Source organism: Eleutherodactylus coqui, chromosome 7, assembly GCF_035609145.1.
Source record: "Eleutherodactylus coqui strain aEleCoq1 chromosome 7, aEleCoq1.hap1, whole genome shotgun sequence".
NCBI classification, from domain to species: domain Eukaryota; kingdom Metazoa; phylum Chordata; class Amphibia; order Anura; family Eleutherodactylidae; genus Eleutherodactylus; species Eleutherodactylus coqui.
This window is the reverse complement of record NC_089843.1, coordinates 26921851-26993939: the sequence shown is the minus strand read 5'-3', so window position 1 is coordinate 26993939 and position 72089 is coordinate 26921851. Positions and strand designations below refer to the sequence as shown.

Here is a 72089-nt window from a genome sequence, read left to right as displayed (position 1 = left end):
GCGCGGCGTGGCAGCACAGCGGTGGGCAAGCGTCAGCAGGCCGTGCTGAAACTACTCAGCTTAGGAGATAAGAGGCACACGGCCCACGAACTGCTGCAGGGTCTGAGAGAGCAGACCGACCGCTGGCTTGCGCCGCTGAGCCTCCAACCGGGCATGGTCGTGTGTGACAACGGCCGTAACCTGGTGGCGGCTCTGCAGCTCGGCAGCCTCACGCACGTGCCATGCCTGGCCCACATCTTTAATTTGGTGGTTCAGCGCTTTCTGAAAAGCTACCCACGCTTGTCAGACCTGCTCGTAAAGGTGCGCCGGCTCTGCGCACATTTCCGCAAGTCCCACACGGACGCTGCCACCCTGCGGACCCTGCAACATCGGTTTAATCTGCCAGTGCACCGACTGCTGTGCGACGTGCCCACACGGTGGAACTCTACGCTCCACATGTTGGACAGGCTCTATGAGCAGCGTAGAGCTATAGTGGAATACCAACTCCAACATGGGCGGCGCAGTGGGAGTCAGCCTCCTCAATTATTTTCAGAAGAGTGGGCCTGGTTGGCAGACATCTGCCAGGTCCTTCGAAACTTTGAGTAGTCTACCCAGGTGGTGAGCGGCGATGCTGCAATCATTAGCGTCACCATTCCTCTGCTATGCATCTTGAGAAGTTCCCTGCAAAGCATAAAGGCAGACGCTTTGCGCTCGGAAACAGAGTCGGGGGAAGACAGTATGTCGCTGGATAGTCAGAGCACCCTCCTGTCTAAATCTCAGCGCGTTCAGGAGGAGGAGGAGGAGCATGAGGAGGATGAGGAGGAGGGGGAAGAGACAGTTTGGCCCACTGCTGACGGTACCCATGTTGCTTGCCTGTCATCCTTTCAGCGTGTATGGCCTGAGGAGGAGGAGGAGGAGGATCCTGAAAGTGATCTTCCTAGTGAAGACAGCCATGTGTTGCGTACAGGTACCCTGGCACACATGGCTGACTTCATGTTAGGATGCCTTTCTCGTGACCCTCGCGTTACACGCATTCTGGCCACTACGGATTACTGGGTGTACACACTGCTCGACACACGGTATAAGGAGAACCTTTCCACTCTCATTTCCGAAGAGGAAAGGGGTTCGAGAGTGTTGCTATACCACAGGACCCTGGCGGACAAGCTGATGGTAAAATTCCCATCCGACAGCGCTAGTGGCAGAAGGCGCAGTTCCGAGGGCCAGGTAGCAGGGGAGGTGCGGAGATCGAGCAGCATGTACAGCACAGGCAGTGCAACAGTCTTTAAGGCCCTGGACAGCTTTATGGCTCCCCAGCAAGACTGTGTCACCGCTCCCCAGTCAAGGCTGAGTCGGCGGGAGCACTGTAAAAGGATGGTGAGGGAGTATGTAGCCGATCGCACGACCATCCTCCGTGACGCCTCTGCCACCTACAACTACTGGGTGTCGAAGCTGGACATGTGGCCTGAACTCGCGCTGTATGCCCTGGAGGTGCTTGCTTGTCCTGCGGCTAGCGTCTTGTCAGAGAGGGTGTTTAGTGCGGCTGGGGGAATCATCACAGATAAGCGTACCCGCCTGTCAACCGACAGTGCCGACAGGCTAACACTCATCAAGATGAACAAAGCCTGGATTTCCCCAGACTTCTCTTCTCCACCAGCGGACAGCAGCGATACCTAAGCAATACGTAGGCTGCACCCGCGGATGGAAGCATCGTTCTCTCTCACCATCCAAAACGGGGACATTTCTGCTTCATCAATCTGTGTATAATATTCCTCCTCCTCCTCCTGCTCCTCCTCCTGAAACCTCACGTAATCACGCCGAACGGGCAATTTTTCTTAGGGCCACAAGGCTCACTCATATAATTTTTCTAAACAATTTTTATACGTTTCAATGCTCTTAAAAGCGTTGAAACTTTAACTTGAACCAATTTTTCGTTAAACTGGGCTGCCTCCAGGCCTAGTTACCACTTAAGCCACATTAACCAAAGCGATTAATAGGTTTCACCTGCCCTCTTGGTTGGGCATGGGCAATTTTTCTGAGGTACATTACTACTGTTGGTACACCAATTTTTTTGGGCCCTCACCTACAGTGTAATCATAGTAATTTCTATGTTCTTCGCCTGCACTCATGGTACAGAAAGGTGTGTGGGGTTGGCCTACACTTTAGCTACATAAATGTAACTGGGGCCTTGTCTATACTGCAGCTACTGAAATGTGAAAGAGACTGTTATCTCCCTAAACTGCTGCAATGGGAATGTTACTGGGGCCTGTCTTGAGTGCTACTATTACTGAAATGGAACTAAGACTGCGCTCCCCCTATACTGCTGCTAGTGATATGTTAGTGGGGCCTGTCCCTAATGGTACCGCTGAAATGTTAATAATTCTGGGCTCTGCCTATACCGCTGCTAATGGTATGTCACTGGGGTGTGGAAACAGAGGCTTCACAAAGACATGATGGCGGCGAGGCCATTTCCCACCAACGCTGTTCCTGTTAAGGTGCATATAACCACGGACACGTGTAGAGGACACATAGTGCCTCCAAAACATCCCCCTCCTCCTCCAACAATAAAAACATACTTGGCAAATACCTTTGCATTGGTCCGTCTGGTGGCAATCCAAGAATTTCACCTTTAACGACACAACAAGAGAGCACCACCACCATCCTCCCGCCACGGCCCACTTAATCCTGGCCACATTCCGAAAACCAACTACATTAAACCGCGCTACCAGGTCCGCAGTCACCACCACATTACCACCAACGAGGTTACTGTTAAGGTACATATTACCAGTCTGACTGGGGCATGCAGTGTGGGCCGAAGCCCACCTGTATTAAGCACGACATTACTGCCTCAGCTGTGTTGGGCAATGCAATGGGATATATTTATGTACCGCCGGTGGCTTCCTGGCACCCACACATGCTGTGGGTCCACAGGGAATTATAAATGCATCTGTTTCCACTTCTAAAGAACCCCAGTCTGACTGGGGCATGCAGTGTGGGCCGAAGCCCACCTGTATTAAGCACGTCACTACTACCTCAGCTGTGTTGGGCAATGCAATGGGATATTTTTATGTACCGCCGGTGGGTTCCAGGGAGCCACCCATGCTGTAGGTGCACACGGAGTTTAACTTACATCTGTCCACTTGTAAAGAACCCCAGTCTGACTGGGGCATGCAGTGTGGGCCGAAGCCCACCTGTATTAAGCACGACATTACTACCTCAGCTGTGTTGGGCAATGCAATGGGATATTTTTATGTACCGCCGGTGGGTTCCAGGGAGCCACCCATGCTGTAGGTGCACACGGAGTTTAACCTACATCTGTCCACTTGTAAAGAACCCCAGTCTGACTGGGGCATGCAGTGTGGGCCGAAGCCCACCTGTATTACGCACGACATTACTACCTCAGCTGTGTTGGGCAATGCAATGGGATATATTTATGTACCGCCGGTGGCTTCCTGGCACCCACCCATGCTGTGGGTCCACAGGGAGTTGTAAATGCATCTGTTTCCACTTCTAAGGAACCCCAGTCTGACTGGGGCATGCAGTGTGGGCCGAAGCCCACCTGCATTAAACATGACATTACTACCTCAGCTGTGATGGGCACTGCAATGGGATATTTTTATGTACCGCCGGTGGGTTCCAGGGAGCCACCCATGCTGTCGGTCCACAGGGACTTCACAATAGGGAGTTGTACCTGCCTGTGTCTATGAATTAAAAAGCCCGGTCTGACTGGGGCATGCAGACACCTTGACAGAATGAATAGTGTGTGGCACATAGGTTCCCCATTGCTATGCCCACGTGTACAGCTCCTGATGGCGGTGGCACAGGATTATATTTCTCATTGCTTCTGTACAGCATTGTGGGCTATCGCCCCGCCCCTTTTAAAGAGGGTCGCTGCCTAGCCGTGCCAACCCTCTGCAGTGTGTGCCTGCGGTTCCTCCTCATGGCAGACGCACTTATAAATAGACATGAGGGTGGTGTGGCATGAGGGCAGCTGAAGGCTGCGCAGGGACAATTTGGTGTGCGCTGTGGGGGGGGGGGGGGTTGGGCAGCATGTAACCCAGGAGAAGTGGCAGCGGAGTGTCATGCAGGCAGTGATTGTGCTTTGTTGGAGGTAGTGTGGTTCTTAGCTAAGGTATGCATTGCTAATTAGGGCTTTTCAGAAGTAAAAGTTGTTGGGAGGGGGGGGGGGGGCACTCTTGCCGCTATTGTGGCTTAATAGTGGGACCTGTGAACTTGAGATGCAGCCCAACATGTAGCCCCTCGCCTGCCCTATCCGTTGCTGTGTCGTTCCCATCACTTTCTTGAATTGCCCAGATTTTCACACATGAAAACCTTAGCGAGCATCGGCGAAATACAAAAATGCTCGGGTCGCCCATTGACTTCAATGGGGTTCGTTACTCGAAACGAACCCTCGAGCATCGCGATAATTTCGTCCCGAGTAACGAGCACCCGAGCATTTTGGTGCTCGCTCATCTCTAATAAGCACTACTCGCTCGAGTAATTGGCTTTATCCGAGTATCGCTGTGCTCGGGGCTAAAGATTCGGGTGCCGGCACGGAGCGGGGAGCTGCAGGGGAGAGCGGGGAGGAACGGAGGTAAGATCTTTCTCTCCTTCTCTCCCGCCCGCTCTCCCCTGCTCCCCGCTGCGACTCACCTGTCAGCCGCAGCGGCACCCGAATCCTTAGCCCGGAGCACAGCGATACTCGGATAAAGCAAATTACTCGAGCGAGTAGTGCTTATCCAAGTACGCTCGCTCATCTCTAATAGATAGCAGTATTTTAGCGCAAGCAATGGAAAATACCTGGTTGCCAAGGTGAGTCTTCCCAGAACAAGCTTGGTATTGAAATCCTCTGACAATTGATATTTCAGGTTTTTTGGAAAGGATCTGATAAGAACAAGACCTCCTGAAATTGAAGCAAAATCCTTTTTATTTGTGTTTGATATCTGGATATTGTTGTAACTTAATGGTGCAAAGTTGCATGAATTCAGTAGTATGAAGGGTAATTGTTTCTCTCCAGGATCTATGGTAGAAACACATTTTAACAGCATTCATGCAGGCATTTGTGATCATATAGTGACTTCAATGGAAACTGGAGGCTGGTGAACTGCCATTATATCTGTTATTAATATTGAATAACCCCACTCGCAATGGATAAATGTTCTTTATAGAGAGAGTCAGTAACCCAGCACCTAAATTCTGTGTAATACTCTCCAGCAATGCCATCTGAGGTCAATCAATAGCTTGGCAAATTACTCTGTAATCTGTTTGTCAGGTTATGTCAGAAAAATCTAGCAAACATGCTCCCAAAATCGGACTTGTCACAAGCTAATCTGACTAGCAGTACCGAGAGGCTGCAGGTATTGAAACCTTTGACTCCTTCAAGTGGGATCTGATCTTTAGCTGCTACATATGTGACCATGAGTTTCACTATCTGCAACTAATAAAGACTACATTTAAACTTGTTAGGCCTCTATTCCAGCTTTTGTGCGACTACCTGCATTTGGCCATTAACCCACCTGGCTCACAAGGACTTTTGTGTTTTTCTGTACAAACTCCATACACACAGCTCTACCAGGACATGCCTGATACAGTCGTAGTGTTTCCATCTTGACTTTTCCATGATTCGATTTGAGTTTCTCACACTACAAATTGAACACATGACTGTTATAGTACCTACCAGCAAAACCCTTGTCCGACTGTAACACACATCACAACCACTTGGTGGCCACATATAGTCAGACATTTATATAAATTACCAGAAGTATCTCCTGATGGAGTATCACATTTTTTTTTTTCATAAAAGTTTGTCTTTTTTATGTCACTCATTTCAGGATATGTAAGGCCAAGAGAAAACATAGGGAAGAACACATCTGCACATGTAAATGTTATATATAAAGGAGATTAAAAATATAAAAACATGCGATTTCCTTTGTGATTTCTTGTTTTACAGATCAGCTATGGGTCTACAGACTCTGCATTATCTGATAGACACCTCTATCCACATGTTTTCCGAACAGTTCAGAACAACCGCGTTCACAATATGGTAATAACTAAAATGTTGGAACATTTTGGCTGGACTTGGGTGGGGATTTTAGTATCAGCTGATGACAGCGGAGAGGATGAGCTCAAAATACTAACACAGTCCATGAAAGAATCCAAGATCTGTGTGGCTTTTGTCGAAAAACTTTTAATATCAAATAATAGAAACATTGCAAAACTTATAGATAAAACAAGAGTCAATATAATTGTACTGTGTGGACCGTATTCTCATGATACTAATCTTTTGTTTGCATATTTATCTTCGTTTAATAAAATGCTTTCAAATATAACACTTATTCTTCCTCCTTCTTGGGCCTTTTCTCCCTTCATTACGGAGTATCAACGCCCAGAAATTAATGGAAGTTTAGCTGTAGAATTTTCATCACTACCTATTCCACGAGTCAAAGAATTTATAAGAAATTACAAGAATCTCTCCATTACATTTAATTCTAAGACTTACGGGACAGTATTTGAAATATTATCAGGAAATGATAATAACAAGTTTTTCATTGTATTCATGTTAAGGGATGAAGAGTTAAATACTACTTATAACTATGTTTTTCCCAGTATGATGAATTATCTGTCTTCAGGGGTTTCTGCTAGACTGTATTATGCTGTAGAGGTCCTGACACAAGCTCTACATGATATGTTCTTATATCTAAATGATAAATACCAAAAACACCAGAGAGTACTTGGATTTACACATCACATGACAAAGGTGAGTCTTTTTTTTTATTTCAACCTATGTTCTGAAACATTACTTACAATATATAGAACTTGCAGCGCTCCACTTGATGCTATATAGTATATTATATGTTGAAGACCACAAGTCCTTCTGCATAGGACCTCAGTAAGAGGATATTTTGACCTCATAGAATCATAGAACGATTGGAAGGGGCATCCAGTGTTATCTGGACCAACCCCCTGCTCAATGCAGGATTCACTGATTCACCCCAGACAGATATTTGTCCAGCTTCTGTTTGAAGACTATTAGAGATGAGCGAACGTACTCGTCCGAGCTTGATACTCGTTCGAGTATTAGCGTGTTCGAGTTACTTTCACTTTCATCTCTGAGACGTTAGCGCACTTTTCTGGCCAATAGAAAGACAGCGAAGGCATTACAACTTTCCCCTGCGACGTTCAAGCCCTATACCACCCCCCTGCAGTGAGTGGCTGGCAAGATTAGGTGTCACCCGAGTATATAAATCGGCCCCTCCCGCGGCTCGCCACAGATGCATTCTGACATAGCTCAGAGAAAGTGCTGCTGATGCTGGAGCTGCTATAGGGAGAGTGTTAGGAGTGATTTAAGGCTTCAAGAACCCCAACGGTCCTTCTTAGGGCCACATCTGAGCGTGTGCAGTACTGTTGAGGCTGCTTTTTGCAGTGTTGCACATTTTTTTTTTTTTGTATATCGGCCTTGCAGAGCATTGCGTCCTGAGTCTGCAGTAATTTTACATAGTCCAGGACCAGTAGTGGTGAGGCAGGGGCAGTGAAAGAGATATACTGTCTATATAGGCAGTGGGCTTTTCCAAAATATTTTTGGGAAAAAAAATCTATTTGGGCTGCCTCTGACCGTCCTCAGTGTACTGCGTCTCTGCTGGGGGTAGTTGTCCTAATTAATACGCAGCCAGCTAAGTGTTACAGCAGGCTTGCGCAAAATTCTTTCCTGGCTCTGCGTTGGCCGTTACATCACCGCTGTCATCCTGTCCAGAGGGAAACAGTCTGCAGTAATTTTACATAGTCTACGGCCAGTAGTGGTGAGGCAGGGACAGTAAAAAAGGTGAAAGAGATATACTGTCTATATAGGCAGTGGGCTTTTCCCAAAAAATTTTGGAAAAAAAAATGTATTTTGGCTGCCTGTGACCGTCCTCAGTGTACTGCGTCTCTGCTGGGGGTAGTTGTCCTAATTAATACGCAGCCAGCTAAGTGTTACAGCAGGCTTGCGCAAAATTCTTTCCTGGCTCTGCTGTGCGTTCCGTAAGCGAAGTCAGCCTCCAACCACAGGCCAATAAGCGGCACATTTAATTACAGCGTTCTGTTTCTGCACTACTGGTAAGGTGTATCGCAGCCGACTGCTACGGGATTAGGAGAGAGGCACGTTTCTGGCGTCCCCACATTCATCTCACAATTAATGGGTCCACGCAGTAGACCTTTATTAGAAAATGAACAGTGTGGGGGCGTGGCTTAGCTACAGAGCTGGAAGGATGTGTCCCATTTAACTCTCCAGCAAATCCTTCTAAAAATCGCTATAAACTTAAGCAAACTAACAGCCACGGACACAAAAGACGGTCTACGTACCATCAGGAAGACCCCAGGCGACCTGGTAGGAGATTTGGGACTTTTATAGCCTCACAGCGGCGGCACAAAGCAATTCCCGCCTCAGCTTCTCCCCCTCCCCCCCCCCCCCTGCCATCTTATCTTGATCTCCTGCGCTGCGGCTGGACACAGACCCCCCAGACGGCATCCCCCTCTGCCAAGTGAATCAGCAGCAGACACTTGAGCCGGGTGAGTGCCTCTGTCAGTGACTCCCGACACTTCATCCCCGCACCCACGGAGATATCAAAGCACAGGGACTTTGCCCCCACACCGGAGAGAGGCAACCAGGTGTAAAGAGACACGTGGGGACTGCATACACCGGGACCGAGCCTACAGGAGAGAGCACGGAGCTACCGTCTCCCCCCCTCCTCCTCTGCTCATTTAGCCCACAGTCAGAGCAGACGGGCTAGCAGAGAGATCATATTCCTCTCATCCCCCTCGCCCCCCCCCTTACTGAACTCACAAACGCTGCAGGTGACACATGAGACTGTGCCAACGGAGTTCTAAAGCAGCACCCACCCCCCTCCCTTGCAAGAGAGTCTAAACAGAGCTGAAGAGGGTGTTATCTTCACCTCACATAAGCCTCTAACACCACAGACTGGGGTCTCAGACCACCCAAAACAATCTACATCAAGGTGTAAATTGCACACAGAATCAGGGAGGTGTGTTAACCCTTGCTGTCCCAGTAATCCCAGCAAACAAACAGGACATAACATAGCTTCCTGAAGCTACAAGACGCCACTCACCTCTAACCAAACGTCAGCAGGAGCTAGGAGAATCCACACAAAATCTGAATCTCATCAGCAACTACCTATATAAAAGCCCTAGGGAGACAAAATCCCTTCCTTCTCCAAATCCTGCGAGCCTGAAAATGATTTCTGCCACAAAAAAATACAAGAAGGACACTATGCTTAACTAACAACCACGTAGACACCACCGAGACTTCAGCAGAACCTAACACGCAACCTAACCTCAAAATGGTTAAAACCAACAGAGACAGAAGCAGAGACGCAGTAGGCACACCGAAACACAATAAAAATCAACTAGAAATGGATAAATACGTAAAGAAAAAACACCTTTCACCTGCGGCGCAGAGAGCCAAAATCACGCAAGAAGCCTCTAACAACCAAGACCTGATCGATTCTCACAGAGACTGTGGCTCAACACACTCGGACCAAGACGAAGAACAAGACAGAGGCCCAATCTCTCGCTCCTTCATCAAAAAAATATTAACCAAAGCTCTCTCCCCGGTCTTACAAGAACTTGCCGACATCAAAACAGATGTCAAACACATAGGCCGCAGGGTAGATGACTTGGAGAACACCCAACTAGAACTAATCCACCACAGCGAGGCAGTACAGAGTAACCTACTCTCCCAACAAGACCATCTCAACCAAGCCTTTCTTCTCCTGGAAGACCAGGAGAACAGGAGCAGAAGAAAAAATGTCAGAATAAGAGGCCTTCCAGAGACCACCGCACCAGAGGCTCTCAAATCAGCGGCCTTACAAATATTTAGCTCTCTCCTGGGAGAAGAGAGGGCAGATAATATTACTATCGAACGAATTCACAGAGCTCTGCGACCCAGACCTACTGCTTCGGCCCCTCCGCGAGATGTCATATGCGGTCTACTAAGCTACGTAGACACTGCAGATATCTTTCAAAAAGCACGAGAGACCCAAGAAATACTATTTGAAAAAAATAAAATATTACTCTTCCAGGACTTAGCACCAAGCACATTGGCTAAAAGGCGCATATTGAAACCTTTAACAGACGCCTTGAGAGCGAAATAATTCCCAGTGAAATGGCTCTTCCCATTTGGCTTCGCTACCTTCAACGACGGGCAACAAATTACCATCCGAACCCCAGAAGACCTAGGCAAAGCATGGGAAAAATTAGACATCTCGCCGATCGATATCCCCTCCTGGGTACCAGTGCAAGCCCAACAAGTGACACCTCTACTCTCGAAACCAGAGGACTGGAAGATCAGCTCAAAACTCAAATCAACCAAGAAGTCCCAACCTTCTAACAAATAATTAATTATAACATTCTCTTTCCAAGAGGGCGATCTACACACCAGCCCAGAGATCAACGCCTCGGACTCTCCACGGCTACCCCCCCCCCCCTTCCCCTTATCTCTCTCTCCCTACCATCCTCTTCCTTCTCCTAACCTTGCAGGAGAAGAACAAGCCATCGAAGCTGGATAGAGGACTCTATGGTTCCTGCGGAAGAGACGGGGACACTCCCCCCCACTTCAAATACACCAGAGACTTGTGAGTCATAGCCGGCTTCCAGCAGCTGGCTCGCGGGGAGGGCTAGGGAGGCGTGTATGGGTAATATGCCATATCTGTTTTTCATTCGTGGAGGTCCCTCCCTCTGACCCCGGGCCCCCGAACCCACAGAAGTACCCCATGAAGAGGGACGTGGGGAATTCGGGACCCCCGGCCACTGGGACAGGCCTTATCCTGAATTTAGCTAATCCTTGTTATAATGTTTTTTTTTAGTCTCTGTTAAAAAAGGCTGTTCACATACAACTCAGTTCAGTTAGGTTCAACAACAAATAGGAGTTGTCTGACACTACAAACCACAATATTTAAGACAAAACCTCACCCAAAGATGACTCACTACTTTCTCTAATACGAAGTCTCGGTGGTCTGCTAGAATCAATGGAGTGCGTCCAGCCACCCCCCAAACACGCAGGTGGGAATTGTCACCTAGGCCTGGCCTTCTATGCAACTGACTTTGTCCTTGCGGTGAAGAGCTTGGCTACTGTTTGGTGGCTCCACCCACACCTGGGTTTAGGCAGACCTTATTACCCGCCACACAAAGTGATGGGTTACGTTAATAGTTTTTGTTGTTTGGTCGTCGAGAAGGAGCGCCCGAGGTTAGTAGAACGACGAACAGATGCCATCTGTACGCAACTTAACACACATATATTATGGCTAACATAAAATATACATCCTTCAATGTAAGAGGGATGAATACCCCCGAAAAAAGAAGTCAAATTTTGACACTACTAAAAAAAATGAAATCCGAAATAGTATTTCTCCAGGAGACCCACTTAAAACAAAACCACATACCCAAACTTCCCATACATACATATAACCAATGGTTCCACAGTACACCCACTCTCCAGAAAATAGACCCATACGGTAGGTACCTATTCCTCAAAGGCACAATAGCAAACAACAAAGTAACCCTTGCTAACTTATACGCCCCAAATCACAACCAGGTTCCATGGCTCATACGAACTTTAACTGAATTCGTAGATTTTGCAGAGGGACTCACAGTCGTAGGCGGAGACTTTAATTTAGTCTTGGACCCCTCCAGGGACACCACATCTACCACCCCGTCAATTCCCAACAAGCATATACGGAGACTTAAAGCTACCCTCTCTGACCTGAACTTGCACGATATATGGAGATTATTACACCCAGAAGACAGAGGGTACACATATTTCTCTCACATACACACAACGTACCATAGGTTAGATTATCTCCTTGTGTCTGGAAAACACATAATAAACGCTCGAGACACAGATATCAGTCAAATCACAATTTCTGATCACGCACCGGTCTCAGTCTCACTTCCCATACACAACCTTCCCATTAGAGAATGGAATTGGAGACTGAATCCCACACTACTAAGCGACAAACTCCACTGCACAACACTATCAGACAAGCTAAAAGAATTCTTTGAGTTAAACGACACCCCAGACATCTCCACACCAATCCTATGGGAAGCCCACAAGGCTTTCATCAGAGGTGAATTAATAGCCCTAGGCATGAGAGTAAAGAAACAAAGGGAGAGGGAGGTAGATTCCTTGCTAACACAGATATCTAACCTAGAACAAGTACATAAGCACTCACTAAACAATGACAAACTCCAAGAACTAAAAGATCTCAGAGACAAACTCAAAAACACCCTAAACATCAAAACAGCAAAGACCCTCCTCTATTCTAAATATAAAATCTATATGCACGGTGATAAAGGTTCCAAAACAATGTCCAACCTCATCAAGAAACAAAAAGAAAAAACCTTCATACACAAAATAAAAACAACAACAGGCCAAACTGTAGATTCTACTGCGAACACCGCAAAGGAATTCGAAAAATTCTATAAAGATCTGTACAACCTCCCTAGTGACGAACAAAGAGGGGAACATAAAAATCTTAATAGCATAACTCAAGCATTTATAGAGTCCCTCACCCTACCCAGCCTAACTGAAGAAGATAAAGCTAGCCTAATATCCCCAGTCACCTCCCCAGAGGTCGAAAAAATTCTCAAATCGATTCCCAATGGAAAAAGCCCAGGGCCGGACGGCCTACCAATCATATACTATAAAACCTTTTCCGAAACACTCATCCCACACCTGACAAATCTATGCAATACACTTCTTACAGGTGGACAACTCCCCAAACAAGCCTTGGAAGCATTTATCACCCTGATACCAAAAGAAGGGAAAGACCCAGAACACTGCGGCAATTATAGGCCCATTTCCCTATTAAACACAGATCTCAAGATTTGGGCAAAATTGTTAGCACAACGTATCTCACCTCCACTCCCAAAATTAATACATGCTGACCAAGTGGGGTTTGTACTGGGTCGAGAGGGAAAAATGAACACATCCCGCATTATCAATACTATCCACTACGCCAAACTTAACAAAATCCCACTGATCTTATTGGGAACAGACGCCGAAAAGGCCTTCGACAGAGTGAGCTGGAGTTTTATGAGAGTCGCACTACAGAAGTTTGGCCTGCCAGATCAATTCATCGAGGCCATATTTAGCATGTATTCAACTCCCACAGCCAGGCTCCAAATAAACGGTACTCTGTCGTGGCCTTTCGCCATCACCAATGGGACCAGGCAGGGTTGCCCTCTCTCCCCCGCCCTCTTCGTGTTGGTCATGGAATTCTTACTTCAACGAATCAGACAACACCCCAATATTAAGGGGTTAAGTATAGGAAACCTCACACACACAACAGCTGCTTTCGCAGATGACCTTTTGGTGCTTATGACCAACCCCGAGAGGGCCTTCCCCGCAATCATAGACATCTTTGAACAATTTGGTAAAATCTCAAATTTTAAAATTAATTATGAAAAATCAGAAGCTCTAAACATTTCAGCTCCAACCAACAAGATTAAACAGATCATAAAAACACTCCCCTTTAAATGGCCCACTTCCAGCATCAAATACTTAGGCATCATTATAACTTCAGACCCACGCCTTCTCTATAAGGCAAACTCCCCCCCCCCCTCCTCCAAAAAGTACAAAACCAACTACACAATATTAACACCCCCCTGCTGTCATGGCTGGGCAGAAAAAACCTGATATCAACTTATATACTACCATATATCCTCTATGTTCTACAAACAGTCCCGATAGAGATCCCCTGCAAATTCTTCTCAAATCTTCACAAAATGTTCAGGACATTTATTTGGAACAAACGAAAACCGCGATTAGCATTTTCATACTTGACACAAAAGAAGCCACAAGGAGGTTTTGGCCTACCAGATATATCTACCTATTACAAAGCGATCCACATGACTAGATGGTTTGACTTGGTGGAACGCAAACTAGACTCGCCCTCCTTAAACCTAGAGAGAACATTAATAGATCAAATCGGTCAATTCCTTCTTTGGACCAACAACAAAATGCCTTATAAAAAACAAACACTCAGCCCAACACTAAGAGGCACAATTAAAGTAATGCATTCTATCAGAATAGAAAAGGGAGATCAACACAAGCTAGCACCAATGATTCCTGCATCACTGGCCCCCTCTATTTTAGCTAACAAGCTAATTAAAATAACCAACACTTGGGCTAAACTAAACTCTCTAACAATCCAAGACATCATTAAGGGAACTAAAATAAACAGCCCCTCACAAATCGATCTGCTCTTACCAAACCACTCCCTAAACTTCCTAGAGATAACAGGCATTTATTCCTCACTCAAAAAACTTCAGGAGAAATATAAGAGAACTGCGAGACCCGTATTGGTACGAAGCATACCTCTTTGTCCCGGAGAGACCAAAGAAACTTATGACACACCTATACAAAGGCCTACTTATGAACGCCGCACCCGACAAACCGTGGTTCCTTAGAGTCTGGGAAGGAGAATTGGGGACAACCTTTGACAGGGAAGAGACTAAAAAAATCTTGACAAATTCACATGGCTTCTCAAAATGTGTCCGCATTCAAGAAAACTCATTCAAACTGACAGCCCGATGGTATAAGACACCGGTCTCGCTCTCCAAACTTAATCCTACACAAACCGACAGATGTTGGAGATGTAGCACAGATAGAGGGAACCTAGTACACATTTGGTGGCACTGTCCACAAATTAAACACTTCTGGCAAAACATCACGAACCAAATAAACAAAATATGTAATACCGCATATACATTTACCCCCGAGGAAGTCCTACTCTGGAAACCCTCAAAACAATTTACACCCTCAAAAAATTGCTTCCCCACCATACTAATTGCAGCAGCAAAACTACTCATCCCACCACTATGGAAATCGAATCATATACCTACGATAGCACAGTGGAAAGACAAAATTTCACAAATCTATAGATTTGAGGAATTAGCCGCTTGGGACACCAACTCAAGGGAAGAATTCCTCAAACTCTGGTCACCGTGGTATACATACCTAAAAAACTAGATAATATAGCTCTATCCAAGTAGCCTTAAACGGGGTGACGTATAAGAGCATCTAGCAGCAACAAATTCACTCGGGCGCTCCTCTCCCTTTCTCTCGACAACTTGGTTTCCCCCCCTCCCCCTGTTAAGTTCCTTACCAATGATCGCAAATAAAAAGCTGGGACGCTGCAGCGGAAGCGGGTAGGAGCCCCTGGTTGAGCGGACTCACTAACGCACATCTTCCATTGCTTCTTCCCCCACTCGCACACCTCGTCGTCTATACATTTGAATAGACCCCTAATGAAGTGGGGAAGTAGCTCCCTCCCGCTCACACAGCACCTATTGATTGAATGTACCCAACCTATACCATCATATCTTTCAAAGTAAGTCTGGTACATTACATCGCTAACCAAACATGTAACACTCATAATCTGTGATTTGTTAGTTACGTCCTACAATGGCTTCATTTGTGTAAGAAATTACTCACTGTTTGTAAACGATTTCTTTTTCTATGCTCAAATAAAAACAAGATTGTTTAAAAAGAAAATGAGCAGTGTGAGCAGGTCCTGTCGTGGATGGCAGAAAGTGCATCCAGCAATCTATCGACCACCCAGACTTCTGCGCCGTCCACTGCTGCAACTCTGAATCCTCTGGCTGCTGCTCCTCCTTCCTCCCAGCCTCCTATCTCCATTACAATGACACATTCTGAGGAGCAGGCAGACTCCCAGGAACTATTCTCGGGCCCCTGCCCAGAATGGGCAGCAACGGTTCTTCTCCCACCGGAGGAGTTTGTCGTGACCGATGCCCAACCTTTGGAAAGTTCCCGGGGTCCGGAGGATGAGGCTGGGGACTTCCGGCAACTGTCTCAAGAGCTTTCAGTTGGTCAGGAGGATGATGACGATGAGACTCAGTTGTCTATCACTCAGGTAGTAGTAATTGGAGTAAGTCCGAGGGAGGAGCGCACAGAGGATTCGTAGGAAGAGCAGCTGGACGATGAGGTGACTAACCCCACCTAGTTTGCTAAGCCTACTGAGGACAGGTCTTCAGAGGGGGAGGCAAGTGAAGCAGCAGGGCAGGTTGGAAGAGGCAGTGCGGTGGCCAGGGGTAGAGGCAGGGCCAGACCGAATAATCCACCAACTGTTTCCCAAAGCGCCCCCTCGCGCCATGCCACCCTGCAGAGGCCGAGGTGCTCAAAGGTCTGGCAGTTTTTCACTGAGAGTGCAGACGACCGACGAACTGTGGTGTGCAAGGTTTGTCGTGCCAAGATCAGCCGTGGAGCCACCACCACCAGCCTCACCACCACCAGCATGCGCAGACATATGATGGCCAAGCACCCCACAAGGTGGGACGAAGGCCGTTCAACGCCTCCGGTTTGCACCGCTGCCTCTCCCCCTGTGTTCCAACCTGCCACCGAGATCCAACCCCCCTCTCAGGACACAGGCACTACCGTCTCCTGGCCTGCACCCACACCCTCACCTCCGCTGTCCTCGGCCCCATCCACCAATGTCTGTCAGCGCACCGTCCAGCCGTCGCTAGCGCAAGTGTTTGAGCGCAAGCGCAAGTATGCCGCCACGCACCCGCACGCTCAAGCGTTAAACGTGCACATAGCCAAATTTATCAGTCTGGGGATGCTGCCGTATAGGGTTGTGGAAACGGAGGCGTTCAAACACATGATGGCGGCGGCGGCCCCGCGCTACTCGGTTCCCAGTCACCACTACTTTTCCCGATGTGCCGTCCCAGCCCTGCACAACCACGTCTCCCGCAACATTGTACGCGCCCTCACCAACGCGGTTACTGCCAAGGTCCACTTAACAACGGACACGTGGACAAGCACAGACGGGCAGGGCCACTATATCTCCCTGACGGCACATTGGGTGAATTTAGTGGAGGCTGGGACCGAGTTAGAGCCTGGGACCGCTCACGTCCTACCCACCCCCTGAATTGCGGGCCCCAGCTCGGTGCTGGTATCTGCGGCGGTGTATGCTTCATCCACTAAACCACCCTCCTCCTCCTCCAATGCAACCTCTGTCTCGCAATTAAGATGTGTCAGCAGCAGCACGTCGCCAGCAGTCGGTGACGCGCAGCACGGCAGCACAGCGGTGGGCAAGCGTCAGCAGGCCGTGCTGAAACTACTCAGCTTAGGAGAGAAGAGGCACACGGCCCACGAACTGCTGCAGCATGGTCGTGTGTGACAACGGCTGTAACCTGGTGGCGGCTCAGCAACTCGGCAGCCTCACGCACGTGCCATGCCTGGCCCACGTCTTTAATTTGGTGGTTCAACGCTTTCTGAAAAGCTACCCATGCTTGTCAGACCTGCTCGGAAAGGTGAGCCGGCTCTGCGCACATTTCCGCAAGTCCCACACGGACGCTGCCACCCTGCGCACCCTGCAGCATCGGTTTAATCTGCCAGTGCACCGACTGCTGTGCGACGTGCCCACACGGAGGAACTCTACGCTCCACATGTTGGCCAGGCTCTATGAGCAGCGTAGAGCTGTAGTGGAATACCAACTCCAACATGGGCGGCGCAGTGGGAGTCAGCCTCCTCAATTCTTTACAGAAGAGTGGGCCTGGTTGGCAGACATCTGCCAGGTCCTTGGAAACTTTAAGGAGTCTACCCAGATGGTGAGCGGGGATTCTGCAATCATTAGCGTCACCATTCCTCTGCTATGCCTCTTGAGAAGTTCCCTGCAAAGCATAAAGGCAGACGCTTTGCGCTTGGAAACGGAGGCGTGGGAAGACAGTATGTCGCTGGATAGTCAGAGCACCCTCTGTCTATATCTCAGCGCGTTGAGGAGGAGGAGGAGGAGCATGAGGAGGATGAGGAGGAGGGGGAAGAGACAGCTTGGCCCACTGCTGAGGGTACCCATGCTGCTTGCCTGTCATCCTTTCAGCGTGTATGGCCTGAGGAGGAGGAGGATCCTGAAAGTGATCTTCCTAGTGAGGACAGCCATGTGTTGCGTACAGGTACCCTTGCACACATGGCTGACTTCATGTTAGGATGCCTTTCTCGTGACCCTCGCGTTACGCGCATTCTGGCCACTATGGATTACTGGGTGTACACACTGCTCGACCCACGGTATAAGGAGAACCTTTCCACTCTCATACCTGAAGAGGAAAGGGGTTAGAGAGTGATGCTTTACCACAGGACCCTGGCGGACAAGCTGATGGTAAAATTTCCATCCGACAGCGCTAGTGGCAGAAAGGCGCAGTTCCGAGGGCAAGGTAGCAGGGGAGGCGCGGAGATCAGGCAGCATGTACAGCGCAGGCAGGGGAACACTCTCTAAGGCCTTTGACAGCTTTCTGGCTCCCCAGCAAGACTGTGTCACCGCTCCCCAGTCAAGGCTGAGTCGGCGGGAGCACTGTAAAAGGATGGTGAGGGAGTACGTAGCCGATCGCACGTCCGTCCTCCGTGACGTCTCTGCCCCCTACAACTACTGGGTGTCGAAGCTGGACATGTGGCCTGAACTCATGCTGTATGCCCTGGAGGTGCTTGCTTGTCCTGCGGCTAGCGTCTTGTCAGAGAGGGTGTTTAGTGCGGCTGCGGGAATCATCACGGTTAAGCGTACCCGCCTGTCAGCCGACAGTGCCGACAGGCTTACACTCATCAAGATGAACAAAGCCTGGATTTCCCCAGACTTCTCTTCTCCACCAGCGGACAGCAGCGGTACCTAAACAATACGTAGGCTGTACCCGCAGATGGAAGCATTGTTCTCTATCACCATCAAAAACAGGGACCTTTTAGCTTCATCAATCTGTGTATTATATTCATCCTCCTCCTCTTGCTCCTCCTCCTGAAACCTCGCGTAATCATGCCGAACGGGCAATTTTTCTTAGGCCCACAAGGCTCAGTCATATAATTTTTGTACACAATTTTTATACGTTTCAATGCTCATTAAAGCGTTGAAACTTGCTGCTGATCCAATTTTTATTTTAACTGGGCTGTCTACAGGCCTAGTTACAAATTAAGCCACATTAACCAAAGCGATTAATGGGTTTCACCTGCCCTCTTGGTTGGGCATGGGCAATTTTTCTGAGGCACATTAGTAGTGTTGGTACACCAATTTTTTTGGGGCCCTCGCCTACAGTGTAATCCAATTAATTTTTTGCCCACCTGCATTAAAGCTGACGTTACATCAACTGTGCTGGGCACTGCAATGGGATATATTTATGTACCGCCGGTGGCTTCCTGGCACCCACCCATGCTGTCGGTCCACACGGAGTTGTAACTGCATGTGTCCACTTCTAAAGAACCCCAGTCTGACTGGGGCATGCAGTGTGGGCCGAAGCCCACCTGCATTAAACATGACATTACCTCAGCTGTGCAGGGCACTGCAATGGGATATATTTATGTACCGCCGGTGGGTTCCAGGGAGTCACCCATGCTGTCGGTCCACACGGAGTTGTAACTGCATGTGTCCAGTTCTAAAGAACCCCAGTCTGACTGGGGCATGCAGTGAGGGCTGAAGCCCACCTGCATTAAACATGACATTACCTCAGCTGTGCTGGGCACTGCAATGGAATATATTTATGTACCGCCGCTGGGTTCCAGGGAGCCACCCATGCTGTTGGTGCACACGGAATTCCCATTGCGGAGTTGTACCTGCCTGTGACTATTTATAAAAAAACGCGGTTTGACTGGGGCATGCAGACACCTTGACAGAATGAAGTGTGTGGCACATAGGTTCCCCATTGCTATGCCCACGTGTGCAGCTCCTGATGGAGGTGGCACAGGATTGGATTTCTCATTGCTTCTGTACAGCATTGTGGGCTATCGCCCCGCCCCTTTTAAAGAGGGTCGCTGCCTAGCCGTGCCAACCCTCTGCAGTGTGTGCCTGCGGTTTCTCCTCATGGCAGACACACTTATGAATAGACATAAGGGTGGTGTGGCATGAGGGCAGCTGAAGACTGCGCAGGGACAATTTGGTGTGCGCTGTGGACACTGGGTCGTGCAGGGGGGGGGGGGGTTGGGCAGCATGTAACCCAGGAGAAGTGGCAGCGGAGTGTCATGCAGGCAGTGATTGTGCTTTGTTGGAGGTAGTGTGGTGCTTAGCTAAGGTATGCCTTGCTAATGAGGGTTATTCTGAAGTAAAAAATTGTTGGGGGGGGGGCCACTCTTGCCGCTATTGTGGCTTAATAGTGGGACCTGGTAACTTGAGATGCAGCCCAACATGTAGCCCCTCGCCTGCCCTATCCGTTTCTGTGTCGTTCCCATCACTTTCTTGAATTGCCCAGATTTTCACAAATGGAAACCTTAGCGAGCATTGGCGATATACAAAAATGCTCGGGTCGCCCATTGACTTCAATGGGGTTCGTTATTCGAAACGAACCCTCGAGCATCGCGAAATTTTCATCCCGAGTAACGAGCACCCGAGCATTTTGGTGCTCGCTCATCTCTAAAGACTATCATTAAAGGAGAACTCACCACCTCTCATGGCAACATATTCCACTCATTGATCACCCTCACTGTCAGAAAGTTTTTTCTAATATTTAAAATGTGTCTCCTACATTTCAGTTTCATCCCATTGTGTCTAGTCTTTCTTTGTGCACATGAGAATAGGGCTGATCCCTCTGCAGTGTGACAGCCCTTCAAATATTTGTAGACCGCTATTAAGTCTCCTCTCAGCGTTCTTTTTTGCAAGCTAAACGTTCCCAGATCCTTTAACCGTTCCTTATAGGATATGCATTGCAGACTGCTCACCGTCCTGATAACTCTAAAATAACTCTAGTTTGTCAATGACTTATTTTAAATTGGGGTGCTCAGAACTGGATATAGTATTTCAGAGGAGGTCTGACTATGGAAGAGTAGAGATGGATAATTACCTCACGTGATCTAGACTCTATGCTTCTCTTATTACATCCCATAATTATTTTTTTGCTGCTGCATCACACGTTTGACTCATGTTCAGTCTGTGATCTATTATTATACCTAAGTATTTTTCCCATATGCTGCTGCTTAGCTCAATTCTTCCTGTTCTGTATGTGCTTTTTTATTTTATTTTTTTTTGCTCAGATGTAGTACTTTGCATTTCTCCCCATTAAATATCAATCTGTTAGTCACCACCCGCTGTTCAAGCTTGTCTAGACCTCTTTAAATCCTCTTTGTTCTCTAGTGTTAGCGATCTCTTCTAGGCTTGTAAAGAGCAATGTGTGATTGTTGTCAGGGAGAGAAAACAAGTAATCTTGTAGATATGATACCTTTTAACAGCTTTCAAAATTACATGATGTTACAGCAAGCTTTCCCGGATATCTTACCTCCTTCATCAGGCTATGAATGAAACTAGTTTGGATGGCACATTATTATAACATGCAGATGCAAAACGTAGACGAACACATTCCTCTTGATCTAATAAAGCTCACACACAGAAATTAAGACTGTTTTGCACTCAAAACCTAAAACAATAGACAAACTGAGCTGAGACATTAGGGTCCGCCTATACACTTGGTACTGAAAGGTTTGAGGGGTTCACCAATATTCTTGCTACATTAATGTTAATGGAGTCCACCTATACTCTTGCTACAGACATGTTAACGGGGTGCTCCTATACTCTTGGTACTGAAAGGTTTGAGGGATTCACCTATACTTTTGTTACTGAAATGTTACTGAGGTACGCCTACACTCTTGCTACAGACATGTTACAGGGCTCTGCCTATACTCTTGCTACAGAAATGTTACTGGGGTCCGCCTGTACTCCTTCTACAGACACGCTACTGTGGTCCGCCAATACTCTTGCTACAGACATGTTATAGGGGTTTGCCTATACTCTTTCTGCAGAAATGTTATTGGGGTCCGCCTATACTCTTGCTACAGACATATAAAAGGGGTTCCCCTATACTCTTCTATATATATAAAGATGAAAGCCCTCACTGACCCACTGACTGACTGATTCACTGACTGACTTGCCACTAATTCTCTAACTTCCCGATGTCATAGAAACATGAAATTTGGCACAACCATAGATTATGTCCAAAATAGGAAAAGTTAATTGGTCCCAACTCGATTATTCAATTCTAGCGCAAAAGAATTAGCATCCAAATTTTACGTACATAATCTAATTCTCTCACTTCCCGATGTCACAGAAATATGAAATTTGGCACGGGTATTGATTATGTCATAAATAGGAAAAGTTAATGGGTCCCAACTCAATTATTCAATTCTAAGTGCAAAAAATCTTATTGGCGTCCACCTATACTCTTGCCACATCAATGTTAGTGGTGTCCTCCTATGCTCTTGGTTCTGAAGGGTTGAGGGGGTTCATCTATACTCTTGCTACATAAATGTGATAGATGTCCGCCTATACTCTTGCTACAGAAATGTTATAGGGGTCCGCCTATACTTGTGCTACAGAAATGTTACTGGGGTTAGCCTGTACTCTTGCTACATAAATATTACTGTGGTCTGCCTATACTATTGCTACAGAACTGTTATTTGGGTCCGCCTATATACTTGCTGCAGAAATGTTATAGAAGTCCACCTATACTTTTGCTATAGAAATGTTACTGGGGTCTGCCTATACTCTTGCTACTGAAATGTTACTGGGGTTAGCCTATAATCTTGCTACATAAATTTTATTGCCTCACCTGATGTGTCCAGCACTAAGTGTCTAGAAACAAGTGTCTAATGCTGTTGAATGATGCAGTTATACAGCACAGTTACTAATAATCATCTACGTACTCTTTCACCAACAGGTATGTCCCACTCATCCATTGCTTCACTCCATCTGAATTTGATTGCTCTGCCTTGCCTTTCCTGAATCTGCTGTGAAATCTTTAATTTATGCACAATAATTTGTGCACAATAGTATGTCCCATTGCTTTATATAAATTGATTTGACTCTATTTGTTACCATATGCATTTTCCTCATCACCTTCCCAAATAGCTTTCTCCCTGTCTCATCTTAGTGTTGTTGGACACAGTTTGTTTATGTAAGAGGGTAATAAACCCCACCCCCCAAATTGTTCATTAGCCATCCAAAGGTGGGTCAGCTGGTTGACTAGTGAAATGTAGCAAGCCACTCCCAGCTGAAGTCCTGTAGCCAGAACTTTAAAGCCAGTTCCATTCTCCATGCCTCACCAGATGTGTCCAGCACTAAGTGTCCAGAAATAAGTGTCTTATGCTGTCTTATGATGCAGTTATACAGCGCAGTTCGACAGAGCAGGAGACAGGTGACATCCACAACTGTCCAAAGTTTGAAGGAAATTCCCCCCCCCCCCCCCTTTTGCACTGATCTCCATCATTATCCTCTTTTCAAGCTTTAACTCTTTCTTCCAACGCCCAGGCCTAACACACTCCATCCACATCAGCCCCTCCCTCCTCTCCTCACCCAAGTATGCCTCACATGCACTTTTAAACATCGTAAGACACCTCCAGCCCCCCCCCTCATACCGCCAAGAAACACCTCAGCCACCCACACAAATCCCCTAACCATGCACTCACCCTTGCTACCCTGTTACTCCTAGCCGAGGGGACATATCCCCCAACCCAGGCCCACCCTGTACTGCTCCATACCAAAATGCACCCTTTGCCCCATTCAAATGTGCCCTATGGAACTCCCAATTTGCATGTAACAAACTCCCAACTATCCATGACCTCTTTACCAGTAAATAGAGATGAGCGAGCACACTCGTCCGAGCTTGATGCTCGTTCGAGTATTAGGGTACTCAAGATGCTCGTTACTCAAGGCGAGCACCACGCGATATTCAAGTCAATTCCATTTCCTTCCCTGAATGTTTTGCGCCATTTTCTGGCCAACAGGCATGCAGGGAAGGCACTACAACTTCCTCCTGTGACATTCCAGCCCTATCCCACCCCCCTGCAGTGAATGGCTGGCGAGGTCAAGTGACTCCGAGTATTTAAAGTGGGGCCGCCGGCGGCTCGCCACAGACACACACTGGGAGAGATAAGGAGAGAGCTGCTGCTGCTATAGGGAAAGTGTTAGTGTAGGATCCTGTGTACAAGAACACCAATGGTCCTTCTTAGGGCCACATCTGACCATGTGCATTACTGTTGTGGCTGCTGGTAGCAGTTTTGCACAATTTTTTTTTATATCTGGCTCTGCAGGCCATTACAGCTATAGAGTTTTCAGGCTGCAGTCTGTAATACAGAGCATAGAGAAAGTCCTGCTGAGAAAGGGAAAGTGGTAGTGTAGGATCCTATCTCCAAGAACTGCTACGGTCCTTCTTAGGGCTACCGGTGACCGTCTAAATTTTACAGGGCTCTGCTGTGAGTTGCAGTGCATCACTTATGCACAGCTAGGCCTTTTTGCAGCCTTCTGTATAATTTTTTTCTCCGTAGAGTTTGGTTTACAATACCGCTCTCAGCGACAAAGTGTACGCAAACAATTCCATAATTATTTACACCGAGCTGTGTCTGCAGTGAATTTGAGGCACAGCGTACGGCCACAGCAACTGATAGAGGGGAAGTGATATACACACTATATAGCCTGTATTCTTTTACAAAAAATAAATAAAAGCTCCTCGGTTGGGCTACCTTTGACCGATTAACTTTTACTGGGTGTCTGATGGGAGTTTTAGTCCATCACTATTGCACAGTTAAGCCTGTTTGTGGCCTTCCTGACTATTTTTTCCTGCCTGGAGTTTGCCTTACTATACCGCTCTCAGCGACAAAGTGTACGCAAACAATTCCATAATTATTTACAGCAGTCTGTGTCTGCTCTATTCTGAGGGGTACGGGTAGGGGTCGAGGACGTGGACGTGGGCGAGGACGCGGAGTTCCAAGTGAGGGTGTGGGCAAAGGGCGAGTTCCTGGTCCAGGTGAATCCCAGCAGGCTGCTGCGGGATTAGGAGAGAGGCAAGTTTCTGGGGTCCCCAGCTTCATATCACAATTTATGGCTCCACGTGGTAGACCTTTATTGCAAACAGATCAGTGTGAGCAGGTCCTGTCGTGGATGGCAGAAAATGCATCCAGCAATATATGGGCCACCCAGTCTTCTACACAGTCCACTGCTGAAACTCTGAATCCTCTGCATGCTGCTCCTCCTTCCTCACAGCCTATACTGCTACAAAAATGCTACAAAAATGGTACTGGGGTCTGCATATGCTTCTGTTACATAAATGTTACAGGGGTCTGCTGATACTGCTGCTACATAAATGTTACTATGGGTCTGCCTATACTTCTACTAAAGAAATGGTACTGGGGTCTGCCTATACTGCAGCTACAAAAATGTTACAGGGGTCTGCCTATACTGCTGCTACAGAAATGTTCCTGGGGTCTGTTTTTACCTTTGCTACAGGAATGTTACAGGGGTCTGTCTATACTACGGGTGCACTAAGTCTTCCTATCACGGTGTTTTACCTATGTGGCACAAATAATGCAGTGACTGACTTCGCCAGAATTGCTGGCCGAGGCCAAGTTGCTTGGCGGGGCAAAACTCTCCCACTGTTGGGCACTCCGATTTCTTGCTGTGTAATACCATCTTTGTACACTTACAGCATAGGCTGGGCCACGGAACTAAAAAACTGCCCCTTCCAGTGTTGAGCTATCTATGTTGTGACACATGGATTTCCCATTGCTATGTAACTTAGGGCACCTTGGGTCACAAAGGTGGAGGCTTGGAACCGAGCCGGACCCTGGGCCCTCTAACGTGCTTCCCACACAGACTATAACGGGTCCTGGTCATGGTGTCTTGGGCTTGTAATGCCACCTCCTCCTCCTGCTTGGGGTCAGGGGATCAGCACTGGGCATCATGTATTTTCTCCCGTGTTACCACAGTTATCTGAAACACTGGTTTGGGCCAAAGAAGAGGAGCGTTACTGCATTGATGAGACCATCACAGCTGTACTAGTATCAGAGTCCGCTCTATGCCCACGATTTCTAAGGGTGTGTGCAGAGTCCTGTGTCCTCGGCACAGTGAAAGTCTGGCATGTTTGGACACTATTATTTCTTCATGTTTATTACTGTCTTTGGGTTCCTTTGGCTCGCCTACGCTGTGGGTGCACAAAGACTTTCCATAGCGGTGATTTACCTGTCCAGCACAAAGTCACTGACTGACTTTGGTAGGGTGCATAGTGCAGATGGCTTTCCCCTTGCGGTGTCGATAGAGCTATCTGACAGCTAGACAGAATGAATAGTGGGTGGGAACATGGACTTCCCATTGCTATGTCAGTCGCGGCACCTTGGGTCTCACAAGGTGTTTGCTGGGACCAAGCCTGGCCAGGGGGCCCCCCTCACATCCTTCCCACACAGGCTACAGCGGGCCCTGGTCATTGTTTCTTTGCCTTGTAAGGCCACCTCCTTCTCCTGCTTGGGGTTAGGGGATCAGCAATGCACATCATGTATTTTCTCTCGTGTTACCACAGTTATCTGAGAAACTTGTTTGGGCCAAAGGAGAGGAGTGTAACTGCATTAATGTTACAGGGGTCTGCATATACTTCAGCTGCAGAAATGTTACAGGGGTCTGCCTATACTGCTGCTACATAAATGTTACTGCGGTCCGCTTATACTGTCACTACAGAAATGTTACTGGGGTCTGCCTATAGTGTTACTACAGAAATGTTAATAATACTGGGCTCTACCTATACTGCTGCTACTGAAATGTTACAGGGGTCTGCCTATACTGCTGCTACACAAATGATACAGGGGCCTCCCTATACTGCTGCTGCACAAATGTTACTGGGGTCTGCCTATACTGTTACTACAGAAATGTTACTGTGGTCTGTCTATACTGTTACTACTGCAGTATTGGCAGACCCCAGTAACATTTCTGTAGCAGAAGTATAGGCAGACCCCTGTAACATTTCAGTAGCAGCAGTATAGGCAGAGCCTGCCTATACTGCTGCTACTGAAATGTTACAGGGGTCTGCATATACTTCTGCGACTAAAATGTTACTGGGGTCTGCCTATACTTCTTCCACGTAAATGCTACAGGGATCTGCCTATACTTCTGCTGCAGAAATGTTACTGGGGTCTGTCTATACTGTTACAACGGAAATGTTACTGAGGTCTCCCTGGACTTCTGCAACATAACTGTTACTGGGGTCAGCTTATACCTTTGCTACAGGAATATTACAGGGGTCTGTGCATAGTATGGGTGCACTAAGTTTTCCTATCGCGGTGTTCTACCTATCTGCCCCCCCAAAAACCCAGACTGACTAGGACATGGAGTGTGGGCCGAAGCCAACATGTATTTTCTCTCACGTTACCTCAGCTATCCGGGGCACTGCAATGGGATTTCTTTATGTATCGTCTGTGGGTTCCTGGGAGCCACCCATGCTGTGGGTACACACAGACTTCCCATAGGGGGGTTGTACCTGTCTGGCACTATGAAAAAACCCCAGATTAACTAGGGCATGGAGTGTGGGCCGAAGCCAACATGTATTTTCCCTCACATTACCACAGCTATCCGGGGCACTGCATTGGGAGAAACAAGAGCAGCGATACAACGCTAATGAGACGTTCACAGCTACGCTAGCATCGGAGTCCGCTCTAGGCCCTCAATTGCTGATGGTTTGTGCAGAGGCCTATGGCCTCGGCGCAGGGAAAGTCCGCTTCCTGCCTATGATTGCTGAAGCTGTTGGCCGAGGCCCATGTCCCAGAGGAACTGCAACGGCGCCAGGTTGGGCCTGTGGAACTTTTTCCTGGCTAATCCAGTCTTTGGAGTGGTGAAAGCAAACGTAACAGATTTACAGAGACCTTCACAGGTGTACTAGCATCGATGTCCGCTTCCTGCCTACGATTGCTGAAGCTGTTGGCCGAAGCCAATGTCCCAGGGGAACTGCAACGGCGCCAGGTTGGGCCTATGGAACTTTTTCCTGGCTAATCCAGTCTTTGGAGCGGTGAAAGCAAACGTAACGGATTTACTGAGACCTTCACAGGTGTACTAGCATCGATGTCCGCTTCCTGCCTACGATTGCTGAAGCTGTTGGCCGAGGCCTATGTCCCGGGGGAACTGTAATGGCGCCAGGTTGGGCCTGTGGAACTGTTTCCTGGCTAATCCAGTCTTTGGAGCGGTTCAAGAAAACGTAAGTGATTTAATGAGACCTTCACATGTGTACTAGCATTGAAATCCGCCTTATGCCTACGATTGCTGAACCTGTGGGCTGAGGCCTATGTCTCAGCGCAGCGTAAGTCTGCCATGTGTGGCCACTCTGATTTCTTTATTGTTCATGTCTTGGGTTGCATTGGACCCAGCTATGCTCTTGGTGCACACAGACTTTCCATCGCGGTGTTTGACCTGTCTGGCACAAAGACACTGACTGACTTGGGTAGGGGGCAGAGTGCAGATGGCTTTCCCCTTGCGGTGTCGATTGAGCTATCTGACACCTAGACAGAATGAATACTGTGTGGGGACATGGATTCCCCATAGCTATGTAACTCATGCCCACGTTTGCAGCTCCTGACGGACATTGGCACTTTATTGGAAGGAAGATCAAACGTCAATTTCTCATTGATTCTCAACTGCATTGTGGGTTATCACCCCCCCCCCTCCCTTTTAAAGGAGGTCGCTACCTGGCCCTACCAACCCTCTGCAGTGTGTGCCTCCGGTTCCTACTTATCGCAGACGCACTTATAAATAGACATGAAGGTGGTGTGGCTATGCAGCCAGAGTGTGACATGAGGGCAGCTGAAGGCTGCGCAGGGAAACTTTTGTGTGCGCTGCGGACGCAGGGTCGTGCTGAAGGGGGTCGGGCAGCATGTAACCCAGGAGAAGAGGCAGCGGTGTGTCCCGCAGGCAGTGCTTGTGCTTGCTTGGAGGTAGTGTGGTGCTTAGCTAAGGTGTGCCTTGCTGATGAGGGTTTGTCCGAAGTAAAAATTGTTAGGGGGGGGCACTCTTGCCACTATTGTGACTTAATAGTGGGACCTGGGACCCTGAGATGCAGCCCAGCATGTTGCCCCTCGCCTGCCCTATCCATTTCTGTGTCATTTCTATCACTTTGGTAGGTTTTCCAAATTTTCACAAATGAAAACCTTAGTGGAGCATAGGTCATATACAAAAATGCTCGAGTCGCCCATTGACTTCAATGGTGTTCGTTATTAGAAAAGAACGCTCGAGCATCGCGGAAAGCTCGACTCGAACTACAAGCACCCGAGCATTTTGGTGCTCGCTCATCTGTACCAGTAAACAATTGAACCTGCTCGCCCTCACGGAAACCTGGATACAGCAGTCCGATTCTACCTCCCCCACTGCATAGTCCTATGATGGCCTGCAGTTCTCCCACACCCCCAGATCGGATGACAGACACGGCGGAGGAGTAGGCATCATCCTCTTGCCAAACTATACCTTCCAGATCATTTCCTCAGCTCCCTCGCTTACCTTCCACTCCTTCGAAGTCCACACCATACGAATCTTCCGCCCACTGCCCCTGCGTGTCGCAGTTCTTTACCGCCCTCCAGGTCCCGTCCACTTGTTCCTAGACCTCTTCGCTGCCTGGCTCCCGCACTTCCTATCCTATGAAATCTTAACCCTCATTTTAACGTTTACCTCCTCCCTTGGCTTATCACTAATCTTTGACTCCCCCATTCACAGAGATGGCAACACTCTTGATTTAGTTTTCCTCCGTCTCTGCTCTGCCTCTCACTTTACTAACTCCCCCCTTCCACTCTCAGATCACAACCTTCTCTCTTTCTCCATCAGGAACTCTTGCATCTCCCCTGACCCTTCTATCTATCTCACCTCTAGGAACCTCCAGTCCGTCTGCACTAAACAGTTTGCCGAGACTATTCAGTTCTCTCTATCCCCTATCTCTCTCCTCCCTTGCCCAAACCTGGCAGCCGAACACTACCACACCACCCTCAGTCATGCCCTAGATGAAGCGGCACCACCTGTGATTCGAGCGGTCAAACACAGACCACGGCAACCTTGGCTCACGTCCCAAACGCGCTTCCACTTAAAATTAATGCTTTAGGGGGGCATGGCCTAACTGAGCACCAAGATGGACGTTTGATCCCGGAGCTCTGAGAACTCTCACTCCTAAAAGCAACAAAAAGCAACACCGAAGACCCACCACCCACCCCACTGGGCTCCCTAGATCCCTCTTTACCGGCAGATGAATCGCCGTAGATCAGCTCGTCAGTTGTCTGGCCGTTTGGAGGACTTCTTCTCGCCACGTGCTATCAAGCGCTTCTCCGACTCTGAGGTCCGGTCCTCGCTACCTGCCCCATCGGAGAAAGGAAGAGGCTCCCTCAGGTCCGCAGTCATTACAACAACGACCAGAGACTTGCTGTTAGTACCGGCTGGAAAAGACAGAGAAGGTGAGGCTAGCATGCTGACTGAACTCTCACTGCCGCCCGCCGCCATATCCGACTGCCCATTCGGCTTCTCTGCTTTGACAGTAGTTGAAGAGGAACCTAGCTCTTCAGAGGTTCCCGGGGCGCTGACTGCTGCCTCTCCGGACTCTAAGGGAAAGCTCTCTGTACTGCAGGCACTTGGTGCTGAAGGTGCTCCAGCCGCTGTCCCTTTGCCGCCGACCGCGGCTGTTCCAGAGGCTGCGGGGGATCCTAGTACTAAGCATCCCTCCTCTGCTAACCCCGTGCCGCTGATCGCTGCCGCTCCGGAGGCTGTGGGGGGGGGTTCTTTGCATCACCTGCACTTGGAACTGATAGTGCCCCGGTCGCTGACCCCATGCCACCGACTGTGGCCGTTTCGGAAGCTGCGGGGGATTTCTCTGCTCTGCCAGAGTTTGGAGCTGGGCATACTTCCTCTGCTATCCCCGCGCTGCTGATCGCTGCCGCTCCGGAGGCTGCGGGGGGGGGTTCTTGACATCACCTGCACTTGGAGCTGATAGTGCCTCGGTCGCTGACCCCGTGCCGCCGGCTGCGGCCGTTTCGGAAGCTGCGGGGGATTTCTCTGCTCTGCCGGAGTTTGGGGCTGAGCATCCCTCCTCTGCTATCCCCGCGCTGCTGAGTGCTGCTGCTCCGGCGGTCCATATAAGGCTCCCAGCTATATTGAAGATTGGTGAGGGGATTGTCTCCCCTGCAGGTCCCATACCAGCGTCTCTTCTTCCTCCGATCTCTCCAATTAAACTCTCTGCTCCGTCGGGGTGGAGTCCCCACACTAGCAGAGAATTTCCCGCCTCTGACTTCATTTTGAGGGAGCAGCTCAATATATCTCACCAGGAAGAAATCAGAGGTGAGTGCATAAAAATTATTAACCCCTCGCTGCCTGCAATTCCTGCCGAAGTGTCTCGTAATTGTGACCCTGCTACAAGAAATTCTGAGAGGGAGATCTATATACCACCTAATCCCAATATACAGACAACCAGATCTGAAGGCTTGATTTCCACGCACTTCAAGGAAAATACTCAGCCTCCCTTTAACCCCTTATCTTCAAATGTATCTGATGTATCATCCACAGAGTTAATTATCGACAGAGCTCACAGATTGCCTAAACCTAAATTTTTAGCCGAAAATATACCAAGAGATGTCATTGCACGCATCCATTACTTTCATATTAAGGAGGCCGTAATGCAGTCAGTTCGGAAAACAAACCAACTACCAGCGCCTTTTGGAGACGTGCGTCTATATATTGACCTGTCTCAAACCACTCTGCAGGCGAGAAGAAAATTTGCTGCTATTACCAACACCCTCAGTCAGGAAAAAATTCAATATAAATGGGGTTTTCCTCCCAAATTGATTGTTCAAAAAGATGGAATAACCCATGTTCTTTCCAAACCAGAGGAAGCAGCTGACCTACTATCTTCATGAAATCTACAATTGAGCGAGACCATTCCGACGGTTCCTACCAGGCGTCCCAGAGTCCATGAGAAGATCCCTTCTGCCGGGAATTTAGAGCGCTGAATAATTTAACTTCGACGTCGGAGGTGGTCTTTGGATCTATCGCAGTGAGCTCTCAAATACGTTTGAACTTTGCCCTCCCCCAAGCACAAGCCCAATTTACACCTCACGGACTTGTTGTTTCCAATCTACCCTTTTGGAGATTCTTTACTAGAATCTTATTTTATGTTCTTAAAAATGTTCAAATATTTTGTTAGTTTCAGACATCCGACTGCATCCACAGTAACACATAATACCCATTTCATGATAAAATTGCTGTTAGGCTTCTTTCCATAAATGTAAATGCGCTGAACTCCCCATTAAAAAGGTCCGCAGTGTGGAGAGAGGCCCAAAACAGATCCAAAACAGATATACTCTGTGTTCAGGAAACGCACTTTGATGCTTCCGCATGCCCAAAAATGCTCCATAATAAATTTCCTAACATCTTTATGGCCTGCGCCTCCGAAAAGAAAGCATGCGTTATGATTGCATTCAGGGATACTGTGTCCACCGAAATCTCCTTTATAGAACAAGACCCCAAAGGAAGGTTCATACTCCTCTCCGGTACTTTAAACTCAATTCCCTTCACCATACTTAATGTTTATGCGCCTAACTCCGCACAAATAAGATTTCTAAACAAAACTATTAGAAAGCTGCGGAGACACGAAAAAGGCAGATTAATAATATGTGGAGATTTTAACCTCATCCCAGACAGCTCCATAGACACATCCGGTAGTCTCCCTAGAAGAACTCCTGTCCTACAGCCCTGGATCCAGAAGGAAGCGTTATACGATGTATTTAGGTGTTTAAACGCCTCATCCAGAGAGTACACTTTCTACTCCGCTCGCCATAAATCTTTCTCACAAATAGATTTAGTACTAGCGGACAGAGGGTCCTTGTCTTTTGTTACAGATGCACAAATAGGTACCGCGACTTGGTCTGACCATGAGCCAGTTTCAGCCACTTTTACGTGGGGTCATGGAGTGGGGGGAGCGAGGACTTGGAGAAACAACCTCTTCTTGATGGGGATCCCACAAAATTTGAAGAGAATATCTGAGACCCTGTCAGAGTTTTTCTTGATTAATTCTACACCGGAAATTTCTCCTCTTACAATCTGGAACGCACATAAGGCCTATATAAGGGGGGTCCTCATCAAGATGAGTGCCAAATACAAAAAAGCAAAGGAGGCTCAAATATCTGAGATTCTCTTACAGATTTCTGAGAAAGAAAAAATTCTCCAGTCCTTGACATCTGACTCTGACCATGCCCAACTTTTCTTGTTGAGACAGAAATTGTGCAATCTTATGCTGGAAAGTTTTGAAAAATCTTTAAAGTTCTCTCAGGCTAATTTCTATACTTCGTTTAACAAAGCTTCATGCTTGATGGCAAAAATTACAAAAAAGAAAATTATAAAGGCTAAGATCCCTTATATACAATGCACAGATACCCCCGGGAGAAAAGGCGTTCCACCCAAAACAAATAGCTAATGCCTTTCAAAAATTCTATGAGAAACTATATAATCTCAAGAAAGATTCCACTTCCCCTCAACTGACACAAAAAGAGATTCAGAATTTTCTATCTAAAGTAAACCTCCCATCTGTTTCGGAAACTCCGAGTATATCCTTGAACAAACCTATATCTCACAAAGAAATCTTAGACACTATCAAAGCACTAAAATCTCAAAAGTCCACTGGTCCAGATGGATTTTCAAACGAGTATTACAAACACTTTGGAGAAATCCTGACTCCCCACTTGTCCCTAGCATTTAACCAAATTATAGCGCAAAGTAAGTTACCATCAGAAATGCTGGAAGGAACAATAATCACTATACCCAAACCAGGTAAAGACCCCTCTACCATATCTAATTATCGACCCATTTCGCTACTAAATTGTGATACGAAACTTTATTCAAAAATCCTGGCCCAACGATTGTTAAACGTTTTACCTGACATTATCCATTCAGATCAAGTAGGATTTACTAAGGGGAGGCAGGCACCAGATGGCACTAGAAGGGTCCTAAATCTCTTATCAAAGCTAGAATCCTCACATACATCCGCCATTCTCTTAGCCCTAGATCAGTGTTTCTCAACTCCAGTCCTCAGGACCCCAAAACAGGCCATGTCTTCAGGATTTCCTTAGTATTGCACAGATGATGTAATTATTGTCAGTGCCTCAGACATTGCTACCAGTGTTCTTACTATAGGCCATCTTGAAAACATGACCTGTTGGGGGTCCTGAGGACTGGAGTTGAGAAACACTGCCCTAGATGCTGAAAAAGCCTTTGATAGGCTCCATTGGGGATATGCCTTTTCCGTTTTAGAAAAATTCGGCTTTGGTGGAAATATAGTTAAAGCAATTAGACCATTGTACACTTCCCCCTCAGCAAGGGTTCTAGTGGATGGCACTCTCTCTGACCCCTTTCAAATCTCAAATAGAACTCGCCAGGGCTGCCCATTATCTCCATTAATATTAACTTTAATAATGGAACCTCTGGCAGAATATATGAGACAACACCCCACAATAAATGGTATACATGATAGTAAAAGAACACACAAAATAAGTTTATTTGCGGACGACATTCTACTTACTTTAACAAACCCCCTAGTCTCTCTCCGTAATGTCTGTTCTTTGATATCTCAATTTTCTGTAATCTCATACTACAAACTAAACGTATCAAAATCGCAAATCTTAGGTATATTTGTCAACAAAGAGCAGAGAAGTGAGATTCAACGAGAGTTTCCTTTCCAATGGCAAACAAAAAGCATTCCCTATCTGGGGATAAACCTCTGCTTCCCCCTCTCAGAATTGGTCCCTAACAACTTTTTTCCGCTATTACAAGAACTACAAAAAGAACTTGACACTCTCAAACAGCAACAAAACTGGTGGCTAGGCCGTATAATATTATATAAAATGCTTATACTTCCCAAAATATTATATTACTTTCGTACCTTACCGATACCAATCCCTCATGCCATTCTTGCAAGATTTCAGAGGCAACTATCAAATTACATTTGGTTGGGAAAGCCCCCTAGAGTGGCTCGTTCAATCCTGTTCCTTCGTAGGACTCAAGGAGGAGTGGATTTACCTAACTTAGAAGCATACCACAACGTGATACTTATAAAACAATCCTCACCCTGGCTTTCCCGTGGCTCGGGGATCAGCTGGCCTGCTCTAGAATCAGAAATAGGGGAGGTGTGTTCCTTACCTTCTTCGATATATGCAAAACTAATAAGTACTAGACTCCCCACGGCTACAGATACGTCATCTAAATCTTCCTCATCTTTACCGATAGCAGAAACCTTAGAGGCCTGGGGCGATCTCTTAAAAACAGCAGACAATAAAATATCCTGTCATTTAAAACAAATCCCCTTAGAAACCCTAGAAATTTTCATCCACGGTATACGAACCACCACATGGTTCAACGCAGGAATTAAATTCATTTCAGATTTATATGACAATGATACTCTTAGACCATTCGAGACCTTAGCTCAGAAATATAACCTAGCAACCTCGGAAATATTTAAGTATCTCCAGATACGCTCCTTTCTCCAGAAAAGTCCCATCAGCTTAATCAAATTCCCTAAAATGATAGTCACAAGTTTAAACAACATCACACAAAACAAAAACCTCGAAACAAAGACCACCTATAATATGTTAGCAGGTGACATTAAAGAAGGAAAAAAATGCCATCTCCTAAACTGGGAGAAAGAGCTGTCTTCCAAATTCACATCCAATAACTGGTTTAACTCCTTCAGATGAGCAAAACAAGCCTCGAAATCGGCTAATCTGTTAGATGTTCACCTGAAAGTTTTAACTAGGTGGTACCTCACCCCTCTACAACTTAAGATAAGACATATATCCCCTGACGCCTCTTGTTGGAGAGGATGTGGGCACGAAGGAACATTATTACACATCTTCTGGTCATGTCCCTTAATTTTAAAATTTTGGAGAGAGGTGTTTACTAGAGATGAGCGAGCACCAAAATGATCGGGTGCTCGTTGCTCGGGTCGAACTTTCCGCGATGCTCAAGGGTTCGTTTCGAGTAAAGACCCCATTGAAGTCAATGGGCGACTCGAGCATTTTTGTATATTGCCGATGCTCTCTAAGGTTTTCATTGGTGAAAATCTGCAAAACCCAAGAAAGTGATGGAAACGACACAGAAACGGATAGGGCAGGCGAGGGGCAACATGCTGGGCTGCATTTCAGGTTCCCAGGTCCCACTATTAAGCCACAATAGCGGCTAGAGTGCCCCCCCCCCCCCTAACAATTTTTACTTTGGACAAACCCTCATTAGTAAGCCACACCTTAGCTAAGCACCACACTACCTCCAACTAAGCACAAACACTGCCTGCGGGACACACCACTGCCTCTTCTCCTGGGTTACATGCTGCCCGACCCCTCCCCCCCCCAGTGTCCACAGCACACACCAAAGTGTCCCTGCGCAGCCTTCAGTTGCCCTCATGCCACACGCTGGCCTCATAGCCACACCACCCTCATGTCTATTTATAAGTGCGTCTGCCATGAGGAGGAACCGGAGGCCCACACTGCAGAGGGTTGGCAGGGCCAGGCAGCGACCCTCTTTAAAAGGGGCGGGGCGATAGCCCACAATGCTGTACAGAAGCAATGAGAAATCCAATTCTGTGCCACCTCTGTCTGGAGCTGCAAACTTGGGCATAGCAATGGGGAATCCATGTGCCACACAGTATTCATTCTGTCAAGGTGTCGCATAGCTCAATCGACATTGCAAGGGGAAAGCCGTCAGCGCTCTGCCCCATACCCAAGTCAGTCAGTGTCTTTGTGCCAGACAGGTCAAACACTGCGATGGGAACTAAGTTTGCACCAACAGCATAGGGGGTCCTAGGAAACCCAAGACATGAGCAAAAAATTGATCTGAGCGGCCAAACATGGAAGACTTGCACCACGCCCACGACATAGGCCTCGGCCCACAGCTTCAGCAATCCTAGGCAGGAAGCAGACTTTCACTGCACCCAGGACATAGGCCTCTGCACAAACCCTCAGCAATCGCGGGCCTACAGCGGACTCCTGAGCTAGCGTAGCAGTGCACGTCTCATTAGCGCTGTATTGCTCCTGTAGTTTGTCCCAATGCAGTGCCCCGGATAGTAGAGCTAACGTCAGATTAAATACAGGTGGGCTTCGGCCCACACCGCATGCCCCAGTCTGACCGGGTTTTTTTTTATAAATAGGTACAATTCCGCAATGAGAATTCTGTGTGCACCCACAGCATGGGTGGCTCCCTGGAACCCACGGGCGGTACATAAATATATCCCATTGCAGTGCCCTGGACAGCAGAGCTAACATCAGATTAAATGCAGGTGGGCTTCGGCCCACACTGCATGCCCCAGTCAGACTGGGGTTTTTTATAAATAGACACAGGCAGGTACAACTCCCTAATGTGAAGTCCGTGTGGACCGACAGCATGGGAGGGTCCCAGGAAGCCACCGGCGGTACATAAATATATCCCATTGCATTGCCCAGCACAGCTGAAGTAACGTCAGATTAAATGCAGGTGGGCTGCGGCCCACACTGCATGCCCCAACCTGACCGTGGTTTTTAATACATAGACACAGGCAGGTACAAATCCCCTATGTGAAGTCCCTGTGGACCGACAGCATGGGTGGCTCCCTGGAACCCACCGGCGGTACATAAATATATCCCATTGCAGTGCCCTGGACAGCAGAGCTAACGTCACATTAAATGCAGGTGGGCTTCGGCCCACACTGCATGGCCCAGTCAGACTGGGGTTCTTTATAAGTAGACACATGCAGTTACAACTCCGCGTGGACCGACAGCATAGGTGGGTCCCAGGAAGCCACCGGCAGTACATAAATATATCCCATTGCATTGCCCAGCACAGCTGAAGTAACGTCAGATTAAATGCAGGTGGGCTTCGGCCCACACTGCATGCCCCAACCTGACCGGGGTTTTTAATACATAGACACAGGCAGGTACAAATCCCCTATGTGAAGGCCCTGTGGACCAACAGCATGGGTGGCTCCCTGAAACCCACCAGCGGTACATAAATAAATCCCATTGCAGTGCCCTGCACAGCTGAGGTGACGTCAGATAAAATACAGGTGGGCTTCAGCCCACAATGCATGCCCCAGTCAGACCGGGGTTTTTATAATTCAACACAGGCAGGTACAATTCCCTAATGTGAACTCCGTGCGGACCGCCAGCATGGGTGGCTCCCTGGAACCCACCGGTGGTACATAAATATATCTCATTGCAGTGCCCTGGACAGCAGAGCTAACGTCAGATTAAATGCAGGTGGGCTTCGGCCAAGAATGTTTTCATAGTTGGAGGAGGAGGACAAGAAAGTTTTTGAGGCAGTACGTGTCCTGTCCCCGTGTCCGTGGTTATATGCACCTACCCAGTGACTGCGTCACTGAACAGTTTTCGCGCCTGTGGAACCTAGTAGCGTGGCCTCGCCATCATCATGTCTTTGGGAAGCCTCCGTTTCCACTACCCTGTAACATTGCAGTAGCAGCAGTATAGGCAGAGCCAAGAATTAGTAACATTTCAGCGGTAAGAGTATGCACAAACCCCTGTAACATTTCATTGGCAGCAGTGAGGACAGACCCCACTAACATTTCATTTGCAGCAGTATACACAGACCGCAGTAGCATTTCAGTAGTATCAGTATAGATAGACCCCAGTAACATTTCAGTTCCAGCAGTATTGACAGACCCCAGTAAAATTTCAGTAGTATCAGTTACGACATGCCCCAGTCACATTTCAGTTCCAGCAGTGCAGACAGACCCCAGTAACAGTAACGTAAAAGCAGTATGGGCAAAGCAGCAGATAAACATTTCCCTGGCAGCAGTGTAGGGAGAGCATAGTATTGGTAAGATTTCAGTAGTACCAGTATAGACAGGCCCCAGTAAGATTTACGTCGAAGCAGTATGGGCCAAGCAGCAGATTCACATTTCCCTGGCAGGAGTGTAGGGAGAGCATTGTATTGGTAAGATTTCAGTAGTAGCAGTATAGACAGGCCCCTGTAACATTAATGTAGAAGCAGTATGGGCAAAGCAGCAGATTCACATTTCCCTGGCAGCAGTGTAGGGAGAGCATAGTATTGGTATGATTTCAGTAGTAGGAGTATAGACAGGCCCCAGCAACAGTAAAGTAGAAGCAGTATGGGCAAAGCAGCAGATTCACATTTCCCTGGCAGCAGTGTAGGGAGAGCGTAGTATTGATAAGATTTCAGTAGTAGCAGTATAGACAGGCCCCAGTAACATTACCGTACAAGCAGTATGGGCAAAGCCCACTATTAGTTACATTTCTGTTATAGCAGTATAGACCTGCCCAGTAACATTTCCGTTGAAGCATTATGGGCAGAGCCCAGTATTAGTAAAATTACAGTAGTAACAGTATACACCAACCAAGGTAACATTTCAGGAGCAGAAGTATCGGCAGACCGAAGTAACATTTCTGTTGCTGAAGTATAGTCAGACCCCTATAGCATTACTGTGTCAGAAGTATAGGTAGGCAGAACAGAGTTACATTTCTGTAGCAAAAGTGTTGGCCAACCCCGGACACAGTGGTGTACCATGAGTGCAGGCGAAGCCCATCAAAATTACTTGGATTACATTGTAGGCGAGGGCCCGAAAAATTGTTGTACCTATAGTACAAATGTACCCCAGAAAAATTGCCCATGCCCAACCCAGAGGGCAGGTGAAACCCATTAATCGCTTAGCGTACTGTGGCTTAATTTTCAACTAGGCCTGGAGGCAGCCCAGTCTAAAAAACAATTGGTTCAGGTGGAAGTTTCAATGCTTAAATGAGAATTGAAACGGATAAATATTATTTAGAAACGTTATATGAGCCTTTTGGCCCACAGAAAAATTGCCCGTTCGCGGTGATTACGAGAGGTTTCAGGAGGAGGAGCCGGAGGAGGAGGATGAATATCATACACCGATTGATAAAGGTGTTTAGGTAGCGCCGCTGTCCGCTGGTGGAGAAGAGAAGTCTGGGGAAATCCAGGCTTTGTTCATCTTGATGAGTGTAAGCCTGTCGGCACTGTCGGTTGACAGGTGGGTACGCTTATCCGTGATGATTCCACCAGCCGCACTAAACACCCTCTCTGACAAGACGCTAGCCGCAGGGCAAGCAAGCACCTCCAGAGTTCAGGGCACGTGTCCAGCTTCGACACCCAGCAGTTGTATGGAGCAGAGGCGTCACAGAGGACGGTCGTGCGATCGGCTACGTACTCTCTCACCATCCTTTTACAGTGCTCCCGCCGACTCAGCCTGGACTGGGGAGGTGTGAGACAGTCTTGCTGGGGAGCCATAAAGCTGGCAAAGGCCTTGGAGAGTGTTCCCCTGCCTGCGCTGTACATGCTGCCTGATCTCCGCGCCTCCCCTTCTACGTGGCCCTCGGAACTGCGCCTTCTGCCACTAGCGCTGTCAGATGGGAAGTTTACCATCAGTTTGTCCACCAGGGCCCTGTGGTATTGCATCACTCTCAAACCCCTTTCCTCTTCGGGAATGGGAGTGGAAAGCTTTTCCTTATACCGTGGGTCAAGCAGTGTGTACACCCAGTAATCCGTAGTAGCCAGAATGTGTCTAACACGAGGGTCACGAGAAAGGCATGCTAACATAAAGTCAGCCATGTGTGCCAGGGTACCTGTACGCAACATATGGCTGTCCTCACTAGGAAGATCACTTTGGGTGTCCTCCTCCTCCTCCTCAGGCCATACACGCTGAATGGATGAGAGGCAGGCTGCATGGGCACCCGCTGCAGTGGGCCCAGCTGTCTCTTCCTCCTCAGGCTCCTCCCCCTCCTCCTCCTCCTCCTCCTCCTCCACGCGCTGAGATATAGACATGAGGGTGCTCTGACTATCCAGCGACATACTGTCTTCCCCCGCCTCCGTTTCCGCCCGCAAAGCATCAGCCTTTATGCTTTGCAGGGAACGTCTCAACAGGCATAGCAGGGGAATGGTGACGCTTATGATTGCAGCATCGCCGCTCACCATCAGGGTGGACTCCTCAAAGTTTCCAAGGACCTGGCAGATATCTGCCATCCAGGCCCACTCCTCTGTAAAGAAATGAGGAGACTGACTCCCACTTCGCCGCCCATGTTGGAGTTGGTATTCCACTATAGCTCTACGCTGCTCATACAGCCGGGACAACATGTGAAGCGTAGAATTCCACCGTGTGGGCACGTCGCACAGCAGTTGGTGCACTGGCAGATTAAACTGATGTTGCAGGGTCCGCAGGGTGGCAGCGTCCGTGTTGGACTTGCGGAAATGTGCGCTGACCCGGCGCACCTTGCCGAGGAGGTCTGAGAAGTGTGGGTAGCCTTTCAGAAACTGCTGAACCACCAAATTAAAGACGTGGGCCAGGCATGGCACGTGCGTGAGGCTGTCAAGCTGCAGAGCCACCACACGACCATGCCCGGTTGGAGGCTCAGTGGCGAAAGCCAGCGGTCGGTCTGCTCTGTCAGACCGTGCAGCAGTTCGTGGGCCGTGTGCCTCTACTCTCCTAAGCTGAGTAGTTTCAGCACGGCCTGCTGACGCTTCCCCACCGCTGTGCTGCCGCGCCGCGCGACACCGACTGCTGGCGACGTGCTGCTGGTGACAAGTCTTGATTGCGAGGTAGAGGTTGCGTTGGAGAAGGAGGAGGAAGGTTTAGTGGAGGTGGCATACACCGCCGCAGATACCAGCACCGATCTGGGGCCCGCACTTCTGGGGGTGGGTAGTACATGAGCGGTCCCAGGCTCTGACTCGGTCCCAGCCTCCACTAAATTCACCCAATGTGCCATCAGGGAGATATAGTGGCCCTGCCCGCCTGTGCTTGTCCACGTGCCCATTGTTAAGTGGACCTTGGCAGTATCCGAGTTGGTGAGGGCGCGTACGATGTTGCGTGAGACGTGGTCGTGCAGGGCTGGGACGGCACACCGTGAAAAATAGTGGCACTGGGGACATAGTAGCGTGGGGCTGCCGCCGCCATCCTGTTTTTGAATGCATCCGTTTCCACCAGCCTGTAGGGGAGCATCTCCAGGCTGATCAATTTGGCTATGTGGACATTTAAAGCTTGAGCGTGCGGGTGCGTGGCGGCGTATTTGCGCGTTCGCTCCAACGATTCTCTTAGCGACAGCTGGACGCTGCGTTGAGAAACATTGCTGGATGGGGCCGAGGACAGCGGAGGTGAGGGTGTGGGTCCAGGCCAGGAGACGGTCGTGCCTGTGTCCTGAGAGGGGGGTTGGATCTCAGTAGCAGGTTGGGGCCCAGAGGGAGAGGCAGTGGCAAAAGCTGGAGGTGGTGAACGGCCTTCGTCCCACCTTGTGGGGTGCTTGGCCATCATATGCCTGCGCATGCTGGTGGTGGTGAGGCTGGTGGTGGTGGCTCCACGGCTGATCTTGGTGCGACAAAGGTTGCACACCACTGTTCGTCGGTTGTCCGGCGTTTCAGTGAAAAACTGCCACACCTTTGAGCACCTTGGCCTCTGCACGGTGGCTTGGCGCGAGGGGGTGGTTTGGGAAACAGCTGGTGGATTATTCACTCTTGCCCTGCCTCTACCCCTGGCCACCCCACTGCCTCTTTCAACCTGTCCTGTGGCTGCAATTGCCTTCCCCTCTGAAGACCGGTCCTCAGTTGGCTTATCACACCAGGTGGGGTCAGTCACCTCATCGTCCAGCGGCTCTTCCTCCGAATCCTCTGTGCGCTCCTCCCTCGGACTTACTGCCCTTACTACTACCTCACTGATAGACAACTGTGTCTCATCGTCATCATTCTCCTCACCCACTGAAAGCTCTTGAGACAGTTGCCGGAAGCCCCCAGCCTCATCCCCCGGACACCGGGTACTTTCCAAATGTTGGGCATCGGTCACGACAAACTCCTCCGGTGGGAGAGGAACCGTTGCTGCCCAATCTGGGCAGGGGCCCGAGAACAGTTCCTGGGAGTCTGCCTGCTCCTCAGAATGTGTCATTTTTATGGAGTGAGGAGGCTGGGAGGAAGGAGGAGCGGCAGCCAGAGGATTCAAAGTTGCAGCAGTGGACGGCGTAGAAGACTGGGTGGTCGATTGATTGCTGGATGCACTTTCTGGCATCCACGACAGGACCTGCTCACACTGCTCAGTTTTTAATAAAGGTCTACCGCGTGGACCCAAAAATTGTGATATGAAGCTGGGGACTCCAGAAACTGTCCTCTTTCCTACTCCCGCAGCAGCTGGCTGCGATTCACCTGGACCAGGAACTCGGCCTGTGCCCACACCCCCACGTTGACCTCCGCATCCTCGACCGCATCCACGTCCTCCACCCCTACCCCCACCCCTCAGCATCATGGATTAAGAATCGAGCAGAGACAGAGCGGTCTAAAAATGTTTGTGAATTATTGCCGTGCAGTTGGTGGCTGCCAGCGGTAATATTACGAAAAATGAAGCCAGAGACAAATTATAAGGAAGGCTGCATGCAGGCTAGGCTGTGAACTATGCAGTTTGGATGGACGTGAAGTCCCACAGGCCACGCAGGCAAATGCACTGGGTCACCGGTAGCCGTAAAAAGGAATTTTTTTTTTAAATCTCCTTATTTTACTATGCAATGCAGGCTGAGGCTAGGCAGTGTGTATTTGCACTTTCAATCTATTGGCATCAGGCAGACCGTGAACTTCTGAGACAGCACACGTAGAAAAAGAGCGTTGTAGAAAATGTGTGGTTTCTTGGCGTACACTTACAGGCAGAGTGAACTGAGCTGACGCAGAGTGCGGACACAAAAATGTTTAAATGAAGGCTGCACGCAGGCTCTGCTGTGCAATACAGAGGTACTACAACTCCCAGCAACCACGGAGTTAAATGCACACGGTCACAGGTTGCCCTAAGAAGAACCGTTGGGGTTCTTGTAGACAGGATTCTACACTACCACTGTCCCTGCCTGACCAATACTGCCCCCATACTCAAGTATATTTCTCTGGGAAGGAAATGTAATGGAGTCGAGTGCTGCGTGATGCTCGCCTCGAGTAACGAGCATCTCGAACACCCTAATGCTCGAACGAGCATCAAGCTCAGACGAGTGCGCTCGCTCATCTCTAGTGTTTACTCTTCTAAATAAACTACTAAGTTACCCAATTTCAAAAAACCCAGCAACAGCCCTTTTGCTGCTAAATCCAGAGGAAATAAGACCAAGTCACAGAAAAATGATTGCCCACATTCTGATGAGCGTGAAGGTTTTAGTTGCTAGAAAGTGGAGAACTATCGTGCCCCCTGAAATACGAGACCTTATCCTCATGATTTCAGAACACAGCATCTACGAGAAAATCTTCGCTATAAGAAATAATACCTTAGGTAAATGCGAGCTGATGTGGAGCAGTTGGAACAAAATGTTCCCGTCGTGATGTCACTTTTTTGTTATATCTTTTCTCTTCATTTACCGTTTCCTATATTTGTACCTTTATGCTTTTACGTATATACTGTACAAAATGGAACAATTGCGTTTATCTCACAGTAGATCCATACGCAACACGTTTTGTTTCTTCATTATATGATGTAGCAATGGATGTACTTACATTTCTACCAATCGTTTCAATAAAAATTTATTGAGGAAAGAAAAAAATGTATGCTTTAAACTTATAACCTAGCCCTTCACCATGCCAAACACGTTTATTTCACCTCCCTTGTCTCCTCACTATCCCACAACCCTAAACAACTCTTTGAGACCTTCCACTCCCTACTCAGCCCCAAAGAACAGGCCCCTGTGACAGACCTGACTGCTGGAGAACTAGCTGCCTATTTCTGAAAACTGTTTCATCAACACTGCACCCAGTACCTACTCACTATCTACGTTGGAACCAACGACAGAGTAAGAAGTCTCCAGGCTCCTTTCCGCTGCCCGCACCACCAGCTGCGCTAGCGACCCTCTCACCTCCTCTGTTCCCTTTCCCCAGCTCTCATTACTCACCTCACCACAATCTGCAACCTTTCCCTAACCTCTGGCACTTTCCCCTCCTCATTTAAACACTCCATCATATCCCCTCTGCTTAAAAAAACAACCCTGGACCCAACTGATGCTGCCAACTTCTGACCCGTCTCAAACCTCCCCTTCATCTCCAAAATACTAGAATGCCTAGTCTACTCCCGCCTGGCACGCTTTCTCTCTGACAACTCACTCCTCGACCCCCTCCAGTCTGGTTTCCACTCTCTACACTCGACCGAAACTGCCCTTACAAAAGTAACAAATGACTTGATGACTGCAAAGTCTAGAGGTAACTACTCCCTACTATTCCTCCTTGACCTGTCTGCTGCATTTGACACTGTCGACCATGACCTCCTTCTCACTATGCTCCACTCTATTGGTCTAAAGGACACTGCTCTCTCCTGGTTCTCTTCCTACCTCTCTGACCGCTCTTACAGCGTCTCCTTTGCTTGTTCTATCTCCCCTCCACTTCCTCTCGCTGTTGGGGTATCTCAGGGCTCGGTCCTTGGCCCCATTCTCTTCTCTATCTATACTGCCCCAATTGGACAAACCATGCACCAATTTGGCCTCCAATACCATCTGTATGCTGACGACACCCAACTATGCACCTCCTCTCGTGAGATCTCTGGACCATTCCTCCAAAATATCACCGACTGTCTGTCCGCTGTCTCTAACACCTTGTCCTCCCTTTTTCTCAAATTAAACCTCTCTAAAACTGACCTCCTTGTCTTTCCACCTTCCAACCGACCTCCCCTCAACATCTCCATTCCAGCGTCTAACGCAATCATAACCCCGAGACGGCATGCCCGGTGCCTTGGGGTCACACTGGATTCTGAGCTCGCCTTTACCCCCCATAGCCAATCCTGGCCCAAAGGTGCCACCTGCACCTCAGAAATATTGCTAACATACGGCCGTTCTAACCACGGGCACGCTAAAGACACTCGTGGTTGCCCTCATCCACTCCTGGTTTGACTATTGCAACTCTCTACTCATCGGCCTCCCCCGCATTAGACTCACTCAACTCCAATCCATACTAAATGCGGCAGCTAGGATCATTTTTTTTATCCAGCCATTACTCAGATGCCTCTGCACTATGCCAGTTACTGCATTGGCTGCCCATCCACTGCAGAACTAAATTTAAACTCTTCTACCTCACTCACAAAGCTCTGCATGGTGCTGCGCCAACATATATCGCCTCCCTCCTGTGAGTAAACCACCCAGCCCGCTCACTCCGATCAGCAAACATACTCAGACGTCACACCCCTGTAATACGAACCTCACATGCTCGCCTCCAGGACTTCACCAGAGCAGCCCCCATCCTCTGGAATGCTCTACCCCAAGGCATGCAAACAGTTGACGATGCATGAAATTTCAGACAAGCCTTAAAAACGCACCTCTTCAGTGAAGCATACCAAATCTCCTGACCTAGTCCCCTCACCCTCCCTATGGCGCCCCACCCTGTTTGCCTTTTAATAATTGATCTGCACATGAAATTCCCTATTGCCTGCGTTCCGATGCCTTGCTTCTCCCCCCTTTGCCCCTCCTGTATCACCCCAACCCATTTGTGTCAAACCCAATGTACCTCACATTGTAATTGTATTGTTTTGCATTTATTCATGCCTGAAAGCGCTGCGGAATAAGTTGGAGCTATACAAATAAATATTATTATTATTTATTATTATTGCCGTCCGCCTAGGTTCATGCTACATAAATGTTACTGGGGTCTTCCTATACTTTTGCTACATCAATGTTACTGGGGTCCGCCTATACTCTTGCTACATCAATTTTACTGTGGTCTGCATATAATCTTGCTACATCAATGTTACTGGGGTCCGCCTATACTCTTGCTACATCAATGTTACTGCGGTCCGCATATAATCTTGCTACAGAAATGGTACTAGGGTCCGCCTATACACTTGGTACTGAAAGGTTTAACGGGTTTCACCTATACTCTTGCTACATCAATGTTACTGGGGTCCGCCTATACTCTTGCTACAGAAATGTTACTGGGGTCTGCCTATACACTTGATATTGAAAGGTTTGACGGGTTTCACCTATACTCTTGCTACATAAATGTGATTGGGGTCCGCCTGTACTCTTGCTACAGAAAAGTATTTCGGGTCTGCTTATACTCTTGTTACAGAAAAGTCTTTGGGGTCCACCTATACTCTTGCTACAGACATCTTACAACGGTCCACCTACACTCTTGCTACATAAATGTTATTGTGGTCCGCCTATGCTTTTGCTACAGAAATCTAACTGAGGTCCACCTATACTCTTGCTAAAAACATGTTACAGGGCTCCACCTATACTTTTCCTACAGAAAGGTTACTGGGGTCCTCCTACACTCTTGCTAAAGACATGTTACAGGGGTCCGCCTTTACTCTTTCTACATAAATGTTACTAAGGGGCCGCCTGTATTTCTGCTGCAGAAATGCTATTGTGGTCAGCCTATGCTCTTGCTACAGAAATGTTACTGGGGTACGCCTATACTTTTTCTACTGACATGTTACAGGGGTTCACCTATAATCTGGCTACAGAAATGTTACGGTGGTTAGCCTTTACTCTTGCTAAATAAATGTTACAGGGGTCCGCCTATACTCTTGCTACATAAATGTTATTGGGATCCACCTATACTCTGGCTACATCAATGTTTGTGAGGTTCGCCTACACTCTTGCTACATGAATGTTCTTGGGGTCCACCCATACTCTTTATAAAGAAATGATACATGGGTCCATCTATACTCTTGCTATAGATATGCTACAGGGGTCCGTGTATACTCTTGCTACATCAATGTTACGGGGGTCCTGGAGAACTGGGCTGACTTTGCTGTCGGCTACAGGCTCTACCGTATGGAGGGGCTGCATCTTAATGGGGAGGGTGCAGCTGTGCTGGTGGATAAGATGGCTAGAAGGCTGGAGGAGTGTTTAAACTAGGGACTGGGGGGAGGGTAAAATGAGAAATAGTGGGGTACCCAGTGTAACTAGCAATCCGGGTCCAAGCAAAGGGAATGGGGGTCGAGCAGGGGGTGGGGTTAGTACAGTTAGAACTGATAGATCAGCCATAAGGACGAATAGCAACAAAACAAATTTAAAAAACAAAAAAAATGATATAAATTGTATGACCACGAATGCACGAAGTCTGATTGGTAAAGTGGGTGAGCTTGAAGCGAGAATGACTGATGAAAACTATGATATAGTCGGAATTACAGAAATATGGCTTGATGATAAGTGCGATTGGGCGGTGAATTTGCAGGGGTACAATCTCTTCAGAAGGGACCGAAGGAACCAGAAAGGGGGAGGGGTATGTCTGTACGTCAAATCGAACTTGAAGCCGAGGCTACGGGAGGATATAGGGGTAGGAGACAAACAGGTGGAATCTCTGTGGGTAGAAATACAGGGAGGAAAAAATAACAAAATCCTGATAGGGGTCTTCTATAGACCACCAAAAGCAACAGAAGAAACTGAAAACTTACTACTAAGGCAGATAGAAGAGGTGTCAAAGCGCAACAAAGTAATTATCATGGGGGACTTTAATCATCCAGATATAACATGGGAGAAGGAAACCTGCAAATCTTACAGGGGTAATAAGTTCTTGAGAGTAATTAAAGACAATTACCTGAACCAACTTGTGCAGGAACCAACAAGAGGGAGGGCCATTCTGGACCTAGTACTAACCAACAAATCGGAACGTATAAAGGGGGTGCAGGTTGAGGGGTACTTGGGGAACAGTGACCACAATATAATCAACTTCCAGCTGTCAATCAATAGGAAGCCTTATCAGGGAGCGACAAAGAAACTAAACTTTAGTAAAGCAAAATTTGATCAGCTTAGAACTACTATCGGTAACATTAATTGGGACAACATCCTCAAAAATAACAGTACAGAGGACAAATGGGAAAAGTTTAAAAGGATCCTACTCACCTCATGTAAGCAGTTCATTCCCTTTAAAAATAAAAGAAACTCAACTAAAAGGAAACCAATGTGGCTCGACAAGACGGTAAGAGGGGCAATAAACGAAAAAAAGAAAGCGTTCAAACTACTAAAGCAACAAGGCAGCGAAGAAGCGCTAAAATCATACAGGGAAAAAAACAAAATATGCAAAGAAACGATCAAAACTGCCAAGGAGGAAGCAGAAAGACGGATCGCCAAAGAGAGCAAAAACAACCCGAAGCTGTTTTTCAACTATATTAACAGCAAAAGGATTTGCAGGGAGAGCGCTGGCCCTTTAAAAAATAATGCAGGAGAAATCATTGATGATGACGAAGGGAAAGCAAATCTACTAAACAGTTTCTTCTCAAGTGTATTCACAAACGAAAAGGAAATGCCACACGAGATGCAGGGGAATAAAATGAACCCCTCACAAAATATCTCATACCTAACGCAGGAGGAGGTGCGGAAGCGACTAAAGAAAACTAAAATTGATAAATCGCCGGGCCCAGATGGATTACACCCAAGGATACTAAGGGAACTAAGTGATGAGATAGCTAGGCCACTATACCTAATATTTCTAGACACTATCAAGACCGGTGTAGTACCAGTGGATTGGCGCATTGCCAAAGTGGTTCCAATTTACAAAAAAGGGAGCAAAAGTGAGCCTGGTAACTACAAACCGGTAAGTCTCACTTCAGTAATGGGAAAAATATTCGAGGGGATTCTGAGAGACGCCATCAAAGAGTACCTCAAGGAGAAGAAGGGAATAACTCCTCACCAGCATGGATTCATGAAGGGTCACTCATGTCAGACAAATCTGATCAGTTTCTACGATGAAGTAAGCTCTAGGCTGGACCTGGGAGAGTCTATTGATCTGATATATGAGGACTTCTCTAAAGCATTTGACACCGTGCCACATAATAGGCTAATATACAAAATGAGACAGCTTGGATTGGGTGAAAACGTGTGTAATTGGGTAAAGAATTGGCTCAATGATAGAAAGCAGAGGGTGGTAATAAATGGTTCATACTCTGATTGGGCCACAGTCGCTAGTGGGGGGCCACAGGGTTCAGTATTAGGACCCACTCTGTTCAATATATTTATCAACGACCTTATAGAGGGGCTGCACAGCAAAATATTAATATTTGCAGATGACACAAAATTATACAATTTAAAGGGGTTGTCCCGCGCCGAAACAGGTTTTTTTTTTTTTTCAATAGCCCCCCCCCCCCCCCCGTTCGGCGCGAGACAAACCCGATGCAGGGGTTTAAAAAAAAAAAACGGATAGTGCTTACCTGAATCCCCGCGCTCCGGTGACTTCTTACTTACCTTGCAAAGATGGCCGCCGGGATCTTCACACACGGTGGACCGCAGGTCTTCTCCCATGGTGCACCGTGGGCTCTGTGCGTTCCATTGCCGATTCCAGCCTCCTGATTGGCTGGAATCGGCACACGTGACGGGGCGGAGCTACGAGGAGCAGCTCTGCGGCACGAGCGGCCCCATTCAGAAGGGAGAAGACCGGACTGCGCAAGCGCGTCTAATCGGGCGATTAGACGCTGAAATTAGACGGCACCATGGAGACGAGGACGCTAGCAACGGAACAGGTAAGTGAATAACTTCTGTAAGGCTCATAATTAATGCACAATGTACATTACAAAGTGCATTAATATGACCATACAGAAGTGTATAACCCCACTTGCTTTCACGGGACAACCCCTTTAATTAATGCAACGGAGGAAAACGTACAGCTACAAACAGACCTAGATAAGCTGGGGGCTTGGACAGAAAGATGGCAAATGAAGTTCAATGTTGATAAATGTAAGGTTATGCACATGAGCAACAAAAACCGATGTTACCAATATACACTTAATGGGGCACTGCTAGGGAAAAGTGATATGGAAAAAGACCAGGGAGTACTAGTGGATTGTAGACTAAACTGGAATAACCAATGCCAGTCAGCTGCTGCAAAGGCAAATAAAGACTTGAGGTGCATCAACCCTTTCCAATCGAATTTGTATCCTGTGTCCTAGGGGACTTACTCATTTTCTGCTGTTATACAATGGCGCTATCTACTGTCTAAAGCCAGAACTGCATGAGGTGACACGTTGGATAGGCTCCGACCGCAAAGAGGCTGGCAATATACAGTAAGAGAACCCTGACGGACGTCTTCCAACATTGGAGCTGTACAGCCTTAAATCATAATGTCTTAAGATGTCAGACAGTGGAGGTATAGGGGCAAAGAACGAGAACATTATCCTTCCACTATATAAGGCACTAGTCAGGCCCCACATGGAATACTGTGTACAGTTCTGGTCACCGGTGCTCAGGATAGATGTTACAGTGCTTGAGGGGGGCCAAAGAAGAGCGACTAAACTAATACATGGAATGACAGGAGAGGCTATCAAAATTGTGATTATTTACTCTAGAAAAGAGAAGGCTAAGGGGCGACCAAATAACTATGTATAAATATATGAGGGGACAATGCAAGGATCTCTCCCAGGATCTGTTTATACCTAGGACTATGACGGTAACAAGAGGGCATCTGCTACGATTAGAGGAAAGCAGGTTTCATCACCAACATAGAAAAGGGTTCTTTACTGTAAGAGCAGTTAGACTGTGGAACTCTCTGCCTGAGGAAGTGGTGATGGCAAAATCCATAGAGGAGTTTAAAAGGGAACTTGATGTCTTTCTGGAGAGGAAGGATATTATAGGTTATACCTCTTAGGTTAATTGTTAATCTGGGTATACAGGCAGGCAGGAACTATTAGGGGTTTGATCCAGGGATTAGTCTGATTTGCCATTAGGGAGTCGGGAAGGAATTTTCCCCCCAAAGGGCTAATTGGCTTCTGCTCTTGCGGTTTTTTGCCTTCCTCTGGATCAACAACACAGGAGGCTAGACAGGCTGGACTAGATGGACATTGTCTTCATTCGGCCTTATGAACTATGTTACTATGTTGGTGATGAAACCTGCTTTCTTCTAAACATGGAGGATGCCCTCTTGTTACCATCGCAGTCCTGGGCATAAACAAATCGTGGGAGAAATCCTTGTATTGTTCCCTTAATGTATTTATTTATATGAGGGCGTGCTGATAAGTCTTTGGCTTTACCCAGAAAGAAATGAGATAGGAAGATGAAACTTTAAATTTATTCCACATACACTACACTGATGTCAACAGACTTCTTACATCAGTATTCCAAGTTCTGTAAGCATTGCAAAAGTAAGGATTTTGGTTGTGCCTCAAACCAGTCATCTGTATCAGTCATGGCATCACAAAGCATGTGACATTTCTACAGTTAAGAACTTGGTTGCCAAACTTAAAGCAGGCCACTTCAGCACCAATGATGAGGTGACATTTGGTACATGTGACATTTGGTACCCTTGAGGTGTTTATTCAGGTTTGGAAATAGATAATAGTCGGAGGGAGCTAGATCTGGTAAAAAAGGTGAGTGGTCAACCAGCTGGAAGCCTAGCTCCATCTGTTTTGCCGTGGTCACTTGTGCAGTGTGAGCGGAGGTGTTGTCTTGAAGGAGCTTTCTTCAATTGGTCCAAAAGTTCAATGTAATACCTGACATTGATGGTGGAAAAATTTTAATGGTAGTCCACTAGCAGCACAACCTCCTTATCCTAGATCACAGACACCATCACCTTCGTGGCTAATTTTTGCACCCTGAACTTCTTTGGGCAAGGAGAACCACTGTGCCTCCACTCTGTTGACTGCTCCTTGGTTTCAAGGTCATACAAATAAATCCAGGTCTCATCCATAGTGACCAGTCGATCCAGGAAGTACTTATCAGTCTGGCAACGCTGACAAATGGACCGGGAAGTTTTCACTCGCATGCTTTTCTGATCTGTTGTCAAACATTTGGGGACCCACTTTGCAGATAGCTTCTTCATGTTCATGGTTAATGACACAAACTCGTTCACGAGAAACCCCTATGATGTCTGCTATTCCTTTAGCTGAAATTCGCCGTTTCTACAGTATAAGGTTGTGCACAGCATCGACGATCTCCAGAACAACAACCTCTGTCGGTCGTCCGAGACGTTCCTCATCATTGGTGCTGAAGTGGCCTGCTTTAAGTTTGGCAACCAAGTTCTTAACTGTAGAATATGAAGGGCATTGATCCCCTAATGTCTGTGACATATCACCATGAATATCCTTTGCGGACTTTCCTTGCAGAAGCAAGAATTTTATCACTCATTTGCTGTGAATATCGCCTTAGACTCCACCATTTTGTTTTCCTGCGTGCCTAGTTCATTGTTGCCCTAAGCTACAAACACAAAATTTTGAAAACCTATATTAGACACATAAGGCTTTCATGTGATGTAACATTCGTTACCATAGAGACAAAAAAAGAACACAAAGCCAAAGACTTATCAGCACCCCCTCATATAGGTAGAAGTCATACAGATAAACAATAATATCTTTTTTATCAATCAGCTTCATCACCTCCTTAAACTGATGAAGACTTCATATGACTCCATGACATCTGTACCATACTTTGATGAGAATAGAGAAACTGTTCACACATATAAGATAATAAACTGGATATATAAAGATAAGTTATCCATATATAATGCTCATGTTGGGAACTTCACACCTTGGGCTGCAGAAGGACATCAGCTTCAAATCGATGTCCAAGCAATTACATGGAAGGACACAAAAGAGGTAGGGCATGTGGGTTATACTTCTTTAAGCCTCTTAAGGACCAGAGTATTTTGGTTCAAAAAGATCAAACACTTTTAGCAATTTTATGTATGTGGTCGTTTTATGGCCCTATATTTTTATTGGGCTGCCAAAATTATTTTTGGTGGTTTTTTGTGATATACACTGGATATAAAAAGTCTTCCCACCTGTTTAAATAACATGCTTTAGTTATGTTAAAATTGCGTCTGATGAATAATTTCAGAATTATTTCCACCCTCAATGTGATCCATTATCTGTACTACTCTATTTGAAAACAAACTTTTTTAAGGCCTTAGTCACACGGGCTCCATTGCCGGTCACGTGTTCTTTCCTCCAGCGCTTCAGACAGACGGCCGTCTGCAGGTACGTCCGTCTTCTCACTGACAGTCAGACGGGCGCATCGGCGCCGGTGTACGGGTGCCGATGCGCCCGTGTGACTAAGGCCTAAGGGTGTAAAAATGTAAAGAAAAAACTCAAATATGAACATCCTCTTATTTTTTAGGGATGTGGTTGCACTCAAAATTAGCCAATTATATTTAAATTCATAAAAAATAGTAGTTCTTACTCCTTTGCCATTATTTACAGTGATTCTTATTTTCCCCATATAAAGTTCAGGATTTTGCTGACATGTTCTTTGTTGGGCCATAAAGAGCTTACAGTACATTAAAGGGATGTGCTTGTTGAACTGAATCAGTCAGAAGGGTACTAAAAAAATGTCAAGTCATTATATATACCATGGAACACAGTAGATGGTCAAGATGGTCATGAATAATTGGATTAAATTTGTCACAACAGTGACATTATCAAGAACTGCAGGTCCCTCAAAATTGATCAAAAGACCAGAAGAAAATTGGTCCATGAGGCTGCCAAGAGGCCTACAGCAACATTAAAGGAGCTTCAGGAATTTCTTGCAAGTACTTGTTGTAGAGAGCATGTTACAACCATCTCAAGTATTCTTCTTATTTCTGGGCTGTGCAGTAGTGTGGCAAGATGGAAGCCTTTTCTAACTTAGAAAGACATCCAAGCCTGGCTATGCTTTGCTAAAATTTGTCAAGTTTGTGAAGTCTGCAAAAATATGTGGGAGAACATGTTAGGATCTGATGAGAGCAAGGGTGAACCTTTTGGCCATAATTACAAAAGGTATGTTTGACTCAAAGCCAACACTGCAAATCATGAGGAGAACACATTGCCAAAATGAAGCATGGTATAGGCAGCATTATGCCTTAGGGCTGTTTTCTGCTGCTGGAACTGGGGCTTTAGTTGGGGTGGTGGGAATTTTGAACTATGCCAAATATCAGTCTATTTGGGCACAAAGACTTCAGACTCTAAAAAGCTGAAGATGAAGAGGAATTTCACCTTTCAGTGTGACAATGACAGAAACATATCTCCAAACAACAAAAAAAGGGCTTCACCAGAAGAAAGTCAAAGTTTTGCAATGGTTCAGCTGAAGCCCAGACCTGAATTTCATTGAAGATCTGTGAGCTGACCTGAAGATAGCGATACATGTGAGATGCCCTCACAATCTGACAGATTTGGAGTGTTTTTGCAAGGAAGAGTTGGCACAGATGGTCAGGTCAAGATGTGCCATGTTGATAGACACTTTCCCAAAAAGACTGAAGGCTACCATAAAGTCAAAGGGTACATCAACAAAATATTAGTTTTAGTGTGTGCATATGTAGGCAACCACATTATTTTAGGTTTTTTTTCACTTTATCACCCTAAAATTTCAGTTTGTTTTTCAGTGGAATTGTACAAATAATGGGTAACAATGAAGTCTGAAGTTATTCCCCTTTGTCGTATTTTATAACATGAAAAAACATGGCATTTTATATCCACCATATAGGACTATTTTTTAGGGTGTATTCATGTTTTGCTGATTTGCTCCAGATTTTGGTGCAGATTTGGAGCAGATATCAATCTTTCAATTTAATTCAAAGGAAGGGGTGAAATCTGCTGCACAAAAATTTGAAGCAAATCAGCCACATGTGATCCCAAACTTATTGCTGTAAAAAATGTTTTTGCAATTTAAAGTTCTTTATTTTTAAAATGGATTGCCCATTTTGTTTTGGATGTTTTGATTGACACAGTATAGTCAAAAAGACTGACCTAGCACTATATCTCAATATTGGTGTCCTATATTGCAATAACAATAGCATGCTTGAGTAGGAAGGTATAGCACAAGGGTCCCTGGGGGCCCAGAACATGTATTTAAATATCGTGTTGTGGCCCCAAGTGAGAGTATAACCCTATTGCAAAGTTGAAGAGTAGCATGCAAGAATCAGAAATCCGCTTACCTTGTCTCTAAGTGTGTTGGAACGACTGCTATGACCAAAGTAGGGAAACATAATTTCTGGTAGTACAACCTAAGCGAAAGCATACTTGAAGGAGGCCCAATGTGTATCAATACCTGGATCTCCTGCAAATGATGGTGGGTAACTTCCTGGATTATCTACCACTATCCTATTAGAAGGAGGCCCCTTCAAATACGTTTTCATATATGTCGTACTACTATAACTTACATTTCCTTACTTCAGTCATACGGGCAGTTCTATGGCATTTAGAGAGATGTGGTAAGTGGATTTCTGCTTCTCACACGCTACTCATCATACCATCGTACCTTCCTATTCAAGTACAATAGAGTTATTTTAAAATCTGACACCTGTATTGAGGTCTAGCAACAGTTCAGGCTTTTTGACTACAACCTGTATTATTTATATAGTTTCATATTACAGGGCGAATATAGAGTTGGTTTAGGTTGGCATGAATGGTGGGTTGATTCTTTTTTTATCTTGTAGTCTTTCTTTTTCACTTACTTTTGTAACTATTCTTTCAACATTTGTGTCCCACATGATGTCATATAAGACGTGGGGGAAATTCTCAGTGTCATTTTTTTTATTGTACTGTAACTGGGACATCCATAGGAACAGCATCCATGGGAGCCCGAGTTATAGTAGAAAACATCCCCCTATTATGACAATACCAAAAAAATAAGTAGATTGTGTCAGCATAAATGGCAAGTCTTTTATAAAGATAGAGTTTTATTTCATTCCAAAATGTAAAAAAAACTGTTTTGGTCCAAAAACAGGAACCTTTTTCAAGCATGAAGCTATGCTTGAAAATGGTCCCTGTTCTTGGACCGAAAACTAGCTTTTTACATTTTGGAATGAAATAAAACTCTATTTTTATAGTAGACTTGCCATTTAAGCTGACGCAATCGACCTATACGTTTTGGATTTGTCTATGGGTCCTGGGTTCTGGTCTCTGAATTGTGGCTCTGCATTATAATTCCCCCTCGCTATTTTTAGCTGGATAGAGTGTGCTGTTGGTAATTGCAGATTTTGTTTTACCTATTATGACAATAGTCACAGGCATAGCTGAGCTTTGCTTTAAATTCTGGTTTGAGCCAGATGAAGAAGAGCTGAGAAAGTGAGTGACTTAAATCAGAAATGATGTCACCTGCGAGTCATTAGTTTTAATTGTGCTATAATTATAAGTTATTTTAACTATATATCCCAGCAGTGCCACTGGAATCGGTGTGTCTGGAAAACAAGCTTCTGGAGTCCATTTTAATTCAGTTACACCCCCAATAGCAGTTTAATTTAAATCACATGAAAAACAACAGATATGTTTTGTCTGATTGCTTTTCTTAAAAAAGGCACATATCTTATAGTTGCATCACAGAAGGGGAAATCAAGAATTAAAAACAATCACAGAAAATGGCCGTAACTTACTGACTGAGGAGTGCATATAGATGCATCCTCCTCTCACCATGCTACCACTAATTATAGTTTACGTTTTAACAAATAGAGAAGAACAGTTACAGAGAGAAGATTAATGGATCATTATAGTATGGAAGGCGGTGACGAAAAGTATTTGGAATATGGGTAGGACAATCAAGGGGACCCTATTTGTTAGAATTTACTGTGTTGTCTATTCCCCCAGGAAGCCACCTCCTCCATCCTACAGAGTGTCAAGAACCAATTCTGTATAGGACGTGGTTCTTGGTATCTCTAGTGCTTTAGAATGAGTCATTTCTTCAGCTGTGATCATTTGTGTAATGAGCTCATTACATTTAGGAAGGGAACATTTTGTGTAAAGCCAGAGTAGTACAAGTGTCAGGGTTAAAGAAATCTTTTTGCCTGTAATTCGTTTCATAGAGTCAGATATTGTGTTCCAGAAATGTAGGATTTTAGGACAGTCCACCCAAATGTGAGAGCTTGTGCTGGGATAAGCATTGCACCACTAGCACTTGTCTGAAGGAATAAAATTAGTTTATAAAGGAAGTCAAGGGTTCTGGTACCACTTAGTCAGGGTTTTGAAAGAATTCTCCTGAATTTTAACACATCTGCAAAAGCAATGGGAGTGTGAGAGTTTAAAGGAAAAAAGTCTCTTTTGAGAAAGAAGTTCCAAATTATTCCTCCCAGGCTAAAATTAAGGTAGGTTTAGGAGGGGAGGACTGGTGACTACGACCATCATATTCTTTAGAAATCAGACCCGAGGACAGTGAAGATAATAGGAGTTACATTTCTGACCGAGAAGGTTCCTGAATAATGCTGAATTTGGATTAAAAAATGCTTCTCATTCCCTGGAGGGATACAGTATGTAGAACATTAAGTGATTGTCTTGGGTGAGTTAGTGAAGGGGTGAGGTACTGGTTCTGACTTCTTTTTAAAATAGTCAGTAATCATGACATAGAATCATTCTCTCCAATAAGTCTGGAGTGCTTGGCAGCTCTTTAAGTAGCAGAGGAGGAGAAAACTCATAGGTGCAAGTGATGCATTTGGTCTGCTCGGTTTTCAAGACAATGTAGGTGATTCAAGGCCTATGTAGGTGCAGAGTTCACAGAACTGATAGAAAATGTGGCAGAGTTATACCCGCAGTGATAAAAGATTTCAGGCCCTGGGTAATGGGGAGACAGAAGTCCTCAATAAGAACCAGAAGATGGAGGACCTTATTTATGTAGCACCGCTGGAGCAGTGTTACAACAGGACTCTGTGGGAAGCTGTGGGGTGCCTGACTTCTGGTACTGTAGTAGAGGACTTGGTGGTGTGCAGGATAGTCAGCTGTGTGCAGCAGGAGTTCAGGGCAGGTGTGTATTGCTCACCTCTGATATCAGGTGAAGGAAATCTCTCCTCAGGGACTGGTCTCCTTAGCCATGCCTCCATGTGGCACTCCAGGAGTGAAAAACGTGAGGCAGATGGGCTCCACATCAGTGTACCAGCAGCAGGTATAGTTGAGATTCAGGCGCTGCAGCATAGCAGAATCTTTTGGAGACACTTCGAGGAGAACTCTTGGTGAGGAGAAAGGAACCAGGTGATCCACAGTAGGAAGCAATTCAAACTTTAGAAGCAGATGCTTGTTTTTTGGTAAATATATCCTGGAGCTCTCACAATGTGCCTCTGCTTGCTGTGCCGCTAAGTCACCCCACTAGATAGGATACACTTAAAAGAATTTTCTTGCAATTAAAAGTGTGCTTTATTAAGCCTACCAATTGCACAATTTTGGGCAAAGCCCTTTATCACTTTATATATATATATATATATATATATATATATATATATATATATATATATATTTGCGAACAGGTCAAGGTTGTCAAGAAGGCAAGATAAGTCAAAACCAGTAAAAAAAATGTTGGGGTGTGGATGCAAGGATATCAGAGTCACCTCTACTGGTTAGCATGGATCCGCTGCTCCACATGTTTTTGATTGCTTTTGATCCATCAAGAACGCCTGCCTTCTTGACAAGCTGAATATGTCTTTTACATATATTTACCTACACGTGACTTGCTAAATTATAGAGATGAGCGAGCACACTGGTCCGAGCTTGATGCTCATTCGAGTATTAGGGTACTCGAGATGCTCGTTATTCGAGACGAACACCACGCGGTACTCGAGTCAATTGCATTTCCTTCCCCGCATGTTTAGCGCCATTTTCTAGCCAATAGACATGCGGGGAAGGCATTACCACTTCCTGCTGTGACGTGCCAGCCCTATCCCACCCCCGATAGTGGTGAGTGGCTGGAGAGATCAGGTGACTGCTGAGTACTTAAACTGGTCCCGCCCGCGGTCACCTCAGACGTATGCTGGCAGAGGTTAGGGAAAGTGCTGCTGCTTATACAGGGATAGTGTTAGTGTAGGAGCCTGTCTTTAAGAACCAGAACAGTCTTTCTTAGGGCTACTCCTCATCGTGTGCATTACTGTTGTGGCTGGCTGGGAGCAGTAGTACACCATTTTTTTTCCATCTCGGGCTGTGCAGGCCATTTCAGCTATAGTGTTCTCAGTCTGCAGTGTATTATTCAGAGGTTAGGGAAGGAGCTGCTTATAAAGGAAAAGTGTTAGAGTGGGATCCTGTCTTCAAGAGCCCCAATGGTCTTTCTTAGGGCTACATCTGACCATTTGCATTTTAGTTGTGGCCTGCTCGGAGTTGTAGTGCATCCATTTTTGTATAAAGGATTTAGGCCTGTTCCTAGCTTTTCAGTAATAGTTTTTTCAGGCTGCAGTGCCGTACAACCAGCTCTCACCGTGAAACTGCACTCTAATATTTCCTAGCCAGCTGCGAGTGACTTCATTTATACCGTTCTCTGTCTGCAGTGAATTAGACAGTGTTGAGGCACAGCAACTTTTATAGGGAAAGTTATATACACTATACAGTACGTATCCTCCGTGCAAAAACCCCAAAGCTCCTTCTTAGGGCTACATCTGACCGTGTGCATTATACTTGTGGCTGGCTGGGAGTAGTAGTGCATCCATTTTTGTATTACGCATCTCTGCCTGTGTTTAGCCTTTCAGTAATAGCATTCTCAGGCTGCAGTGCCATACAACCAGCTCTCTCCGTGAAACTGCACTCAAATATTTCCAAGCCTACTGCGAACAACTTCCTTTATACCGTTCTCTGTCTGCAGTACATTAGACACAGAGTGTTGAGGCACAGCCACTTCTATAGGGAAAGTTATACACTATTCAGTCCTGATCCTCCGTGCAATAACACCAAAGCTCCTTCTTAGGGCTACATCTGACCATGTGCATTTAAGTTGTGGCCTGCTGGGAGTTGTGGTGCATCCATTTTTGTATTACGCATCTAGACCTGTTCCCAGGTTTTCAGTAATAGCATTCTCAGGCTCCAGTGCCGTACAACCAGGTCTCATCGTGAAACTGCTCTCTAACATCTCCTAGCCTACTGCGAACAACCTCAGTTATACCGTTCTGTGTCTGTAGTGCATTAGACAGCGGTCTCACCGCTAAACAGTGCTGTAATATTTCCTGGGCCACTGCAAAGTATTTCAACTCTGCCGCTGTGCAGAGCATCTCACAATACCCTTTCCTTGGTGAGGTTGAGATAGTCGCAGTTACCAGCTCTATCCACGGGCTTTAGAGTCTTCTCCCACTCCCCACAGCCTCTATAATCTACATGTCTCTGCGAGCAGTAAATTACCCCTAGGTATCAGCGCAAGACGGCAGGTTAATTTTTTCAAGTCACAGCATAGAGCCTCCGCTATCTACAAGTCTCTGTGCGGTGAATTAAGCCACAGTTGTCAGTGCTGTACAGTGGGGTAATTTATTTGGGCCCTACTCTATTCATAATCCGCCATGAAGAGCAGTAGGGGTAAGGGTCGAGGACGTGGACGCGGACGAAGACGTCCAAGTGAGGGTGTGGGCACAGGCCGAGTTCCTGGTCATGGTGAATCTCAGCCGGCTGCTGTGAGATTAGGAGAGAGGCAAGTTTCTCGGGTCCTCAGCTTCATATCAGAATTTATGGGTCCGCGTGGTAGACCTTTATTGCAAACAGAGCAGTGTGAACAGGTACTGTCGTGGATGGCAGAAAATGCGTCCAGCAGTGTATCGACCACCCAGTTTTCTACACAGTCCACTACTCCCGGCCTAGGGACTGCAACTCTGAATCCTCTGGCTGCTCCTCCTTCCTCCCAGCCTTCTTACTCCTTGAAAATGACATATTCTGATGAGCAGGCAGACTCCCAGGAACTGTTCTCAGCTCCCTGCCATGAGAGGGAAAAACTGGTTCCTCTCTCACCTGAGGAGTTTGTCGTGACCGATGCCCAACCTTTGGAAAGTTCCCGGAGTCCGGGGACTTCCGGCAACTGTCTCAAGAGCTTTTTCTGGGTTAGGATGATGATGAGACAAAGTTGTTTGTCAGTGAGGTAGTAGTAAGGGCAGTAAATCTGAGGGTGGATCGCACAGAGGATTCGGAGGAAAAGCAGCTGGACGATGAATTGACTGACCCCACCTGGTTTGCTAAGCTTACCGAGGACAGGGCTTCAGAGGGGGAGGCAAGTGCAGCAGCAGGACAGGTTGGAAGAGGCAGTGGAGTGGCCAAGGGTAGCAGCAGGGCCAGAGCGAAGACTCCCCTAACTGTTTCCCAAAGCAGCCCCTCACGGCAAGACTCCGTGCATAGGACTAGGTGTTCAAAGGTGTGGATGTTTTTTAGTGAGAGCACAGACGAACGACAAACAGTGGTGTGCAACCTGTGTTGCACCAAGATCAGCCGGGGAGCCACCACTACCTGCCTCACCAACACCAGCATTCGCAGGCATATGATGGCTAAAAACCCCACAAGGTGGGACGAAGGCCATTCACCGTCTCTGGGTCACACCACTGCCTCTTCCCTTGTACCCCAACCTGCCAGAGAGATCCAATCCCCCTTTCAGGACACATGCACGAATGCCTTCCGGCCTGCACCCACACCCTCACCTCCACCGTTCTCCACTCCATCCAGCAATGTCTCTCAGCGCAGCGTTCAGCTGTCGCTAACACAAGCATTGGAGCGAAAGTGCAAATACACCACTACCCACCCGCATGCATAAGCGTTAAACGTACACATTGCCAAATTAATCAGTCTGGAGATGCTACCGTACAGGATTTGGAAACAGAGGCTTTCAAAAACATGATGGCGGCGGCGGTCCCGTGCTACTTGAGCCCCATTCGCCACTATTTTTCCGGTGTGCCGTCCCAGCCCTACACCAGCACATCTCCCGAAACATAAATCGTGCCCTTACCAACGTGGTACTGGGAAGGTCCACTTAACCACGCACATGTGGACAAGTACTGGCGGGCAGGGCCAGTAAATCTCCCTGACGGCACATTGGGTGAATTTGGTGGAGACTAGGACCGAGTCAGAGCCTGGGACCGCTCACGTCCTACCCACACTCAGAATAGCGGGTCCTACCTCGGTGCTGGTATCTGTAGCGTTTTATGCCACCTCCTCCAAACCCTCCCCCTCCTCCTCCTCCGACACCTCTACCTCTCAATTAAGAAGTGTGAGCACGTCGCCAGTAGTCAGTAGTGCGCGGCAGCACAGCGATGGGCAAGTGTCAGCAAGCCGTGCTGAAACTAATCAGCTTAGGTGACAAGAGGAACATGGCCCCCAAGCTGTTGCAGGGTCTGACAGAGCAGACCGACCTCTGACCTCGCCACTGAGCCTCCAACCGGGCATGGTCGTGTGTCACAGCGGCCGTAACTGGGTGGTGGCTCTGCAGCTCGGCAGCCTCACACACGTGCCATGCCTAGCCCACGTCTTCAATCTGGTGGTTTAGCGGTTTCTGAAAAACTACCACCACTAGTCTGTCCTGCTCAGCAAGGTGCGCCGCGTCTGCTCACATTTCCGCAAGTCCACCACGGATGCTGCTACCCCAAGGTCCCTGCAACATCGGTTTCAGCTGCCAGAGCCCCGACTGATGTGCGATGTGCCCACACGCTGGAATTCTATGCTGCATATGTTGGCCAGGCTGTACGAGCAGCGTAGAGCAATAGTGGAATACCAGCTGCAACACGGGTGGCGTAGTGGTAGTCCGCCTCCCCATTTCTTTACTCAGAAGTGGGCATGGATGGCAGATATCTGCCAGGTTCTCAGAAACTTTGAGGAGTCTACCCAGATGGTGAGCTGAAATCATTAGCATTACCATCCAGCTGCTTTGCCTGCTGAGAAGTTTGTTGCAAAGCATAAAGGCCGATGCTTTGCGGTTGGAACAGGAGATGGGGGATGACAGTATGTCACTTGATAGCCAGACCACCCTAATGTCTATATCTCAGTGTGTTTTGGAGGAGGGGAAGAGACAGCTGGGCACACTGCACAGGCTACCCATGCTGCTTGCCTCTCATCTGTTAAGCATGCATGGGGTGTAGAGGAGGAGGTTCATGAATGCCATCTTCCTAGTGAGGACAGTGATGTGTTGCGCACTGGTACCCTGGCACACATGGCTGACTTCATGTTAGGCTGCCTTTTTTTGTGACGCTCATGTTAGACGCATTCTGACAAACAGGGGTTACTGGGTGTACACCCTTTTCAACCCACGGTATGAGGAGAATCTTTCCACTCTCATTCCCGAAGAGGAAAGGGGTTCGAGAGTGATGCAATACCACAGAGCCGTGGTGGACAAAGTGCCGACATGCTTTCACTTATAAAGATGAACAAAGGCTGGATTTCCCCAGACTTCTTTTCTCCACCGGCCGAGAGCAGAGGAACCTAATGATTCTTTTTGCTGCGACCGGATAAATAAGCATTCTCTATCACCGGAAAAAAGGGGGAATTAGCTTTGTCAATCGCTCTCGGATATTACTACTCCTCCTCCTCCTAAAACAGCATTTCATCACGTTGAACTGCCAATTTTTTTTGCGGCCTAAAAGGCTCAGCTTATAATTTTTTTACAATTTTTCAAAGTTTCAAAAGTATTGATACTTTAACAGAAATCATTTTTTTTCACAGGGCTGCCTACAGGTTCTGTAACAAATTAAGCAACAGTGAGCTGTATCTTCAAAAAATGTTTATGCATCACACCTGCCCTCGCGGTTGCGCAATTTTTCAGTGGTACTCTTGTACTCTTGGTACACCAATTTTTCTAGCCCTCGCCTATAATGTTATCTAACTAATTTTTTTTTTAACTTTGCTACAGAAATGTTACTGGGGTCTGCCCATACCTTTGCTAAAGAAATGTTACTGGGGTTTGCCTATACCTTTACCACAGAAATGTTACAGCGGTTTGCCTATATTTTTACTACAGGAATGTTACAGGGGTCTGCCTATACTTCTGCTACAGAAATGTTACAGGGGTCTGCCCATACTTTTGCTATAGAAATGTTTCTGTCGTCTGCCTATACGTTTGCTACAGAAATGTTACTGGGGTCCGCCTATCCTTTTACTACAGAAATGTTAAAGGGGTCTGCCTATACTTCTGCTACAGAAATGTTACAGGGGTCTGCATAAACTTTTGCTACAGAAATGTTACGGGGTCTGCCTATACCTTTGCTACTTGAATGTTACAGGGGTCTGTCTATACTTCTGCTACAGGAATGTAACTTGTGTCCGCCTATACTTTTACTACATGAATGTTACAGGGGTCCGCCTATACTTTTACTACAGGAATTTTACAGGGGTCTGCCTATACTTCTGCTACAGAAATGTTACTGGGGTCTGCCTATACTTCTGCTACAGAAATGTTACAGGGGTCTGCCAATACTTTTACTACTGAAATGTTACTGGGGTCTGCTTATACTTCTGCTACAGGAATGTTACTGGCGTCCGCCTATGCTTTTCCTACAGAAATGTTACAGGGGTCTGCCTTAACTTTTGCAACAAAAATGTTACAGGGGTCTGTCTATACTATGGGTGCACAAAGACTTCCCATCGTGGTGTTTTACCTATCTGGCACAAATGTACTAACTGACTAGGGGAGGAATGTGGGCCGAGAGGGTAAAACTCTGCCATGTTTGGGCACTCTGATTCCTTCCTGTGTAATACCATCTTTGTGCACTGACAGCATAGGTAAGTCCAAGGAACTCAAAGATTTTCTCTTGCGATGTTGAGCTATCTGACACCTACACAAAATGAATTGTGTGGGGACACATGGATTTCCCATTGCTATGCAACTTAGGGCACCTTGTTATGCCACCTCCTTCTCCTGCTTGGGTGTGAGCTGAGGTGGAGGTCCCTGGCAGCGTGAAACTGCCTTGTTTAGGTGCTGTGATTTCTTTATGTGTAATACTTTCCTTGGGTTCCTTTGGCTCGCCTATGCTGTGGGTGCACAAAGACTTCCCATAGCGCTGTTTTCCTGTCTGGCACAAAAACACTGACTGACTTGGGTAGGGTGCAGAGTGCAGATGGCTTTTTCTATTGCATCTGTGACACCTACACAGAATGAATAGCATGTGGACATTGCTATGTAACTCAGGGCACCTTGGGTCACACAAGGTGGAGGCTGGTACCGAGCCTGACCCAGGACCCGTTCGCATGCTTCCCACACAGAGTATTGCGGGTCCTACCTCAGTCATGGTTTCTTGGGCTATTTATGCCACCTCCTCCTACTTGGGGTCTGGGGATCTGCGTTGGCCTGCATAGATTATCTGTCGTGCTACAAATTACCACTGTTATCCGAGATACAGGATTTGAGCATTCACAGGGAGCGTTAGTGATTTCATGAGACTTTCACAGGGTTACTGTGGTGGTTACTTTTGCGACACCTCCTGCTTCAAACCAATCTTTGGTGTTAGTATGTGCTGCTGCATAGTAGAGATGTGTACAAGTGCTGGCACCTGAGTCCCCTTTATGCCCCCCTTTGTGGCTCCTGACAATTTTGTGACGGAGGTGTTACGGAATTGGAATGATGATCGTACGTCAATTTATCATTAATTCTCAACAGCATCGTGGGCTATCGCCCACACTTTCAAAGAGGGTCGCTGCCTGGCCCTGCCAACCCTCTGCAGTGTGTGCCTCCAGTTCCTCCTCATCGCATACACACTTAGAAATAGACATGAGGGTGGTATAGCTATGAAGCGAACATGTGGCATGAGACAAGCTGAAAACTGAGCAGAAAAAAATGTGTGTGCGCTATGGACGCAGGGTCGTGTGTGTGTGTGGGAGGGGGGGGGGTGGACTGCAATGCCAGCATGTAACCCAGGAGAAGAGGCAGCAGTGTCACCCGCAGGCAGTGATTGTCGTTGGTTGCAGGTAGTGTGGTGCTTAGCTAAGATGTGCCAGCGCATGTGCCTTGCTAATGAGAGTTTGTCCTAAGTGAATTGTTAGGGGGGTGAGCGCCAGACTATTGCCCCCATTGTGGCTTAATAGTGGGACCTGGGAGCCTGGGATGCAGCCATGCATGCTGCCCCTGCCCTTCTCTATCCGTTTCTTTTGCGTTTTCATGACTTTCTGATGTTTTCTGGTGTTTCACAAGTCATCAGGTATGCGGAGCATCGGTCCTATACAAAAATGCACGAGTCGACTAGTGACATAAATAGGGTTTATTACTCGAAACGAGCTCTCGAGTATTACGAAAAGTTCGACTCGAGCAACAAGCACCCTAGCATTTTGATGCTCGCTCATCTCTAATAATTAACATTGCCAGAAACATTGCTTATTTGCTGACTTCAGGAGTTAAACTTTATAAAGCACCCTCTTAATTGCAAGAAAGTTCATTCAAATGTGTGTGTTATCCATTTTGTTTTATTCTTGGATTACTTGAGCCATTGACGGTGTGGCTTTAGATTAAGCACCATGCAGATTTCATACTTGGAGGTGCTACAGTGGGAGTTAATTCTTCTGAAACCAGGTCTTGGTGGATTCTGAAGTATGCTTGGGATCAATGTCTCTAATGCATCTAATTCCTCCATAAACTAAAAAGCTATACACATGGAACACCAAAAACAGGTGAACTGCATAACAGTCTCAACTGGGACTCACAGGCAGACATAATTCCCAGACTGACAAATGACCCAAAACACTTATCTAGGATACCAGCATGCATACACTGATGGAATAGATTAGGTATGTGATATTGGTTCATTTTTTGGCCAAAACACCTAAGCCCATGAGCCCGCTTCAGGGGGCCTCGTTGTCTTGTGGTTCTATACTCTAACAAGACAGCAACCACGTGAAACCTGCCTGTATGCGGGATGATCCCCTCTGGAACCTAGGGACTTACCTCACCCTAGATGGTAAACGGTCCAAGCAGCACAGGACACAGTTCACACGAACACACCAGGGATTGTATACTACACATAACACCATTTACACTGAACAGGACTCCCATGTCCAGCCACCTGCAGGGACATTCAGTACATATCACTCTACACACCTACACAACAATATACTTTAATGCATATACCAGGGTAGTGGGCAACCAGCATCCTCTAGAAAGAGAGGCTGGTTTATATGTACAGCAGAACAGTGGGGATAGGCTGGTTGGAGAACACCACATCCAGCTAGCTCAATAATCCCACACCTGTGTAATTGTGCTCCAGTAAATCCATAGAACTACAGCTCCCAGAAACACAACCTGTCAGTTGGAAGGTCAAATGATGTCCACACTTTAGCTTCCTCACAGAAAGCATGAAGTTTTTCTTCTAGGATTTCTTGATACTTGAAATCCATCTTGCCTTCCACACATTGCAGGTTTCCAGTGGTAGAGGAAGCAAATCATCACCGAGCCATCGCCATGCTTCACTATATGCAGGGTGTTCTTTTTAGCGTAAGCTTCATTCTTCCTCCTCCAGTTTTAGAGGAGCATTAAGGCCTTCAGTGTTTAGTGTTTGCTTTACTCTGCAAACAGAATCCTAATTGTCTGCTGCCACGACATCTTGCTACAGATCTTTTGGAGTCATTGGAGAGTTTTTCACAATCTGCCTCCTCGGGAATCTGGTGGTAGCCAGTGATCATTCCCTCTGTACGTCAACGCATCCTCCAAAATACAAGGTCTTTAACGGCTGCACTGAATTGAAAAAAAAAAAAAAGGAATGACCAGTGTAGCACAAAAGAGGAAATGATTTAGTGGTTCCTAAGGCTACAATTAGCTATGTCACCAAGAGGTTAAAAATGTACTTAGGGCAACTGAATTATGTGCCAAATATATTCATTAGAGAGAAATATTTAAAAAGTACAGTAAAACTTTTCAGGATGGTTTTTGCGAATGTATTTTTTCCTATTTTAGGGTGCGTTCACACGAACGTATATACGTTGTCCTCATGTGCAGGGGGGGGAGGCTGGAAGAGCCCAGGAGCAGGAACTGAGCTCCCGCCCCCTCTCTGCCTCCCCTCCACCCCTCTGCACTATTTGCAATGAAGAGAGGCGGGGTGGGGGCGTGGCTAATTCGCGGGACCTTAGCCCCGCCCCGCCCGCCTCCTCCCATTGAAAATAGTGCAGAGGGGCGGAGAGGAGGCAGAGAGGGGGCGGGAGCCTCAGTTCCTGCTTCTGGCTCTTCCAGGCTCCCCCACTGCAGACGAGGAGGACGTATATCGGCTCGGCGTGGAAACCGAGCCGATATACGCTCTTGTGAACGCACCTTTAATGTAATAATATGCCAGACTGAATTTGTGAGCTTTTGGGGAATATAACACTGGCTGTTGAAGCCTGAATCTAAATGAGGTCCAAGAACTGCGGTAATGTCATCAGTATTCTCAAAATCCACAGAAATATCACTTATTGATACTAATATTACTAGAAATCGTCGTTTCTGCAGTTATTATAATAACAAAGTATCATTGAAGGTGGTTTCCTCTTGTTTAGATCCCAGTATCCCGCTGTTCCAACCAATGTCCACCTGGAAGCAGGAAAAAGACAAGAGAAAACACAACCCATGTCTGCTGCTATGACTGCGACACATGTTCAGAAGGAGAGATATCCAATATAACCGGTATATGAGGCTAAAGTGATGATATCATGTGTAGTGATGATTGATATGATGATACTTTTTCCAGTATCACATGGTCATCGTATATGTACATATTCTGGTGGATGGAATACAATAGACAAATCCTGTTAGGTTCTTATATTCTCCATGAATAATTCTCTCTATAGGTAAACTAATTAACACAAATGCATGATAAAAGGACCAACCACTGCAATGTACTATACCAGTACTATAATTGATGCATTATGGGTGGAGGACCCCATTACAGATTTTGCATGTGGGCCCAGCAGTCACAAGTTACACCACTGTACATGTATATAATTGGAGGCTGAACCCTCATTTCCTCTGGTTGAGCTGAGGAACCTTGATCCGGCACTGACAATATTATGTTCTTGCTACTTTTAGATGCTGATAACTGCATTAAATGTCCAGATGATGAATGGTCAAATGAAAAGAGGGACCAATGCCAACCTAAAATCATAGAATTCATCTCTTATCACGATGACACAATTGCTGCAGTTTTCTCATTTCTTTCAATCTTTGGCTGTCTTATAACTAGTTTGGTACTTGGAATATTTATTTACTACCGGGACACTCCTATTGTTAAAGCTAATAACCGAAACCTGAGTTATCTCCTCCTGGTCTCCATCATCCTGAACTTCCTCTCCATATTCTTGTTTCTTGGTCGTCCTATCGATGTAACTTGCAGATTACGTGAGACCACTTTTGGAATCATCTTCTCAATAGCCATTTCTTCACTTCTTGCCAAGACTGTTATGGTCTGTGTTGCATTTAAATCCACTAAACCTGGAAGCCCTTGGAGAAAATGGTTGGGTGTGAAGCTGCCCTATACCATAGTGTTATTGGGTTCATCTATTCAGGTTGTTATCTGTTTGATCTGGTTATCAATCTCTCCCCCATTCCAAGACCTGGACACTCAGTCTTATCCTGGTAAGATTATCATTCAGTGTAATGAAGGTTCTGTTATTGGATTCTACTCTGTATTGGGGTATATGGGGCTCCTGGCAGCAGTGAGCTTTGTTCTGGCTTTCATGGTGAGGACATTACCTGACAGTTTTAATGAGGCCAAGTACATCACCTTCAGCATGCTGCTGTTCTGCAGTGTCTGGATCTCCATGATCCCAGCTCATCTGAGTACCAGAGGGAAATACATGGTGGCAGTGGAGATATTTGCAGTAATGGTGTCCAGTGCTGGACTTCTAGGTTGTTTTTTTTTTCCAAAATGTCATATAATTTTGTATAAATGTGAAATGAATAAAAAAACCTTCATATTTAGTAAGAATATCTAGAAATATCTGCAAAATCCCAATGTTTCCTGCTAATAATGATAAATGATGTATATCAACCATGTAGAAAGTACATATATGAAATAGTATGGATTTACATATAAAAAAGCTAAAACTATTACAGACTTCTGATTAGGAAATACAAACATATAAGATTTATTAAAATTCTAATTACATGATGCAGAAAATTATAATAAATATGTTGCAGTTATTGATATGTAGCCTTTGTCAAATTACTAAGCAAAGGAAATAGTATAGGTAACCCAAATAGACTTTACTATAACTTTTTGGGCCAAGTGTATTTTGTAAACTACCTTCTATATGTCATGTGGTCTTACAGATTTTGTCTAACTACAATTATTTGGAGCTGTTTTTAGACCTCAGGCAACTGATCCATCCACAAGATGAGAATAATGTATCTGAATGGATCATGAGGACAGCTGATGTTGAGTCACACATTTCTTCTACCTGAGCTAGCATGAGAGGGGACTAGAGAAATGTAGTGAAATCTGACAGTGAGAATTTACTCATTTTTAAATACGTTTATAGAAAACACAGAAAACATGATAATTCCTAGCTGTTACATATAACAATGCCACCTCAGTTGCATTCTTGAGATGTTTAATCCAGCAGTACAGTGCTACCAGTCTAAAAAGTCTTACTTATCCCTCCGTGGTGGTCCATGACAGTGATGGTCACAGTACTTCAATATTAGCACAAAACATTAATAATAGGCCTTATAAGTATTAGTGGTGTCCCAAGAATGATTCACACAGAGTTACCATGACAGAGATACATCAATGTGCCCTTAAACACTACAGGTCATAGTATCCACTAATATAGTACTTTCCACAGTGTCTCATGAGTGCTAGTCCCTCATCAATGCCAGTCACAGTTCTTCAATGAATAAGTCAGTATGTTTACAGGTGTCAGGAATATGTGCACATTGTGTACATCATTATCTAGACTGCATTTTTGTCTCTTTCAGCCATTTATGAACTTTGAGTATACTTTGAGACAACCTTTTTTTTTACAGGAGAAGAGAGACAAAATCATGCTTAATGTGCAGGATCAGCATTTTTGGTTGTGTAACAGGACACAGCTGTGCTCATGACTTTCGCTTTCCGCCTTGTGCCAGAGTACACTATTAGTTTATGTCTCAAGGACTAAGAACTTAATGCATAGACATTTGTGCTAGTATGGTATAGTATAGAAGTTCTACTTTCGAGAGCTAAGACAGAAACTCCTCATGACAGGTCGCTCAAGAAGACTGTAAGGGAGGCAATAAGTGAAACAAAGAAAGTGTTTAAATTACTAAAACAAATAGACTGAAGAAGCGCTAAAAACATACAGGAAAAAAAACTAAGTAAGAAAGAGATTAAAAAATTAAAAGGAAGAGGCAGAGATACTGATTGCCAAAGAGAGCAAAAATAACCCTCAACTATTTTTCTCAAGTCGTCTCCACGACAGCACCACCTGAGAGATAGCCTCCTCCTGGTTGGACAGGAACACACCAAGAGGTTAAAAAGCTCCCCCCTTTCCCACCTTCCTCAGTGTCTTCCTGTCCTGTCAGGAGGCAGGATCCCCAAGAGGTGCTGGTTGAGATGCTAGCATGGAGACCACTTACAGCGTATCGGAGGGCAGTGGGTTTGCCTTTCCTCCCTTCCGGATGGATGACTCCCGGGACGCCACATGAGGTAGTATCCCCCGGGCCAGGTTCCTCCCACGGCAGCCCATGGGGGGGTTCAAAGCGGGAGCCCCAGTCCTCCTCCTCCTCCAGTATAGGACCGGACGCGGCACTCCTGGAGTCCCTTTGACGCGTCAAAGGGGGGCGGGGCACCGCGTCACGTGCCCAGCGTGGTGATGTCATCACGCAAGCGTCGCGGGATGCAAAGAGGGGG

At 46.6% G+C, this 72089-nt stretch overlaps 1 protein-coding gene across 1 annotated transcript; it reads left to right on the top strand.

The window, feature by feature from the left end:
- Nucleotides 1–53046: 53046 nt before the first annotated feature.
- On the top strand, nucleotides 53047–70191 carry LOC136573452 (vomeronasal type-2 receptor 26-like). The gene is made up of 3 exons (XM_066574742.1): nucleotides 53047–53232; nucleotides 68758–68884; nucleotides 69287–70191. Exons 1-3 carry the CDS (start codon nucleotides 53047–53049, stop codon nucleotides 70189–70191), a joined length of 1218 nt encoding a protein of 405 aa, XP_066430839.1.
- The last annotated feature ends 1898 nt before the right edge of the window (nucleotides 70192–72089 follow it).

Bases quoted from the DNA above. Each gene is read 5' to 3' on its own strand.
- LOC136573452 (XM_066574742.1), top strand. From the start codon at position 53,047: ATGACATCTGTACCATACTTTGATGAGAATAGAGAAACTGTTCACACA. The intron at 53,233-68,757 runs GTAGGGCATGTG...CCTCTTGTTTAG, and splicing joins CATGGAAGGACACAAAAGAG to ATCCCAGTATCCCGCTGTTC. The intron at 68,885-69,286 runs GTATATGAGGCT...TGCTACTTTTAG, and splicing joins AGAGATATCCAATATAACCG to ATGCTGATAACTGCATTAAA.